We start from the raw sequence: 72089 nt of genomic DNA, 5'->3' as shown, positions 1-72089 counted from the left end.
GTGGCGTGTCACTCAGCCACTGAAATAGCATAATTGCCAGGAAGCTTGGGAAAGCTCTGCTCATCCTGGGCTCTGTCTACTGGGTCTGAGGAATATAACAAGACTGATTCCCATCTGAGCTTGAAGGCCATAAAAAAAGGGCAATCTCCTCAGTGCCTTGCTGTTCCCACTATGATAGCAGTATTATGCTGTGAAACATTAAAATGTCCAATAATCCTGCTTTCTTCTCTCTGGCTGGGTGCAATGATGATTGTATGCTAGACTGTGGGGAAAAACATATAGATTAGTGTTTCAAAATGATCATAACGCTTTTTTGCACTGGTTTACAATCTTCCGAAGTGCTTTACTAATAATCCTTACTCAGTCTCAACATAGGAATGAGACAAAGATTATTAGTATGCACATCTCGCAGGTAGGTGCATGCAGACTAAGAGGAATGGTTATGGTAACTGGTTCTGGTAAATTCACATCTATGTTCACTTTGTACGTTCATGACTGTTGCAATTTTTGGTCTGATTGCTATAGCAGTCTGCCTATACCAGCCTACCTCACATTTGCACATGGCAAAGGGTGTCTTTGTATAAATCCAATTAATCTGTAAATGAAGCTAAGTCACAGGACTATGCCCTAACATGGCAGAGGAGTGACTACACACTTTACTTGGGCAGCTCTACTATGGGAGGTGAAAACCTTTGGTAGGGAAGTGAAGTATGCATTTCGAGAGAGGAGAGGTAGCTCCCTGCTTGTTGGAGGAAGCTTTGGACCGATCTTGCCTGTCAGCACCTATAGGATGAGTTTGGAAGACCTGTCAGCAAAATTAATTTGGGCAGCCATATGTATCCTGTCCCATAATAGCATGATGTCTCAAAACAAGGAATACATGCTGTTTGGCTGAACAGCATTTCAGCTGGTCTGGGAGCCAGCTCTCTAGCGGAGTTATTAAGTTGATAAAATGCTGCTTTCAGACATTTTCTGGGGAAAACCTGATTTCTCAAGCATTAATTCAATACAAAAAATTTTGTCAATTAGCCCCATAATCTTATTTTTAACTCTGAATGTGAAGAGCACACACATGTGTGTCTGACTGCCTAACAGCTGCAGTCCACTAGAGAAAGTCAGAAGGCAGGGATTTTGTTTGTCTGAGCAGATGAGAATAATTTATATGCACAAGCTATTTATAGAAAGGCTGCAGCAAGCTAATTAATTGTTTATAGGGAGAACTTTAAAGAGCATAACCTGAGATCTGACATTCTGTGTAATAATTATAATTAGAGATGAGCTGGAATCAAAAATCAGGTTGTGAACACAGATACATTTTGGGAAAGTTTTGAATCTGATCCAGATCTCAACTGTGCAGCTTTTTGCAGCCATTAGGGTAGGCTAGAATGAAATCCTGGCTTGGAATTTGGCTTTCCGTGATTTGGTAAAGTGCAAATCTGGATCCACATTATGTGATGAGGGCCAGCTCCTAATTAGCATCTGGCATACTAGGGGAACAGAATTAAATGGGGTTGCTATGCTTTTATTGGTATGTATTTATTTGATTTTTTTTTTTTTAAAGTAACTCAGAAAAGCTTACTGAGTTACGTGTTAGGATCTTGGAAAGCTAGCACTGACATTTATAAGGTGATAGTCAAACTTCTAAATTATTTTAGAAATAGCCTAATTTCTGTGAAGTCCTCTTGACCCTTATAATAAAGGAGTGACCTGTTGGTGTTTTCTGGGTCTTGAGGAGTAATGGAAAAGAGTTTGAATGCTCAGGTTGGGAAGGCAGCTGAGGCATAGACATTAATTTATGTCTAGTACTTGGTAGCACTTCTGACTCCAGTGCAAATAGTACCTGAATATTTTGAAACTTGGTTCTGATTCTAAACTAATTAGAAGTCAACTACTATGTGCTGTATAAATAAATATACAATAGTGAACCAGATGAAAGACCAATTAAGGAGCCAGAGAATTAAATCTCAGTCAAATGTTTATCTTAGCCAGTGCACCTCAGTTTATATGAGGTATCTCTAGGCAGAAAGAAAATGCATCCAAGAGAAGACTACATCCTGACGGTATAATTCAATCAGTTAGCAAATACACAACTGAATTTCAGATTTTGTTCATTTTTCTTCCACATACCAGAGGTAATTGCTGAAGAGTTTATGACACTTTTCATAGGATACTGGAGAACTTGAAAGGCCTCTTTATCTCTGTGGAGCAGCTAATTGATTTCTTAAGGTAGATCCAGAAGAGCTTGCAGGGTGGTGGTAGCAGCACAGGTGAGCACGCTTGCCTCTGCAGCCAGCACAGCCAGCGGATTGTCAGATAACAACAGAGGACTTGCGCATAGTTCTAACACGTTTGGGTCAAGTTAGACCCTGTATGAGCAGTTCTGACCATGGCTGTCCAATGTTCAGCATCACATAAGTAAGGCCCTCATGCACTGTAGTGCTCTTAAATCAGTAGCTATGGGCATGATTCACTGTTGATGCTGTTTTACTCTTCTTTTCATCCTTTTCATCCCAGACAATTTTTTCTGACTGCTGTGGCTGAGCTTTTGCTGCCTTTTACTTTTTCCCTTAATTTCTTGTCCTATTTTGTTATGGGCCTAAACATTTTGCATGACAACTGTGGGACTGTTTTCAGCTTGCTGTCAATGCATTTTCAGATAACAAAACCTCCTTTCACTGGACCAGTTCCTGAGCTGCATAATCTTCTTCTCCAGGAGCTGCAGCTTTAGGCAGGCAGGATCTTCGCTCGTAAGTGAACCACTCCCTGCATATTCAGCACATGCTAGAAACTGCTGGTTTGAACTAAAAGATGGTGTTGTTTTCCTTCATGCTTGTCACAGACAGTATTTTGTGCCTCGGGGCAGCTTTTCCAACACCTAAATATGTCACTCTGAAAACATTCTTCCACCACAATGGCTTAAAAGGGTGGCAGTTGTTTCATGCAACGCAAGCTAAACTGCAGATCTGAACTGCCTCTCTGCGGAGCATTGCTGCTAATTCAGTGCTGTTCGAGGAACTATTCATCATTCTTGTCTTCTTCAGTGAGCTTACAAGTCTGTATAATAAGGACCACACACAGTCTTTTATTTATGTAATGGTCTATTTATCAATGGGAGGTGAGAATTTGACCTTATTATACAAACTTCAGTATTCCCAAGATGTGTCAACATCCAGTTTCCTCTTGCAGCTCAGCCCTTCCTAACCTCCTTTTGCATTTTCATTGCTCTTTTCATTATGTAGCTAATTAAGCCATGCTCATATATAAACACCATTACACAGTTTACCAGCTTGTGAAAAGTTCTCAGAGATATATATATATGCATACACTGATATATAGTGTATGCAGCATGGATTTTTTTTTTTCTGAAGTAGGTTGTAGTTGGTTCAAATCAAAATGACATTTTACTAATGGCATTGCTATGAAAGCGGGCTAATAGAGTCTAACTGTGAGATTTCTTCTCCCTCTGGAAACAAAATGAGAATAAATGAAAACACACAGTATTTTTGTTCTTGTTGCATTTTGTGCCCAAATCAAAACTTCAGAAAATACAAAACAGCCAATATTGAACTAGTGTATAGAAGTTGCTGCTAAGCTTGGATTTAGCTATGAAAGTGAAACCATGAAAAACATCTCATCCATGCACACAAATCAACCCTGACTTGAGATGGTATTATAAGATCTTGTTCTCCATGTGCGTGTGTATCCTTTGCAGAACGTTTAAAGACGAGTAGAAAATCTGTGCACAAGGTGACTTGACATGCATACCTGCATCTTTCAGTTAAACCTGGGCTGTTATTTGCATCTGCTCTGTCCTGCATCACATCACAACAGCCTCTCCTTGTCTTACATGTGAATTTTTAATTCAGAGATTTAAATTAATCTAACTTGGCTTTTCAGGCAAGAGTCCAAACCCTGTGAACAGAAAAACAGAATTTGGTTTACGAACCCACTGTGAACTGAAGCATGCAAGGTTTGTCTGGCTTTAGTTACTCGTTTCCAGGGATACTTGAGTCTGCTTAAGCAAACTTCTATGCTTCTAATTTTCACTCCTCTTATCAGGAGAATTGTGTGCATTAGGTTTCTTCTGCTGGCCTCAAATACTGCCTTGGGGATGAATGACAGTGAAGTTCAGTTTCTGTTAAAGAATATGCCTTGGTGAATTATATTCTACATGTTTAATTGATACCAAGTCATTTATCTAATTCATAAGGGGACAAGGTAGAAAGCACACATGAATGCTTCATTCAAAGACCAAAATATGGAAAGTAGTCTATTGGATTTGATGTAATGTACTGTAAATATAGGTCACTAGACTTATCCATTAAAGGAAGAAAAAACAATATATGTAATTCCAAGTATAGAATAAGTATCTTAGGATATTGTATTAAACCATGGAGTGATTACTTACATGCATAAAGTCCATGTAACAGACTGCAGCACTGGGATATGTAATACCATGTTTTCCCACACTGGTTGTGTATTAGAATAATCCTTTTTCATCATTGCATGCTGATGGGCATTAATAAAATAAGCCCACTAATTTAACAATATTCTACAACTTTGCCTCAAGTACACTTTTTGTTCTGGCATATAAAAAAAATAAATAAAATGCACAGAACAATTTCTCATCACCACTGGGAATATATGCCAGGATGATTTGTCAGAACTGCTACAGCTTCAATGCCTTTCCACCTATTTCTTCCACCTTTTCCTCTTTCTTTTATTTTTAACTTTCAATTTATTGTTTTTAAATGCAAAGAGATAACATAGCTACCTCAGGGGAGGAATTTTACAGCATTCCACAGTGAAAATGGCATTCCTTAGAAAGTTATGCTATTACTTTACAGTTTTTAAGAAACATACATACAAAACCAATGTCATGAAAGTTTTTAACTAGACTGAACAGTTTCTAAATAGCTATGGGGCAAAGTCCTGGCTCAAGCCTCTGTTAGCTAGCTAACTCCCAAATAATTTGTATTTCATTAAGAAATAAACGATTAGACTGAAATAGTTTTTCTTTAGTTGGAAGTATCAGAAAGCTGTGAGAGATCTTAAAACCTGATTCTGAGTTTTACTTTCCTACATCTGTAGAAGATTGCCTCAGTCTCTGTTATTAAAGTCAAAGCTTTTGGCACAAGAACCAATTTTGCTAAATGTTACCTTTTCACATAGGTGGATTTTTTTTTGTAGAAAATGTATAAAGAACCAAAGAAGAAAATAATTTCATATGTAGAATTTACTTTTGGCAATTGTTCAGAAATATGGAAAATTTAGGATTTCAGGAAAAAGGGCAGGATTATACATGTAATTTTTCCTTCCAAAATTGGGTGAGGTAATATTTGGAGCATTACATTTCACTACAGTTTTTTTCAGAGCATAACAGAGACTGGAGAACCAAGACAGTTTGTCTTCACTCTGGAAGAACACAGTAAAATATTAATCAGTAGGGAGGGTAAAAAAGGACAAAAAGCTGAGATTCCTTTGAGGTATTTATAAGAAGAAGAAAGAAAAAAAAGTTAATTGTCATTATTTTGGATATTTTAGAATTTCAGGGTAAATGCCTTGAGTGAAATGCCAGTATTTCTATAGAAAACCCCCAACAGTTACGGTAATTATTGCAGCAGAACTTCTTCCTGAATCCTCATTTTTTTTGGTACTGATAACCTTCTGAAATTTTGTTTGGCCTGAAGTTTCTTACAGTTGATCTCTATCTAAATAAACCAAGCATTTTTAGGTTTGTTATAATTTGATTATTTGTACAAAATTCCTTCAACCACTTACGAATTATGTGACTATGAAAAACAAATATAAGCTCTTCGATATAATCCTAATTGAGTTGTAATGCTCTCCCACTGGGTACTTCTCTGTCCCTTTAGGAAATTAAATCCCTTAAAAAACCTAACCCCTAATCCACTTACTTTCTATTGAAAATCAAATTAGGCAGCCAGTGTACTTTCTGATACCGAAGTACCTTTGCAGTCCAAATGCAGGTCATGTTCTGAAGCAAAACTGCAACTGCATGTCCTGCTTAGCCCATGTTTGAGCTGTTACCTGCATTGGGGCTATCTCTATGTGATCAACTCTGCCTCCTTTCTCTGTCCCTCCCTCCTTCCTACTGAAGACTACCTCTGGCCTTGCCTGTGCTGGTCCGAGCTACCTGGGGAAAAAAAAGTTGTTTCCTCTGATGTGTGAGCCAACCCAGGTCACTGCTGTTTTCCTGTGATGTTACAATAGTAATAGGGCTTTGGTAGCAGCGATGGTCTGAGAGACAGGGGAAAAGGTTTGTAGGCAGGGGTAATATCTTTTATTAGACCAACGTGCTATAGCTGGAGCCTGTAATGTGTTTGCAAGCTTAGCTGCTTCTGTACATCAAGCTAATGAAAGTTATTACCTCTCCCTGTTAACCTGGCCTTATTTTCTTTAGAGCCACATCAGCAGTACAGTGGCACTTCGAACTGATGTTTAAGCTCCGTTGCTTCCATTTGAGGAGGTCCCTCTTTCCCTATGGAGCAGCCAACCCACTGAGCTGCAGTAGATGGGCAGTAACACACCGCCTGCCTTCATCTGTTCTGTTTTAGATGGAGGAATTAAAGATTCAAGACTGAGAAGGAGGGAGGAAAGTCATGGTTTGGGGATGGTGGTGATGCTGGCTCCCAGACTGCTCCAAGGGCTACTCATGTATTTCACAGGAAGAACAGTCAGTGCATAAATTGCAAGAGGGTCCTTGGAGTGGATGCAATGCTGAGTGCTCTTGGATCTTTTTCTTAAGCTTTTACAGTTTTATTCCATCTCTAATTATGCGTGGAACTAAATCCTTCCAGATTTCTTCAGGCTGCAGTGAGAAAGAGCTATGTCAGAGTGGGAAAGGGGTGGCTTTCACTCTCACTGGCTTCCTTTCTGTCATGTCTCAAATAGACACACACTCCCCAAACTTCAGTTCAAGTGGAGATGGGAAAGCATGCTTCCACTCACGTGTGGTGGTCTTTTGTTATGAAAATATCTGTTAGCATTTTTCCAGCCATGACTGCATGGATGGGTACCTCTGTGGGTTTCAGAGTTGGCAATACAAAGGTCAGTGATGTGAAAAAAAAAGCGAACAAAACATTTCTCTTGGAGTTCTTGGATCTGTGCAAAAATGTATGGAAAAATTGCTAACTGCTCTGCAGTTGAAGGTAATGTCAGTATATAAATGTGCCTGGGCTCTCTTAGCAAGAACAGACCTTGTCTGATAGAAAGGTCAGAGTTGTATTCCCTTGTTAAGAGTTAAAATTCCCCAGCAAAAGAGGAAAAGGGATGTCTGTGTTTGGGCAGAGGAGTTCTGGTACTGGTTCTGGCATGCAGCCAGATAGAAGGGCTTGCTGTGCCGGTGTCACTGCGACTCATGTAAGTCTTTTTCCAACTTATTGGTATCTGTATTGATAACCTGACTGCAAATTTTTCTAACTTTACCAAGGCTGAACAAGCCTGTTCATGACAAAGGGCTGATGTGATATTTAGCATTCAGTAGTGCAACGTCTTCCTTCTATCACAAATATCTACTCTACAATCTCTTTACATAGCAACTGAGCACCTCAGGTATTTGTCCTTACATTGATCTTCTGAGGCACGCAATGCTCTTTTACAGTTGGGCTGGGATTTTTCTATAGCTGTCTGAAATATTGTTGTCCAGCCTGAGTGAGTTGTTCAGCAGAACTGTTTATTGTAAGAGATGCTCTTCCGGAAAAGAAAGATCCCTCCTATCCTAAGGCAGTATCTGTGTCCCAATATTGATTATAAAAGGAGTTTCTGTGATAAGATTAGACAAATGCCTAACACCTACTGTTGCAGGCCCTCTGGAAAATTGCAACAGGAGTGGAAAGTGTCTTCAGAAATGTAGTCCTGGGTTACTTTCCCAGTGCAATAAATGAAGCATGAGGGAGAACATGGAATTGTGGTGTCCTGTGTAGTAAGCACTGTAATGCTGACCAGCCTCCAATTCACTTTGGCTTTCAACCACCTTGAAGAACAACATATCAGTAATTATTACAATATTGTGACGCTATTTTAGTGAACCTTATTTGTTTTCTTTACCTCTTTTCTACCCTTCATAGTGGGAAGGAAAAATCGTAAAATATGGACGTATGCCCATACAGTAATGAGGCCATTTGTGTCCCATCAAAGCGCTGTTTTCATCTTTGTGTTGAAAAGATACTTATTCTATTACTGGTGAGGGCCTTACAGACCTCTGTTTTTCCTGACCACCTATTTAACATAAATTGCCAGCGTCAGAGGGGATACAATGGCCTGTCTATAACTGCATTCAAAGGTGTTTCACGTTTAAAGAAGAAATAGTGAATTTGGGCAGATTTAAACAAAAAAGGACCTTTTAAAAATTTGCATTTCAATACAAAAGTAGTCTTACTGGCCCTGAGTCATTCTGGTGTTTACATATGTACTCCCAGCTCCAAGAGCACAGTGGTTCCAGTCATGCCTGCAGTAGTTAGTCCTGGCTTAAAAGAGCTATGATGAAGCTGAATCACCTCCAGCCCTTAGAATTTCCATGGTCAAAACTCAGACTGGTGCCCAACACAGAAACGTCATGCAGGGTTTCACCCAGGCAGGAATTCAGGGTTTAGGCAGTACCCTGTGTACTCTGGAAGATCTCACGCTGATTGTGCAAGCCCACCGCAGCTGGGCCCTGGGCACTTCTGTGGTGACACTGGCATGGCTTCTGTTTATCCACCAGCCCTTGGGCTGTCCTGCTCCCACTGAACCCACAGAGCTCCAAACAGGATCCCTGCTCGGAGAGGAATCAGGCCATAACCATTGGGATAATGTTTCTGTAAGGTTTTGTGGCCCACTTAAGCCTGCACTGTTTCCCTTCAGTCTCTGCAATGTTTCCCTCGGCACCCTGTCTGGGACGGCTGTGCTGGCTTGAATAGGGCTCCCTCCCAGCAAACCCTGTGCCAGGGATAAGACACCAAGGGAACCCGGATCATATACTCATGTAAGCTTTCATTACTTTTTCCTAATTATGATTGTAATTTATTTTTTTTAATCTGCAGAGATTATTACAATTGTATTGAGATTCTTTATCTCCTTTGTGCATACTTATCCTTTGATGATCTATGTATAGTATTAGCTACCTCAACCTCTAATTACATCTGCCTGATTCTTCAGCAAATCTTTTACGGCAACATTAGTCAACTGAATTTGGAACAGAGAGTACCTGAGGTGTCTCATGCAAACCCTCAGATTGAATTTAAATTGTGCTCTCAGAAATGAAAGGCAATTTCCAAAAGTTTTTTTTAAATTTAACTTCAAAGCCTCCCAAGTATATTTTATTTTGATAGAACTCAAAAAGAAAACCTTTTTTATTGCCAATATATTCTGCTCTTAGATATATTCAATTTACACCGGTAAGGCAGAAAAGAATCACTACTCTATCACACAACATTTAAGGAGTTTTCAGTAGCCACCTGGGAACAACAAATAAGCTACAAGCTTGTTGCAAGAGTGTGTGTTTTATATATCCATAAAGAAAAGATCTTTCTTGGCTAAAGTGTTGTGTGTTTCAGTACATACTGCTGATCTTCCTTTTTTCTCCCCCCCCCCGCCCCAAGTTAGGCACTTTTCTTACAAAAAGAAAGTAATAGGGGCAGTATAGAGATTCATTTTACCATTTGACAGCTGTTCCTCAGAAGGTTTGCAACAAAAGGCTCACGTGAGAAGCCATCAGAAATTCCAAACTCAGGACAAAATTGTAGGCATGTGTTTCTGAACGGAAATTGGAGAGAAGCCACCCTTTAAGTGTAAGTCAATCTGGATCTGCCCTTCAGCAAACTTGGGCTGATTCATCTTGGTTTACATCAGATTTGTGGAAGTCAAATAGAGGTTTAGAATGAAATGTACTTTGCATCAGACATTAAACAGCAATTTGAGGGTGTCTGTTGCAAGAGGTTTGAAGCTGCAGCTGAATTAAGGACATACTAAATCATACTTAAAATCACATACTCCAGGACCTTTCACTGTTGAGAGCACTCTCTGCTCCAAAGAGGAAAACCTCTGTCCTAGTTTCCATTCACCCTCACTAATTCAGTTTTGTACCATAAGCTGTGGATACCACAGTTAGCTTTACTTTTCCTTGTGACAAAAGGAAATAGATTTTGACCTTTAATATGTGTGCACAGAGGCACAAGTTAAGACTCTGTTCAGACTGATGTCATCTTTGTTTCTCATTTAAAGCTTAGAAAAAGATGCTTTGGCATACCACACTATAGCACGTCTTCCAGAACGGCTTGTGGAGGGCTCACCAGGGTGGGTTCTCCCATGAGGGGAGAACATTCATGTCACCTTATATTGTTGGACAGGTCGAAAGGATCTTAACGGAGAGGTAATTTGGCCTGAATGTATTCACAGCGCAGAACCATCAACTCTTTTCATCTGACTAGCTCCTCCTTTGACAAGTTACTGTGTAAATCAAAGGTTTAGCAATTACAAACCCCTTCTTGCCTGTAACTGAACCAGAGTTGTCCACTGAAATGAAAACCACAGGGTTTTTTTCTTAGCTCTCTAAGCGTGCTTCTCATGGCCACAATGAAGAATGAAGTTGCATGTAAAATACAGACATGCAAAATAATAGAAAACTGAGTTTTTATTAGAAAATTTAATACCAAAAGTAAAAAGCAGAAAGGAAAAAAAAAAAAAATCCCCTTACTCAATGGATGGAGGTGTTGATGAATAAAGGATTTTGGAACTAGAGGTGTTAGCCATAGGCCATGACAAATACTGGTATGCTTAAGCATCAGGCTACAGATATTAAACCTGGCATATATCTTAGTTTTATTCTGACTTCTTAGAAATTACAAGTTTGTGACTCTTCTACATTAGGTTCAAATAATCTGTATTAGTGAAGCAGTAATTATTCTGCACTTTTATCATATGTGTGCCAATGGATCTGCAAACAAGAGTGGCAGAACAAACCCATGTAAATCTGACACAGCTTTTTTTCCTCCTCTCTCTATTTTCTTTGGTTTATTTTCTTCAAAAAAGAGCGCATTAGAGCTCTAAAAATAAATAAAAAGAAATACTTTTACAATGACTTCCTGGGCTTTGGTGTTTACTTTTTATGATACGCTTTTCTGTTGCTAGAGGAGTGCTCATCCTGTGCTTCCAGCACCCTTGATAGTTTTTTGAAACTGTAGCAGTAAAACTGCAGTAGCATCTGGGGGTCTATGTGGGCTGAAGTTTCTGGGGTGTTGCACAGCTGCTGGCTGTGTCTGCTGCCAGCTACTTGCATCTTGCGAAGTGAGATGGAAAAAGAGGAGCTGAGCTGGGACCTAGCCTCAGGGAGTGCACACCCAAAGATTAGGAGAATTTTGCCTGTGGTATTAGAACCGTATTGACATTTTCAGAAATAACTCATAGTGCCATTTGTGCTATTTAATGCTCCATGAAGCCAATAGATATGTTAGAGCTGGCACAGTTTCTGTGTGCTTCGGTAGCTTTAGATTAGAGTATGTTCTCTTTTGAAATGATAGGTATTATTTGGTTTGGGAAAAATAAAGAGATCTTCACATTTTAATAGCATTATTACAATAATTTTTGTGTGTTATGTCTTTACTGGTGTGCCTCAAGATGCGTGTGGATTGTGCTGAAAATGTGGCATGGGTGAAATACGCTAAATGCTGAAAGCTTCTTAAATCTAAACCACAGCTGCTTGTTAGACATCACATGGGGAGTCAATGTTCTCAGCACCTTTTCATAGAAGGAGTATGCAAGTAATGCAGGATAGATTTCACTCACGTTCATCTTTGAACTCTGGCAAAAAAACCACTTGAATTCCTGTGTGAGTTTAGACTTGTGAGTCGTTGTATTTGATTCAATGGTAACATTCATTTATTTGCAAGCACATGGAATATAAGACTGGCAGCAAGTTCCAGTCCTGCAAACAGAACGTATTTGTACGTCTGCATTCTTGAAGTCAGTAGTTTTGTTTGTAAAGATGCTTCCCTAAGGTCTTTTGCAGAATCTTGAACTGAGAAGAAAAGACTTTTGGTATAAGAAAAACTAATGTGTTTCTGTGCATTGAATACTGCCAGCTGACGCCACTAGGTATTAGTGTACAACTGAAAATAATCAAACAGTAATAGATGTGTATGTAGTCAAAAAACCCCTTTTAAGCTATATAAGCTATTTGGCCCTTGGGATGGGGGAGCTCATTTCAGAGCCTTGACTTGTATTGTCTCAAATCTGAGCCAGGCGCTGAGCCCTGGGGCATATATGCTGAAGTGTAGCCTGCTTTCAGTTCAGTGCTGCACTTTGTCAGCTTGAAATATGTTTACTCCAAATTCACATGTTTATGCAGAGATGTTTCATGAATTCTGCATGCCAGGTCACACTATCTATGCACATTCCCATTGCAAAATGCAATTGTGCTAGTCTGTGGAGGGAAATCAGTTTTTTTTAGGACTGAGTCCAAGGTGGTTTATTTCCCTATTTTTCTTTTTTCCATTTCTTTTGTAAAAGCCAGGAAAATAAGCCAATTTAAGCTATGCCCATATTGTGTCTCTGGCACCAGAGAAATAAATCAGTAGCATTTTACTGAGACAATATGTAAATACAGCTCAACCTTCCTCACACTGATCACTTGATTGCCAATTTGGCCTCTAGGCAAGTACAGTGTGGCAGAAATGATACTCCTTTAAAACTCACATGCTACCACCATTCAGCTCTCCATATATTGAGCATTTTTCTGTTTTTAATTAGTGACTTTGATATTAAGCCAACTGGCAAATATTTATTTGATGAAGATTCTCCATTCATGAGCAAAATGAGAAAAAATGAATCTATAATAGCATATAAGTGCCCCATTAAGCAGCATTAGCTATCCATTTGAGAGCTAATAATGTAAAATACAATTTTCCAACCACCAGATGTTGATGAATAAACTGGTGCTAAATTGGTGGCAGTAAAGCAATAAACAGGTCACAGGTCAATTAGTTCCACCAGAAAGAAGCAACCCACTGGGAAAATGGCAGCAATGCTGCGATGGATGCTTCGGGGGTGACTGACCGGTGTTTTATTCATAATTATGTGCACGCAGCTGAGCGAGACTGAAATTCAGGCCAAATTGATGTTTACCTATATGGGTCACTGTTGTTTCTTATTGCAGCAAAGCCAGGAGATCTCAGCCAGGCCTCGGGGCTGTGGCAGTGCTGTCCCCTCCCCAAGCAGCCGACGATGCTGGATGGTAATTTTGGCCCCACTGGAAGTGATGGCTGAACAAAATCCCATCAACCTAACTGGGACTGAGCCTCCTAGAGTGCCTCATCCTGTACAGATATTTGGATATGATTCAGCCTTGACATACTCAAGTGAAAGCCATTGTGTGTCTCCTTGGGTGCCAATCCAGGAAAAAAAGATTTATTCTTACATGTAATTCCATCCTTCAAGAGGAAAACGCCTCAGTACATGCTGAGCTTTGATTTCAGATGACTTGAGCAAAGGAAGATGAGAACTACAAGATAAGACAGCTGAGCTGGAGGGCCCAGCAAGGGTGCATAGGATGAGACTAACTTTGTGCGAGTAATGCATGGTCGTGCAGGGAGGATCACAGCTTCAGCATTGTTCCTTTCGTTTTGCATAATTAAGATACTTGGAAGGAGTGAGTCAAGTTTTCTGTTCCGCTACATCTTTTTGAAATAGTGCTACAGAAATTAATGAACTTTTTTAATCATCCGTTTTATTCTGACCTATCACCTTTCCTTACAGCACTAGCATGTAAATCTTATGCATACTGCGTTAAACTATGTTAATATATTCCACAAATCACTCCCAAGGTTTGCTGCATTATGTTGAGCAGAAATATGATGTGACAGAGAATAGAGAGCAGAGAACACATGCACCTTTTTGGGGACACACTCCAACTCTAATTAAGTACAAGTCTTCGCAAATACTCATTCTCTACAAAAAGTACTCTAGTGTTACAGTGGCCTTTATTTTCATTTCCACTTGACCCCTACAAAGTTCTGTCATCTTAGGACAGTGTTGGAAAGCAGACTTAAGGGATGAGAAAAAGTAAATATCCATCCTAGAGTGCAAACTGTAATCAGTTGTGAGCTGGTGGCATTCAGTATGTGTTACTCGGCAGACGAGAGATGTCCGTGCTTTTTGTGCTGCTGATCATCTTTGTCATGTTCAGAGTTTTCTTTTTCTGGAATAATAGATCACTGTTTTTCTGTCTGAATAGCTATTTCCTCCTCCTTGTATGCAACACAAAGGCTATCGCTTAAGTATAAAAGCTTCTCATCAAATCTCTGCAGGATGTTCTTTGCCCAAATCTGCACTTTAAAGACACTTTTAGCAGTGCAATATCTGAATTACATCAGATATATGGCAGCTTTTTTTCTGAAAATAGCAGCTCTGAGCAGGATTTAGAGTTAGAGGCAACAAAATACTATTGGAAGTGGCTGAGTAGAAAAACTTGTGGAGTTTTCTAAGTAAAACTATATGGGTTTTTCAAATTCAAACCTCTAAAAAGTCTGTGTAATACATTTTTCTTCCCTCCAAAATAAAGGCGTACTTTTGGAAAATTCCACTGGGTGCAATTAGTAGAGATGGTAGACATACTCATAGTGAAAGCTGAAGCTGCTTAAAATCCAAAGTGGTTTAATTCTGAATTAATGCCATGATCCTGCACCCACTGATACCCGTGCTTAGCTTTAAACACATGGAAATCAATTCAACCTAACTAAAAAACCCCTGAAACTCTTTATGGATGTAATGATATAAATGTTAGATTTGTAAGATAGAGGTGATGTCAATAAGCTTTCCTCTGGCTGTGCCCCGAGATGCAGGTTGGGGTCACCCCAGGGACCCTGAGCTGATGTTTCCAGGCCCGGGTGGCAGAGGCTGCCAGCCCAGCATTGCCCTGATGTGCCTCGTCTGCCTTGCGGGTTGAGCTGAAGCCACTTGTCCCCACTGCATGAGAGCCTATGCAGCTCACATGACGGGGAGGGAATTTGATGTGCTGTGGCGCATGTGGCGGTGCATGGATGGGTGTGTGAGGATGACATGAGACATGCTGGGTTAGGTGGCCTGAGGAGGAGGAGACAGGCTGCGACACTAAGCTATTGATTTAGTGCTGCGCGTGCTGGAGGCACCGAATTTCTCACAGGACACGCTCGGAGAGCCCCAGGTCTGGGTTCTGCCTGTGTGTGCCCACAGCTGTGCTCACCCCCTGTGTTTTACTGTGTTTTACAAAGAACCCATTTAAATATTTTATGATAGGGCCAATTTTATTCTCTCTTTTCCCTTAAAGAAAGCACTGATTAACGTTGCTTTGTTTTCATCATCTGTTATAACTTGCTCCCAAGCCTAGAAAAATCCTATACAGAGACACATACACACTTTCTTTCTTTCACAGAAGAGATATAGTGACTTCTTTGTGTAGAGAATAGTCTTTTTTTTAATATCATGGTCTTGTATCGGTGTCCTGATATTAGCATCTGGATACATCTTCTTCAGAGAGAGGGACTTCTTATTATGAGTCAAACCCAGGGTGAATGATCACAAAATGAATTTAAAACAAAGAATTAAGATACTGTTACTAATTGACAGTTCCATTTTCTTCCTTTCCCTTTTAGATCTGTCTGTGTGTGCTTATACATATATATACACATGCATGTATACATACACAGAAAGAGTACTCACCCTAATTTTAGCCTGTATGTCTCAGCAGATGCACATACAGAAAAAAATAAAACAGTAATTTGCTGAGGCACAGTTACAAGTGGATGTTTGTTTCTGAGAGTCTAAGAACTTGTAAATGTCAGCCCAGATCCCACGGCTTTGTCTCCTGTCAGCTTTCACACTCAGCTTAGCTGGGACACATAACAAGTAAACCTTTTAGAAAATTCAGCCTTCAGTTAGGGTTTATGTTTTAAATGAACTGTAAGAACCTGTCTTTGCTGTCCACTATTTTGCATGGGGAGTGCATTTACAGACAGCCAGCAGTTCTGTGTTGTGTCTCTTGGCATGTGCCCTCAGAGCTTTGAGCTTCAAGCTGGGACCCAACTGCCCTGGCAGCTCACTGACACTGTCCTGTCAGTTCATACATGTCAGAGGAGCAGTTTTAAAGAAAGGACTGGTGAGAGCTACTTCTTGCTCATGGCATCTTTTGCAGTCTCCTTGAATTCTAATGCTGAAAATTCAGGCTGTTCACCTGCCCCTCACGCTATTACTGCTGTGGTACCAGAAGAGGGAAGGGGGGAAGTCATAAAAAGTGTGTCCTTATTCTCCTCTGTCATTTTTTTCAGTTGTTTCAAATTTCTGAAATGCAAGTTCAAAGAAAGGGTAATTACTTTCTGCAGTGGGCATTCATCTAACAGGAGAGTCATTTGCAATGAAAATATTTTAAGACCTAGGTGAAATGTTGCTAATGATTTGCTTTGTCAGGTCCTTAGGTAGCTTTCAGGCTTCACTGAAGGTAACGGGAGTTTGTTCTCAGCATGACCACGGAGGAAGTGTTGTCTTAATTTCTGGTCGTATCACACTTGCTTTTTATAAAATCAATTTATGATCATAATCTCATCTCTTTGTGGGGGACAGTGATGGGGGAGAAGGGGCTGGATTGCTGGAATCAGACCCAAGGCACAGAATGTGTCGCGGTAAGTGCAGTGCAAATGCACCCAGAGCAGGCACTCGCTATCTTCCTGGAGCTTCGCATGCTTTTTCCTAGTTACATTAATGCGTTGGCTTCATAGCCCGGAAATCTTTTTTTTTGATCTTTTTTTTTTTGTTTGTTCCTTTTTCTTTTTTTTTTTCTTTAAAATGTTGTAACTCGGCAGACTGTGGTCTGTGTGCCAGGATGCTGTTTATACCAGGGTTGCTTCCCACAGGGTATAATTCTGTGTCAGACTGACATTCTTAGTGAGCACTGCTGAGGCCTCTGATGGACAACTGATTTCAAGGAGCACACTCATTATTATAAGAATCTCAGATTTGGGCTGTCTGCAAAGTACAAGGTTCTCTGTGCTTTTCTAAAAGAGTTGGTTGCAAGGAGAGAGAATCTGGCGCTTGGGAGTGAGGCTTTACCCACTGGTAGTTGCACCTCTGCGATTCTGCACACAGCTCGAACCCATTTAAGGCAGGAGCAGACAGGAGAGCATTAAGACCTGTCTGACCCACTGGCAATGTAAGAAATCTTCATTCTTTCCTCTTTTTTTTTTTCCCTAACATGTTTCTTCCAAAGCATAGTGAAATCAGATTTCCAAACTACAACTTAAAATGTAATAATCATTTGTCACCCAACACCAGCCACAACTTCGGTTAGGGTCCTCATGAGGGATCTGTGAGAGGATGCTCAGTGTCACCTGGATGTTTGTCTTGTGACAGTGGACTTGCACAAACAGAAATTAAAAATATTTAATCAACACTGAGCCAGTTTGATGATAAACTTGCTTTTTAGCCACAGGAACCTGAAAGTTCTCTCACATTTTTTTCCTGGGAAGGGGAGGAAGATCTTCCTCTCTTTACCCCCTCCCCATTTTAGTTGTTATTCCGGTATTTAAGTCTGTCTAGGATAAAGGATTAAAGAAATAATAGAATTAGAAAAATATTACAGGTGAATTACAATATTAATGTAGGTACAATATGGTACTAATCTTTTATAATTCTTTTCTATAGAAACATCCATCAGACTGTTCACAAACTATTGCATTTAGGTATTTGGGACACTGAGTACTAAACTGTTTTCAGAAATATTTTATTGGGAAATTTCACTCTAACTTGTTCAGTCTAGTTAGACACCTTTTCCTATCATCAGTATAGTCTGTTTCTTTATGGTCAGTTCAGGTGTCACTGTGAAGAAATGCATGCATTTTTTACACGAAAAAATTCACACAGAAAAAGGAGCATTTGGTGCAATGTAAGGAAACACCAGATTTCTTGGCCTGTTTTCTTTTATCTGCTCCTGTTTTCAAATGAACTCTCAGATCAGGGTGGGTATAATATAATTCAAATCCTAAACTCACTTATTTAATCTCTTGTCGAAGTCATACCTTAATGTCTATCTACAACCCTGGTAGAATTAAAAATAAAGAGTGTTGTCATGTCCGGAAATGTAGTTATTTCACTTGCCATTTCTTGTTAGTCTGTTCTTTCACCCATGATCACTGAGTGGATAAAATATTTAAAAGAATATGCTGTGTTCTATCGAACGCAGTTGAGATGAGCAGCAGGGGCTGTCAGCAGAAGAGGTCATCAGGCAATTTCACTCTCTGCTTTCTTCTGGGGCCTTTGTAAGCCAAGTGTTATGAAAAATAGACCAGTCACACAGAAAGATCCATGGTTTAATACACAGTATGTGTTTTCAGTAGGAGAATTTGGCTTGGATCCCAGGGATTATAATGACTTATTTCTGATGTGCAGTACTTCAGGTCTCTGGGAAATTTATTTGTGTGTGACCCAATATAAGTGATAATTTAAAAATGGATTCAGATCTTTTGTGATGCAGGTATATAGTGCACCTACATCAGCTAGGGGATCTGTATCTACAAACTAGTGACATGACAACGTATAGCAGTGGGATCCAATAGTCTAAAAGGCTCTAGCTAGATACAGCCAGTTTAGGATGACTTAGGCCTGATTCATAGAGGTCCTGAGCACCTGTTATTTCAGTGTTCAATCAAAGGTGTTCAAAGCCGAGTTGCTCAAGATGAAAAGTCATCAATAACCAGGTTCCTTGAGGTAATGTTATAGTCTTTACTAACTGCCGTATGTGGGTAGAGCTTTGTTGCACCAAACCCTACACCTCATGCACCTGTTCTTGACCTTTCCTCAAGCAAAATTATGGCCCTTCTTAGTGAGCTGCAGGACTTTTGCATATCTGACTGAACCGGCAGATCTTATCTGTATAAAGAATTCATATATGCTATAGGGTCTGCTACTCATCACAGGCACAGAAGGGTGAAGTATGCCTAGTGTTATCTGTTCTGCATACAAAATAGGTGTGGATGCCATAACTTTTTACTTTGAGGACAATTGACAGTAATCCCACTGAGATCAAGTCCAGGGATCTTGGCTTGTGTCAGAATGGACACAAATCCACAGTCCTAATAACAGGTCATGATGCTAAGTTGCACTTTATCTCAACCTGTCTCCCACTGCCTCATAAAGGAATGCTTTCATGGGTGTCATCATTATTTTAATACTATGTTGGAACCTGAATGGTTTTGGTTCTTGAATAGTGTTCTGAGAGCTCCCAGTAGTACTGCAGTTGTTGACAGCATCATTTCCATTCGCTCATTTCTGAAGAGTTGGAGTTTTTGGTTTTTGTTTTCCTTTTTTTTAATCAACTGGAAACTCATCCCAGCTGAATCCTGTCATTTTTTAAAGACAGACATAAATCCCTTTCCCCTCTCTTCTCTTCGCCCACCCCTAACTCCTCTGAAGGTCATGCCTACCTTTATCAGACAAATATCAACTTCTTTGTTTAGTGTTGTGTGAATGAAACTCATGACAGCACTGGGACACCCAAGTGAGTACAACATCCCAATCTATTGACTGATGCTCAAATGCATGATGACAGATGTCAGTCTAAGTGCAGAGGGAGAAAAAGAAATGAAGGACATGAATGAAGTCATCCAACATCACACATCAAGTCATTGGCAGAAATGAAATCTGCACCTTTTTCTTAGGTGTCTTTGCCCCTGTTTCTTTCTTCAAAAAAATAAAGCACCATAGGGTGGAGAGGTTTGTGTCCCTATCCTTCTGTCCCTCTCAGTACTTGAGTACAATTTTGGTTTCATTTTTCCTAATAGGTCTTCTCCACAAAGATGAATAATTACTGATAATATTTTACATTTCCAAGCAGCCTTCTGCAGATTTGAGAAGTTTAGTAAGCAGACCCAATTTAACCTTTGAGTCGTCCTGCTTCCAGAATACAGATGTTACCACTGGACAAAGATATTCTGCAGTTATTACAGGTACTTTCTTAACTTCCATTCTCATGACAGTGGGACTCACCATCCAGCCTTTGAATGGAAGAGTCACCTGGATGATAGATAAATTATATTCTCTTTTATCTCTAAATGTTAATAATGGGAAATAAGAGGAGTGCTTCTAGTTCTGTTATACCTTATCAGTATGTGTCCTGCCTGCCCTAAGAACATTCTCTGTTTGCCAGGATTTACTTGAATGTTGCAATTATACAATTAGCGTATTTACCCTATGCACATAATTATACAGAGTTACTCTAATCATGTCAATATGAGATAGGGAGAGAAAAACCCTGCATTTAATAAGTCCCAGTGAAATTCAGATGAGAAACTCAGCATTAAAAGAACATTAAGGGCTTGAGACAACACCAAAATGATTCATATTCAAATACCAGAGAAGAATATGGGATTGCCAGAGAGCTGCTGGTTTTAAGTATTCAGACATTCATCTTCCAGTGTGAATTTCCTTGACTGTGTACAGTTCATGGCAGGCTTTTCTGAGAGAATAAACTCAGGTGCCGTGACTAACAAATTTGTATACATATTATACAAATACATACACAAGAGGGTGTACTTTAGGTGTTCTGAAAGCGATTATTCTTTAACTACCACAAAACCATAGCATGTCTGAACAGAACAGTGCAACAACTCAGACCTATTGCTTTAGTATGGAGTGGAAGAAAGAGCAAACTTCCTCAGTTACCACTCTAGCCTTGGAATGGTGTAAATAAATCGGTAGCCCAGGATGCTATTTAATAGCATAATTATTTTTCCTATGTTAGAAGCTGGCATTGACATTGAATTGTTCTTCCAAACTTCTGATAGTACCTCATATTAGGAAAAGCACTATCGTAGCAAATGTCACATATAGTTACTCCAAGGTATAGCAGGGAGAGAATCTTTTAACTAGAAAAGTTGACTGAAGCTGCAGGGACTTCATGTGAACGGAAACCAGAAAAATAGATCTTGCTGACATTCACCTTTTCGTTTTTTGTTCAAAGGTGAACTGGTATGGTTTTGAGTCTTTCCGTTGTCTGAGGAGCCCTCGGTGATCTGCTGGGAAGACAATAGGTACAACGTAGCTGTTCTTGAAAGAACAACTATGCAAAGGAATTGATGTTAAAGTTGTGGTTTGCAGCTGGTTTGCCGTATTTTGAGGTTGTAGTTAAGTTTCTTATTCAGTCGATAATAGGGCAGGAGGGGAAATTTGAAAGGTCACGTAGCCCGTGACTCTGACCCAGGACCCGTGAAACTGTACATGACAGGGAGATTCCAGCCTGTTCTTAAAAACCTCCAATGATGTAGAGTCTATTTGTATAAGTAATCCATTTCAGAACTTCATTGGATTTACTATTAGAAAGGTATTCTTACCATCTAACTTAAATCTATCTTCTTGCTATTTAAACTCGGTATTTCTTGTCCTTTCCTTTTTGTAGCTCCTTGAAGACTTTTGTCATGTCTCGCTTGAGGCTAGAATGGTAGAAAGCCAGCAGCAGCTTGCAGGGAGCTAGGAACCACTGCCTGCTTCTCTTTTTTCCTCCCCTCTTTTTGATTGCCTTTTTCAGTTATCTCGAGTGTCTGCTTTTACAGCATGCTGTGAGTCAACAGGGTTTATAGAGAGGGTAAAAAGGCCTATTTTGAGCACTTAAGCCACTTGCTACACCTCTGAATGAGTAGAAATGCAAGTGGAAGTGCAAAATATTGGTTCTTCCAATATTTCATTTTGGAGATGGGCAAGGCAAGCTCCTCTGTCGCAGAGGAAATGCAGTGAGAAGAGGAAAGTGCTCCACGAGTCATTCCTGGCGGAGGGACTGAATCTCAATGACGTAGCCAGATTACTGTCACTCAGTTTTACGGGAATATATCCAAGGTGACTATGGGAATGAGACTAATGTGACTATGACTATGAGAATTTCCCTTACAAATGCTTCCCAGAGGTGACTTGCATCGACATGCATATGCCAAGTGGAAGGTGATTGCACCCCTAAAAACTTAAATCTCCCAGAATTCACATATGTCTACAGGATTAAGATTCCTCTTAAATGCATACCAATTTCCCTGAAGTGGGGCATAGCTGTAACTTGTACAAGATTTACATGATTTACATCATACACTGTATGGCAGAGATACCTGACATAAGCTGTTGAGAGATCTCCTGGGTGTTGAAAGCAGCGTATGGGATGCTGTAGGCAGATCACGTAAGTTTTATGAGTGACTGCTTTTTCTTAATGCACTGATGAGTAGAAAGCAGCCAGCTCTTTCAAAATCTTCCTTTAGGGATTTGTGTTCTTACTGTAGAAATGTTAAACTGAATTACATGTTGTGTGTCCAAAACAAGCTGGCTCATATGTATAATACATACTGTGCCAGCTCTTTTCTTACCACAGACCAATCAGTCTCCCACCAGGAGAGACCATTCTGAAATAATACGAAGTCCTGACTACCTCTTTTTAATAGCTTATGACTTGTCTCCAAAGCATAGTTGAATCTAGAGGCTATTACCAAAAAAGACAGTACAACCTGGTACCAGCCGCTGGTTCAGCATACAGAAACACAGCCATTAAATAAGAAACAGTAGTTTTGTAACTTTAATTGCTAATTAAAAGTATACTTTGTGTTCTGTGACCTTGAGGCTAGGCATTCAAGTGCTAAAATGTGACCTCTATTTGACAAATATTATTCTGATGTGACCTATATTTCACAGATATCATTTTAATTGGTCTCTAGCACTTACAGCAGCATAAAATATTTTTTTCCTGAATCTCATTCGTTGACTAATGTCTATTACATCATTAATTTGTATGTAGCTGTGTTGTATTTTTTGTGTTGGGTAGATTTAGATGCCCAGAATTGCATTGTTTTTCCCTTGAATATTTTAGACATCTCAAAGTTTTGCAGGTTTAGAATAGTTAATTCAGAGGAAATTATAGATATCATAAAGAAGAGAGGTTATTTCTCATAAAGGGTCAAATTCTGAAAAAAACCAAAGGAGTTTAACCATGGTTAATGCATGCAATATTGAGGCTTTACTGTTCTGAATGTGTTTCATAGGCAGGAGTGTTGAAGACTGTGCTCCACTCTGATAACATCTGCAAAAGCAGATATGTATTCTGACTTCGCTTATTGTTTAGCTGCACAGCACTTCTTTCAGTTATGTCCATCACTTAGCCTGGCGCAAGGGTTCATCACTATGAAAAATGCTAAGACTGTTTTAAGTGATATAAAAGGAACTTCAGGCTTTCAGAGAGGAACCCAGGACTTTAGAGAAGAGGATGTCTTGTGATACCACAGGTTGTAGCTTACATTGATGATCAGCTCTAATTTGGACTAGAGTTTAAAACAATGAGAGATGGAATCCTAGAATCTCAATGAATGTGTGAAAAAGTGGGAGCAAGATCTTCAGCTCTTATAAATTTGTGCATCTCTAATTGATTCCAGTGCTCACTTATACCAGCTAAAGGTCTGAGTGCTGACTGGTAAAGAAGACAAGAAGTTCTCAAGGGATTGCTGTGGAGCAGGTGGATATTTTTCATCAGGCTACCCAGCGCGCTGAGCGTGAACAACAGCTGCTTGGGGAAGAGCTCTAAAAATGGACTCTTGCAAGTCTCCAGAACAGACTTTAAGGCAGAGAGAGAGTGCGTGTGGTTCAGCAGCCAAGCAGAAAAATATATTTAAAAATCACTATTCTCTTTACTAATTACCTTTGGGAACCCAGGAGAAGTGACGCTTTTACACAGTAATCAGCAAAAAAGTTCTGTGGTCTCATGCAATTTTGCTGGGTTGATACAATCCTAAATAAGGTGTCTTTCAGAGAAGATTTCTTAGAATCCCTGCAGGAAGAGAAAGAAAAAAGTCTGAAATCCCTCCTGAACTGAATTTCTGATTTTTAGTATTTCTCCATCATCCCAAGATTTGGGATCTGACTAGTCAGCTTTTAGCTGCAGCAGCTTTTTTTTGAGGACAGTCAGGAGTGAAGCTGAACTTGGAGCATGGTGTAACTGCATGTTTCTGTACCAGCCATAGAAAGAAAATAAAAAATCATTTAGATAAAATTTTTGCTTTTCTTGAATTTTAAGGAGCCAAAGCTCAGAACAGAGTCAAATTGAGAACATTTTCTCCTAGATCCAGGTAACTTCAGTTCCTGAGAGATAGTTTCTGTGCTTGTGAGATGAAAGGTCAAAATGAGCAAAAGAAGTCAATTTAAGAAGTGGCTTCTTGAAAAGATAAGGCTGTCTTCCTCCTTATATGCTTATCATGTAGTTTAGTGTCTACATAAAATGTCCTTAAAATATTCCCTTTCACTTTGCTGTTCCTAGGGAAGGTTTTAGAAAACCATAGTAGGATTTGGGATTTCTCAGTAAAAGGAGGTGAATCCATTCTGCTCCCTGCAGCTCACTTTTCCCATGTGTAAAAGCAGGTTAACAACGTTTATTTGACAAAGAGCTTTAGGGCCACGTTATTATCTCAAATGCTTTGTAACCGGAAACACCTTACCTAGTTATATTTTTACCATTACTGCTAGTAAAGCTAAAAAAAGAAAGGGAACAGTAATAAGGCAGCCAGCATTCACCTTCAGCAGTGCTTCATGCCTGACTCTCCATGCCTTCTCATTTACAAGCGCAAGAAACAAGGGACAGTGTGTCCAGTGTTTCTGCCAAGGATCCTCATATTTGTGGCTCTGGACTTTAGCTGCCAAGAGGGCTCAATGGCTCTGCAGTGCCGGCCAGGCCAAAAGAGATGAGAATTGACCTCATGACTTTAAAAAAAAAAAAAAAAGGGAAGAAAAGAAAAGAAAGAAAAAAGAAGTTTCGTAGAAAAGGAGAGAACTATTTGCTTTCCTCGCCACTCTGTGTGACAGCGATTTGTGGGGAGGTTGGAATCGGGGATCTAATAGGAGAGAAAGCAATGGCTTCTGTGTTGTGGTCAAATCAAACTAGAGTTTCAAGAGCTCTTGAAATATTTCTATTCTAGGAGCACATTTTGGGGGTTTTATTTCAAAACTGTTCTGCAATATTTTTAAGAGACTCCCATATGCACCAGGAAAGCTGTTCTATTGATGTTGATAGGTTGCTTATCCATTTCCTCCAAGGCTTGAATTCACTGGGCAGAAAAGTCTCTTTAGTCAGTTTTTCTACTGAGCCGTGGCGTGTTCTCTGTTGGGAAAGGCCATGGTTTTATGGACTGTGTTAGAAATCCAGCATGAGAGAAGGCAATGTACTTTCAAAATGTACAGTTGTGAAAGAGCTGGTCCTCTCAATATTTTTTTATGCTTTGTTGTTGACTGCACCCTTTTCTATTCCATGTGAGAAAGAACCCTAGAAAACAAATGAGAGGTTTGGAACTGCTCAGAATATTTTAATCAAAAAGACTTTTTCAATTACAAAACCATTTTTCCCCAATATTTCAAAAATCAATTTTGATTACGTTTCTTTTTATAAAAAAACCCAAGGGAGATTAAGTGCTTTGATTGTGTCAAAAACCTATTTCAATTTCTGTGGGAGGAGCACTTTTAAAAATTTCAAATCAACATTTTAGCAATGAAGCACAAACATAAGGATATTCTTACGAGCTTAAAAAGTTGAAAACCAGCCCCCAAGATATTGATGGATCTCAAGCCAAAGGAAAATAAAAATAAATTCCCAGAAAATGAATTACTAACATTGTCATCATAGCCACTAGTAAATATATGGTGCTGGTTTTCAAGGACTAAAAATCTTTTGTTTTGAACTTACTGACATTGGCTGATCCAGCATAAATGCTGAGAGTAGAGAAGGGCTGCTGCTGCCAGACAAAGTCTTAGGCTGCTGCATAGCTTATAAGCATGAGGGATATATCGGACATACTTATTTTGAATGTGTCTCCTTCCATGTTTCTTTTCACCAAATGTATTTTAGATGCACACCAAGAACAAATTCAGTAATTCAGCGTGCTAAATTTTAGAGTCAGCGATTCCCCTGTAACATCCGTTGTATTAAGGTCACCAGGAGGAGAAATCCAATCTCTATGGTACATGGCATGAAGAAGAGAGAGGGAGCGCTTCGTTCCTGCCTCTCTCTCTTGCTTTCTATTTGCTGCCCTGCATGCCTGCTCCCCATTCCCCCTGCAGCCCAGGTCTGGGCTGTTCAGCCCCATGGCTGCAATCTTTGCTGTGATCCATGCTGCCGCAGCCTGAGGCTCACAGCTGTGCCCAGACGCCTTCATGCCTTTGCCGTCATCATCTCTCGGCTGTTTACTCTGTGGCTTGGTGTTACAGAGGCTGCGCCATATCGTATGCATGTGCTTCGGTTTTGTGGTGCAGATGCTGCCTGACACTGGCTTTCTGAATTTTGTTTAAATTCTGCATAAGGGGGATCTCCCCTGAAGTTTTGTTTTCCTCTTGCAGTCAGTCTTTCCTGTGCTGCTGTGTACTGCACACGGAGACTTTTCCTTCCAGCACTGCAGACCTGCTGATGATTGCAGTTTGCTTGTTTTTAATACAGACTATGCCTCCCTCCTCATCCTTCCCCTCCCTGTGATGGTTTTGCCTGGGGAAGCAGTCCCAGCTAGAGCCCACAGTCTGATTTTGTCCACTCCTCCATGTACTGGGAGGTTTCACTTCAAACAGTGTGAAGCTCTTCTTGCTTCTCCCTGCAGCTGTGATAATTTTTCTTTGCAGTGTATTTTCTGGATACAGCCTTTCTGTTGTGCATTCATTTGAGAAAGAGGATCCGTGACTTTCACGTGTTAAAAGTCTTGTTGCTGAAAAATCTTTCCAAGAGCATCAATAGGGAGCAGCTGTGGAGTTGCATCTGGATGCAGGTAACACGAGTGCTTGTCCATGCAACCTACCAGTATTCGAGCTCTCCCTTCCGGAGCTGCGAGAGATCCCTACTGCCCACTGCACCAGAGATGATGGTCTGAACTCTCTGAATCTGAGCAAAGATGAAATGCTGCTTCTCTTTCCTCAGGCTTGGTTTTGGGGAGGTTGTGTACCAGCAACTCTTATGTGTCTCCCAGCTGTGTCCTTTGCTTCCACAAATGAGGTTTACGTGTCATGTAATGCAGCAATTTATGGCTGAACGTTTTGGTAACAAGTAGTCCTGTCTGCAACGACTGCTTAGCAGTTAGGACTCTGGTAAGTTAATCTAACAGTCCCGGTGATGGTTTTTAGGACATTTGCAAGAAATGGCCAAAAGTGCCTGAGGAATTTAAGCATCCTCTGTAGGCCTTGCATTAGGAAATAAGCCGTTTCCCTGTTACCTCAATGTGGTGACCATGCTGTTCCAGACCCCATCACCTTTATTCTTTCCGTGTCCTCATAAAACAAAGACATCTGTCCAAAGTAAAAGAAATTTGATTTCTCCATGGATTTATTCTGGAACAATCGTGTCAGCTAATTGTCCCAAATGAGAGACAGCCTGATTTGCACAGGAAGTCCAGAGATTGCTGGGTGCTAATACCTCTAAATGCTTTAGAAAAATCTTACCCTTTATTTTCTGGCTCTCACTGACTTGACTGTTAACCTGTCTTAATGAACAGCTGAAGACAGAGTTAGGAGGTAGCCTGAGTTTGTGGGTTTTTGCCCTTCAGAGGTTGTACTTAAAAGGTAGAAAAACCAGATCCGCTTCTTGGTCTAATCTGACCCATACTAAATCATTAACCATGTTAGTCTCATCCCCTCAGTTTAGATGTGAGTGGATGCTTATTAATTTCTTAATATAGGTTTGCTTTTAAATGATTCCTATTCCGTTTCATCGTTTTCATTGCACTTTATAGAAACTTGGCAGAGGCCTGAAGGACCTTTACTCTCTCCAGCTTGTCACTCCAGATGGCTTTGCATTTCCACAGCAGATGAAATGCTCTGGTCATGGCAGTGCAGTTGCATGCATTTACTAATCCGCTTTGCCAATCTCCCGGACCCTTGTAGGATGCTTCTGTGCACCACATTTGAAGAGTTTGCATTTAAATTGGCTTTTGAAATTCATGTTTCATTTTCTTATTTTAATTACTGTCCCTGCTGCTCTCATATTTAGTTATTATGCTCTGCTGGAACAGTTAGGGACTATTCAGGTTTCTTGTGATTTTGGTAATAAATTTAGATCTGATATTATTGCTATTATACCAGGATCTAAATATCTAATTAGTGCCTCCCATGTTTTTTTGAATAACACAAAACATCTATAGTAAAAATAGGCAAAAGAGTAGTATCTCCACTTTACTGATGGTGAACTGAACTCTGAAAGTTTAACGGATTTGTCTCGAGATGCTCAAGAGACTGTGGCAGAATCTGGGACCTCCATTTTTTGTGGCTCGTATGACTTCTGCTTCATAAATTCAGGAAACCCTGTGAGAGTAGACCCACAGCAGGAGCTTGGAGAACCAAACTTATGCCTGAGAGTCAGTAAAATGAGATTCCTCACAAGTGCCGTTTCACTAAAACAGTGGGGAAATGTTTCTGACTATTAATTTACTTTTCATCTCCATTAATATATTTGAGTCAGAAGTGGTATGAAATATTGTGCCATTTGCAACTGAATTGGAGTTTGGACTGTGTCCGGGTCAGGCAGGGAAGTTGTACTCAGCACATGGAGCCAGTATATTTCAGAAACTCCCCTCTAGGCACTTAATGGGTGGCAAACATGCTTCATATTCATGAAGTGTTGTTTTTCTGAAAAACAGTCCTATTATGTTACTCTGAAATATACTTACTTAAAATTATGATCCTATGGTGTTTCTCCGAGTCTGTCTTTGGGTAATCCTCTGGCTTTTGCCTCAGGTCTTGGTGTATGACAAGTGAAACCATGCTGTGACACCGATGGCTTCAATTTAGTACGCCTGTTTTGTAGTACTCAAAGTAAAGCTAGCAAATTGATTCATGCTCTGATTAGTGGTTTTGCTACTTTTGAAGTACTTCCGTACCTCAACAGATCACATCTCATTCCACTCTCAGGACCAGACGCCTTTTTCCATTTGCCTAGTCCCTAAAAATGCTTCAACATTGCATGCAGGGATGTGTATGTTGAAGATGCTCTGCTTTGACCTCTCTGGGGTTGTTTAATACATTGCACAAGACTGTGAAAAGGGAGGAAAGCACTCCTGAATTTGTACTTCCCCAGGAGAAGTCTTGCACAGTCAGTATCAACAGCTTGTGAAAACAACAGAGACCTGGTACGTGGTATAAGCAGATCTAGTAGGCTGTTTGTCTTTCTGTTTCTCTGAGACCCACGGCTCCTGGCAGCAGCACAGGAGGCATAACTGAGTAAGAGGACATTGCTGAGAAGCTGTAATGAAGAGGGGACTTGAGTGGTTTAAATTTTCGGTTATACTTAACGCTGATTTTTGGCTGTTGTGATGTTTAGGAGGGGAAATGTGGGCATTGTATTTTCATACCACTTGTGCAGAAGCTGTGTGGGACCAGGTGGGACCAGCTGTTGTGCTTTGCAGTGAATCATGTTGCAAAAAATGAATGTTTAGAAATTGCACGTCAGTAAGGAGACTCGCAGTCTTCAGCAGGGCTGAGAAACTGCTTGGCCACTTGGCTCTGTCTTTTTGTAGGTCCTTACTGACGCATTGTGAGTTCAAATTTAGTACTAGAATGAATTATTCACCACTGAAGTGAAAAAAAGAATTTTTAGCTCCAAGTTTCAGGCAGTTTTCTCCAGCCCTGATAGTTAGAGGAAGCCCTAGTTAGATAATTAGAGGTGCTGTAAGCGTTCTTAGTTGAATTCAATTATAATTAACCTGGGGCCAGAAAAAAGGAAATCTGAGTATCTCTGAGAAAGGATAAACATGGTGGGGATCTCAGACCATTTTTTTAATCCCTTGTTTGTGTAGTATAGAACTTTTAAGACGATTTCAATCTTTAGTTTGTGTACCGGATGATTCCAAGCAGAGGAATTATTTATTGCTGCGGTTGCATTTTTTTTAGCATGTTTCCTTGATAACAGACCTATTCTAGTTGATAAGCTCCAAAATCCTCATTCCTCATCCCTCTCCTCCAGTGACATGTGAACCTGCCAGAAGATTACAGTTGTATTAGGTTAAGTGCCTATGAAAAGGGGAAGAGTTTTAGCCAACTAGTTCCAAACTTCTCCTGTTGCAATCTATAGCAATGCCATTACTGTCGGATCTAACATTGTGGCTTAGCCTAACCCTTCAGTTATGCACTCAGAAAGTCACAGCCTGTCAGAATAGCATTAGTGTCATTTCCAGCACCTCGCCTACCCACTGCCACCTCAGATCATGCCTGAAATATTAACTCATGTGCTCTCTTGTAGTGATAAAGTGAGGGTGATCAGCTAGTTGTCAATCAGCCTTTCAATCTCAGCTTCTAGCTTGCTCATAAATGATACTCCCATTAGCTAAAACAAAGTGGGTGTTTTTTCTCATATTTCTCATCTATTTTCTCATCAGAGAGAAATCAAAGATGACACATCCATGCTCTGAGCTTCAAGATGCTGCAGACTGGATTGCAGAAAGCCTTCTTCAGGTTTGGGGGGGTGGCTGCTCACCAGTCTCTGCCATGGCTCTCAGCCTTTACTTGTGCACATATTCACATTTAGGAATGACATCCACAATGTTGCTGTAGAAAAAGGATACATCTCCATGTAACTAAGCTCTCAGTATTTCTCAGCATTCCTGCTAATTACTAATGACAGAGACTTTGTCTCTAGAGCATCACAATATTTTGATTTGCATTTTTCTCACCAGGTGGAAAGTTGACAATGAGGGAGCAGTCCACTCTCTCAAGACACCTACCGTCAGGAAGAGAAATTTTCCACGACTCCAGTAAAACACACAAAGCACTCAAATTTCAGACAAGATATTGTTTGTTGAATATTTCTTTCTGTCTGAGATAAAGGGAAGCAAACTAATTTTAAAATTATATCCCTGGGGGAAGATAAGGATACCAGGCTTATTGGTTACAATGAAATCCCTTAGCTATTTAAGCAGTTTAAAGGAGCCTTAGAGTAACTGTAAAGTCAGGTCTCTGTCAGGTGCCTGTGTTTAACTTTTTAGCTAAAAAAAAAGGAAAAAGAAGCGTTATGTAAATCTTCTAAGCAGCACATGCAATAACATACTCTTCATGACAGAATTAAAGCCTGGGAAAGTGTGGAGATATGTTGCTTTGTCAGGGCTTGTGCTTTTGTAGGTATTCTCTGAATTCAACTACAGTGTACAACTTGGTGCTCCACTTGGAGCCAGGATGTCAGAGCATGTCACGTAACGCATTGTGCTGCTCCATCTTCTGCTAGCAGATAGCTCGGAGCTGGATCACCTCTGAAACGTACTGCTAATGTGGTGGGACTCTGGGGAGTGGTAACAGTGTTTCATAAGCTGTTTTTAATGTTCTTGATTAGTTTGGTATCAATTACCTAGTGATTGTTTTTTGTACAAATCCAGGATTTTACACATTTGGATTAAGTTTATACAGTTGTGCATTTAATTTGCACGGTCTGTTAGCAAAACACTAAACAAAATTCTTTTGGTCAAGTTGTCATCAGACTAATTAGAGTTTCTGTTTAGTCTGAGACCACAACGGTGGTTGGTATCATCTCAGAGACTGGCCTACTGAAAAATACAAAAAGGAAAAATAAAGGTAAGAATCATGAATAGGGAATCCTTAGTCCCAGCATGCATTTGTGGGGAAGGAAAGAAAATACTCTGCTCTGACACAGCCAGTCCAGAGATTTCTAATAAAACTGGAGCTGTTTCACCCTCATCAGTTCTGTCTTCATGACACTAAACCTTTCAAAATCGACTGTAGACTTTATTTTAGAAATTTCCACCTAAGTGAAAATGGTAGCACTTCTGATTCTTTCAGGCTAATTTGCAGTGTGATTATAGAATAAATTCAGGTGTATTAATGAGAGACATCTCCTGTACTCTCTGCTTCATTTTATGGTTATTTAGAAACAACGTATGGAACAGTTACCATACTCACAACCTAGAAAGATAGGGGCAGTAGCAAAGCTTGTGAGCTAAAATCCAGTATTGCTACATGCATGAAATCATAGATAAGTGTGACAGGATGTGACATCTAAGATACAGTTTGACTTACCAATGAGGGACAAAGCTAAGATAAGATGTACTGCCTCTGGAGAGAAAAAAAAAAAAAAAAGAGAGAAGAAAGATTCACTGTAGGAATAATTTTGATTTTTGAAAGAAATCACAGTGCTTCAAAATGATTGTGCTATAATGGTTATAGCATCAAAAGCAAGGATAAACTCCTGGGAAGACATATTTGCAGTATTTCCATTTAACCATTTCAAGGCAGGTGGGTGGATAAAATACAGGAATTGCCCACAGCAATGACTTCCCTTTCAATACATACAGTTTACTCATGGTCTCCATGTGGTTTATAGGGCTGGGTAGCCTACATCCATAGTTTTTCCCCTTCTGAGACTTGCTGTCTCCCAGTAACCCCAACTTTTATAATTGACGCCCTTGTTAATAATTGTTTTCTCTCCCTCTCAACCCCATTGTAGTAAATGTCATCTAAAAAACTTAGTGCACAGAGAAGGCAAAGAAATACATGCATAAGGGAGCGTGAGGCTGTTGGGTTTTCTGTGTGATAGCAACAGTGCAAGTACTGTCACTTGCGTTCACTTCCGCTCTGCACAGTATGAATGACCATATGAACCTGGGGCAATTGAGATCTGGACCCTTTGCCTTTCTGATTTGGCACATCAAGAATTTGTTCATTACAAAAGTGCTAAAAGTCATAATACCGTATTCTAATGGGGAGGGCTACAAAACAAGCAAAAAAAAACCCAAAGAAAAGGCAGCTTACAAGATCACTGAAATGTTGGTGTTGAAACTGGTGTGTGACATTGATATACATAGAAATGATTTAACTCCACTGCAACCCGCAAAAGGCCCCAGTGACCTTGCTGAAGACACTGGAGCAGGGTCAATCTGAGCATAGGCAGACTGATACCTGTGAATACTGCTCAAAAAGCCAAATTAGCAAGCACTTTTGCATGATCTGTCTTGCTGCCTGGGCATTTTCCCACAGTGCTTGGAGCTCTGATTAAGGCAGTCAACCATAAATCACTAAGGCACATGTCAATGAAGCCCTTACGATGCCACTGGGGATAGAGGAATCATATCCTCTTATTGCTTTAATCGTGAGGCTGGAGTCCATTAAAAATCCATTTAAATCTATGAACTGGTGCTAGTTTTAAACTGGTAATTTACGTCCAGTGGATATTAGCAGCATTTTTTTCCCCTGTATCTGAACTATTGCCAAGAGCTGCTCTAACTAATGTATGATATTCATGTTCAGGCTTACACAATATAATCTCCTTCACTTTCTGGGTATATATCAGCAGGCAGCAGTAATGGGCATTGTCTGAATCAAAGCCTCTTATAGAAATGTTGCAAACCAAAATGAAAAGTCTGGAATAGCTCACTGTCAGTATACGGAAAGTATTCCAAACTGGGAATTGATCAGTGGATTTTCTGCCATCATCTTTCAAACTGCGTTTTGGAAGAACTCGGGCAAAAATTCAGTAATAGGTACCTGATGCCCAACATTCACCGACGAGGATGAGCTGTACAATAATAATAAACCAAATGCTTTTAACAAACAAGGGCAAATTCAGTCTAGTTAATTACTTTGTTATTTTTGGAGTTTGAGTGTTCCAGGGGCAATCTGTCCTTGTACTCATCTGATTTGCAAGACACAGTAGAAGCTCTTCTCCTCCATGCCAGCACTTTTGCATGGTGGCCTTCAAAATTAGGCAGCCAGCCCTGCACTTCTAACTGACAAAAATCAGTTTCTACAAAGGGGTCCAGTTGAAACAGTGCAGAACTGGTGTATATTGTACTGTATTAAGAAACACTAAAGAAGAAAAGCAACAGCAATGGCACAGCTGGCACCTGTATTACTGTGTATACACGCAAACAACGTAGAAGCAAAGACAACTTGGGCAGATGTATCCCGAGGCTGGGATGGTTCTGGCAGCTTCTGGGCAGGGTCATGACCCATTTAAAGTAATCTGACTTTTCCGCTTTGTACTGTAAAAAGCCTCTAACCACTTTATGGCAGTTTCCATTTCAGTTTTCTTGCAGAACTGGACTTTGAATCACAGAGGTCAATGTCTTCTCATTTACTCATAGTATTAAAAAATTCTGGAATTTAAAACAAAGGAATGCAAAATCTTTTGTTCCCATTGCCCATTTTCCACTCTTAAATGATGTTCCAAAGTCCTGAGGACTGCGGGTCAAACCTTCATCTCTAGTCACTGCACTTCCTTTGCCTTCTCCCCCTCTGCTCCACAGGTCTGCTGTCCGCCTCCCCATGGTGCAACCAACTGAGCTGCCAATAAAACACAGGTGTACCCCCAGCAAGTGCCGCAGGGACACGCTGGGGCAGAGAGGATGGTTACCTATTCACAGTGCATCTGTCTCCAGCTATTTCGCCCATCTGTCACAGTGTCTTACTACTAGCAGGTGAGCACCTAGCTCTGGAGGGCTACAAAAGCAGAAAGGAAACTGGCACTTGAAGGGTGATGAGATAAGCATAATATTGGATGTAAAGGTGTGGATCACAGTTGGAAACCCATAAAGGGATGTAGGAGCAAATGTTGAAAGTTGTGGTGAGGGTTTTTGTGCTCTGCATTTAGAAATGATCATCAGAGAGCAATGAGGCTGTCCTGATCAGCCAGAGGCAGACAAAAGAAACCAAGTGAAAACAGGCAAAGGCTCAAACGTTTCTAAGCCAAAGTGCTGGTCTTTATTTTTTTCAAGTGAGACTAATTAATTCCTACTGGATATCTGCCAAACTATTTACTCTTACTTCTGGTAGCAGCAGCCACAGAGGTAACCAGAAATCTCTAGGTAGTACAGGTGTTTGCTAGCAAGAGCAGCTGTTACTATTAGAAAAAAAAGAAAAGGTTTCCTTCAGTTTCAGCTTCATAACCCAGATGACAAGTTCTGAAATTAATTAAAAAAAAAAAAATCTCCAACAGACACTTCATCAAAACCTGGCTCATTGCTTGGCTTTGTTTGCAGCTGTTTTGCTCCTTCTGGGGTTTGGCACGGGATAGCTGTTGTGGTGGCTGCGTTCACCCTTCTGCATGTCCTTTTTCTGGCTCACCTTCCATTCAGAAGCCAGGTTCTTTTTTCCCTTGTTTTGTGCTCATTAGTGCAAAAGAAGCAACTGTGCTGCTGTCTTAGCTGATGCCTCAGCTAGACAAAGGAGAACAGCTTCCTTAGGCGGATGGAAGGTGTTTGTTTTGTACTAGGTGCTCACTTGGGACAAAGAGTAAACAACAAAACTAACTCCTTCCCCCCATCCTAACATTTTTGTTAGTTTTCTCCTATGAAGGTTCTCCTTTAAAGTGGCAAGATTTATTGACTGGACTTGAAGGCATCCAGATAATGCCTCAAAAGGCAAAATTATACTTATGTCAGCAGCATTAAGGGAAGTTAAAGTTGTGGATATAAGCAATCCAAACTAAGCCAGGAAGCTTCTGTTTGATTCAGACAGCTTATAGCTGGCTATCACTGAAGTTTTCTTTTGACAACTGCAGAACTATATCCTTTTGATTTTTCATGTACAAAGTCCTGCAGTAGTTCGAAGGTGAGGAGCAAGATTTCATGCGTGCGACTGACTAGAGAGAGGCAGAAGCATTTTGAAATTATTCAACACAAGTTATGTTTTATTCTTACTGCTTTTCTTTTTAGCACCAGAAATCAGTGCTGATGTCATTCTTGTGTTAGCTGCTTAGTTTAGTGAGAATAAAGGACAGCTAAATTGGGTCCCTGCAAAATGCAACACCCAGATGGCTGAAAAGACAAGTGAAGAAGGTGCTGAAATGAGAGGCTTTTGTCTTGGGTTTGAAAAAGAAATAAAAATCAGGCAGCATACAAGTAATACACATGACCATAAACAGAAGTGAAGTTCATTTTGAGCCTGAACTTTGCATTCCTTCACATCAAATCGGGCAGGCAGTATTGCTATACTTATTCTGTGTTAAAAACAGAAGCAAAAGCAAAGCAATGCAAAGAGAATCAGACCTCAAGGAGTCTCTTTGGCAGTATTTCAGTCCTCAGAGATAGTTTTTGCCGGTGAAGTGCATTTCACAACCTCTGTGCAGGCCAGGTGGTATAAGGGACACGAGTTCTTATGGTGATCCTTTGCAATGACCTCCTAGCCAAATGCTCAAGTGCCAAGGAGCATCCCACGTTTTGTTTCTATCCCAGATCCTGGATATTTCACTGAATACATTTCGACCCCTTGTCATCACAACATTATCACTGCAGAATGACAGCAGGCTAAGCCAGTAAGTTAACCTGGATCTTGCTGTATGAGACATTACAACAGAGGCGAGAGTAGTGGCTACCAATTGGGGGACCACTAATCTAATAATTATCAGGTAATTACACAGCCACAGTGAGCCAGGTGTGGCTGCTTTTAGAAATGTGGAAAGGTCATGGAATGAGTACAAAAGTACATGCAACAATCTAAGTGCAGCCTCAGGGAAGGCACATTCAAGCAAGCTACTGAGAGCCTGAAGAAAACCAAGTTTTCTGAAAGCAGAAGTCAGACGAGAGAAAGAACGTGCTCTGACCTCATCAGAGAATTTTTAGAATAAAATGTCTGGCTCACTGAGAGGATGACTCTTATCTTAGCACATATTTATATGAAGAAATAGAGAAATAGAACTTTGCTTTAGTATGTGCTGCCAACATCGCAGGAATGGTGGTAGTATCGTGGCCCATTCACAACACAAGAAAACAAGAATATGTACTGGTCTTGAGGGTGGTGGTGTTCCCAAAACAGGTGTCCCTTTGCCCATTTCATACTCAAAAAGGAGCAAGTAATCTTTTTCCTCTTGAATTTGAATAATCCTCTACCATTATCAGCTGCAAGGGAGAATGGGCTTGCTTATTTCCAAAAGTGTTTCAGAAGATGATCTCAGGTGATGGACAGGAATTAATTGCCTAACATTGAATTAGATGCTCCCAAGTCCTCTGAAGTTCCATTGACACCAGGTGTTTCCAGCCCCAGCTTTCTAAAGAAACTGGTATCTGCATAACTGTTTAACAAGGCATACGTACAAAGGGTGGCCTAGGAAAGTTCAACAATCTTGCAAAAAACTGTTACAACATTGCTTGCATCAGTTTCCACTATAATTAACAGATAAATATAGTTGGAACATTCTGTTGCCTTCTGAATCTTGAGAACAGAAGGTGTCAGCAGTAGCAAAAAGGTCTCCACCTAAATGAAGGTGAGGGCACTGCCAGTAACATTTACCTGTACGCTGAAACAGAGATGCATCTGTTTGCCTGCACTACACTTGAAAAGTTCATTTCCTTGAAAGGGTAAGTGCTCTATAGAAACACTTGCATGCCTTATGAAATCTGCAGAATATGTCAGGACTAAATAACATGTCACTAACAGTGCCACAGCCACATCTACAAAGTCTAAGTTACTCAACTCTGACTGAACTAAAAGACTACTAAAGTATGCCACGAGTATTTGTTGATCTGAAGTCACTTAGGCACTTACTCACATGGAATGTCTGTCCAACAACAGAAAAATTACACATCGCAGGAAGTGCAAGATAGTGAACATCAAGATTCACTGATAATTTTCCATTCAGAAGAGCCAATTTTTCTTCGGCTACCTCTCAAAAAGGTTCTGGCTTGTTGCTGTAAAACCTGTCCAGTTCCATCTATGTTGTTACTGGTAAGATAAGAAACAGCTGTTTGCTTACTTACTATCTCAGCAACCTATCCCCTAAAGAAATCTTGCTTAGAACTGTAGAACCAAGATGGTCTAATACAAGCCCCTTAATATTGCATAGTGCTGAAGAACCTCATTTCAGCACAAGGTTATCTACCACACATGCATAATAGGCTGTCTACTTGACTAGATGCAAAGGCAGCGTGTCAAATTACTGTTACATGACCACCAGTACCAATTTAATTTTGGTTCTTTGAGGCTGGCAGGAAAAAAAGGTCTGCAAGTTATTTGTAGAATTTTTCTCCCCATTATCCAAGGAAAAAGACAAAGCTACAGAGCAGACAGAGTTCTGAGTATCCCTTTGGCTTGCAGGTTTTGAATGACCACAGCTCAATTAACATTGACATTCGAGGTAGGCATTCAGTTCCTTGCAAATGTCACACATCTCCCATGTGGTTTCAGCCTGTCTATTGAAATTCATTCTGCAAGGCGCTTCGGCAAACTTACAACACACATCACCGTCTCTCTCACCAGCATTAAGGCGGATGCTTTTCAGGATCACCACTGTATTATTTCACTCTTGAAAACTGCTTTCACTTTGTACCTATGAACAGAGGGTCTGACACTGCATGACAGACCAGATTCAAGAAAACCTGTTGATGCTGACTCATTTAATACATTTTTAGGCACTTAGTAGTTTAAATCCATTGTCTAACAAGCAGCTCATTTCTTAAGAGATATGGCCAGCATGCACGTTCACATGGCAGCCACAGATACTAAGAACGAACTGAAAGACAGCTGAGTCTGCCCTATGTTTCACCCTCGGTAAAGTCAGTAACTTTCTTGATACAAGGCCCAACTTCAACAGGCATTCTAACTACAAAACACCAGTCCTGATTCAAGTCATCCGCAGAATTTGTGTGGACAACTAAAAAAATCTGTCATGTATGGCATTGCTTAATATCACATAAATCTGAGACTTCACTCTTATTCAGGAGTTTTTCAGTCTCTGTAACTAGATTTATTTATAACCCTGCAGTACCAGTGCTCTAAAAGCCTATGGTCTAGTAGTTTGGTGCTGAGGCCGTCTGAGAACACCGTAAGACTCAGACATTTAACTAGTCACTTAAACAGCCGTAACTACAAGGTAAACTGATGCACTTCGAATTCAAGGCTACCAAACCTAATCAGTATATTTATGAGGAAACAGGGAGAACATCCGAGTTAAGTTTAACTCTAAGATCACTGCCTCAGTTTTAATACATCACTAAAAACCCACCTGGAGACCGATACCCGCTCTAAGAGGGTATATTACTTGCTTTCACTGCACTACACTGACATGTTTTGTTCAAAGAGTGTCTTGTTCAAAGGGTGCAGCTGTTCATGAATATCAGGAGTGATAATAGCTTTGGATCTTCTGCCAAAGTTTTAGATTTGCTCTGTATGATCCTACAATGTATTTAAACTATTACTTAAGATAAAGAAAAATCCTCACAGTCCCACTATTTTATATTCTATCCTAAGTTTAAAACATCATTTTTTAAACCAACTACATTCTTCTAAAACAGTAAGCGCACAGTGACAGGCATTTTAAACAAGTGCTTCTTATTTATTCACAATTTAGATAAAGTTTAAGGAAAGACAAAAGAAATACAATGGACAACATCAAAATGAAAAGGAATTTTAGTGACCAAAGTGAGTTTCTACAGCCAGTGCTCCCCATACATTTCAAAATGTTATCCAGACACTGCAGATGCAGATTTCAAATAAATCCCATAACAAACCGCTATGACTATTCCCTTTGAAATTAAACTGGGAATGGAAGTTAGCCACCTTTTATCTATGAGTACACAAACCACCAAATTCTTTCAGTTTCTGCTTAAAGCCACATTTATCTTTTACAAGATGGATTCTGCAATACATTTTCAAGTAGCATTTTTCATTTTGTCTGAGCTCTGCTATAAAAAAAGTCAGTGTCAACCTTCTGTATAACAAAACAGCTTTTGATCTTGCTTGTGGAATATACGCAATTCAGAGCAGTGTCACACTTGCAGCTTGGAGGTATCCTTGGAGATACTGCAACGCTTCTGCATTCAGACTAGTACTCAGCATTGAAGGAACCTTAAAACATACGATAGAGCAGAAGTGTCAATGTGTGCATACATTAAACTGCTGCTATATCCTGTTAATCACTGTGTCAACACATGGTACAGAGTCAAGCGACATCCTGAGAGCAGCAGTTTTTCAGTGTGAAAGCAGTTGCTGAAATTACAATTCCTGATGCTGACAGTTTTACGTACTACTTATCTGAATCAAACATGAAAGAAGGGTAGAGAAAAACTTCAGTTATTAAAGCAGATATATGGATGCAGGAAACATCAGATCTCTCAGGCAATCTTTACTTACCAAAATCTTGAACAAAATAAAGACATTATGGGTTAAAACAGTTAACTGTAAACTTGTTTAAATCCAACATGAGTTGCTTGAAATTTCCTGAGTACATACAATTGAACTGTATACAAGTATTAGTTATATACCTACAAATAGATAAATTTTAATTTAAGAAATGGCATATTTAAGCTTATTGCTAAATTAAGTAATGTGAAAATACAGCCTTTCTAAGGTTATTAGGGATAAAGCCTTACAAAAGCTATATTCCACTAAAGAATAAAAGAGAACAACACCTTGCATTCTGGTTATGACATCCTTCATTTTGCTGATTATCAAACATTAGCAAAAGAGACCCATTACGAAAAAAAAATTTCTTCTCTGTAGAATTTAGCATTAGCATGCCACGTATGAAAGTCACCTACCCTGCCTGGGCATGCTGTAGACAGTTTGTGGAGAGACTGTGCCAGATGGATTCTAGGATTGTTCACCATTTGACCTACAGGATCATGTTCTTTTTTCCCAGCAAAGGCTAGCTGAGAGAATGCAGTCTGATATCCTGGAGTATCTTCTATGTCAATGAAGTGTTCTTCATCAGGGATAGTGTCATCCTCAGGCAGTTCAAAGAGGCCAATGAGGGCCTGCAGCAAAGGAATCCTATATGTAAAGAGCGGAGGATAAAATTGAAGTGCTTAAAGATACGTTAGGACACGCTGTATTGTACAAGAACGTTCAAATTACTTGGAACCCTTTACAATTTAGCCCTTGCAGGTACTTGCTTAGCTACTGAAATTATAAGTGCCCAATCTAAGCTGGACTTGAAGAATTGTAGATCTGTGTATTTTACAGGCATAATGTAGGTGCTCATATTAAAAGCATAAACAATGTATTTATTTTTTTATCCGGTCAAATTTTCATGAAACATACCTAAGAAAAGCCATTCTTTCCCAGATTACACCTTTTCTCTAAGTACATTAAAAGAAGTTCTAGTTCAGGGATCCAGTTATTATCATTAAATTCAGGCTACCTGACACCTTGACTGCTAGACTGGCTTACAATCTTCCCAGATAGCTTTCCCCAAAATTCCACTGTCAAGCTAAGATCTTACAGTCTCTCTGGCAGGTTATAAGTATGCTCAGATCTCCTGACTAGTAGAACAGTTGTAAGTCAAAACTGGGCCTAGCTTTTCAGAAAGAATACAAGCTAAAAGTAAGTAGTGTATTTTCTTAAATGCAGTCCTAGCTAGCCCAATCAGTGCTATCTCCACCACAAAAATCTCAAACCACTTCTGGCATCTGCTTTGAAAACACAGTTTTATTTGTTGGGAAAAGGAAGTGGTATGAAAAGCCTGAAACTCAGCCTCATAACAATAGCAGGCCTGAAGAAATCACAACGGAGTTTATTTGAAGAATACATTTCGATGATAGCTCACATTTTCAAAAATCAAATAGCCTCACTAACAGAACTTGAAGAAGTGTTCTACATACCACAGCTTGGTGTATTCAGTGTCCATCATAGGAGGACATTCTGTTAATATTTTTGTAATGCCAACAGCACAGATTTTCTTTTCAACTTGTCCAGATACTTTCTGGATTTCAGGAATTATAATTTTCTCCAAAACCATTCCAAACATCCTGTTATGACATTAAAAGAAAAAGTATTAGAAAGCCTTATCAGCCTTACAGTGACAAAAGAAAATCAGAAACAATATGAAGCACTAGGAAAAAGAGAAAAACAGATAATCTGTTAAGATGCTGCCCTGTTGCGGTGGATGCCTGGTAGAAATTTGAGCATACACACTTTTCACAAAGGGAAAAAGAATAAAAACATCACTCTCTTCTTTTTACGACCTGCTTAGGAGATTAATATCTTGAACTATCAATGATGAACTATGGGCAGCAAATCAGAAAAATTGCTAGACAAATAAATCAACCACATTAGAAGAAACACTTGGCTAGTCAGAGTAGAGACAAATGCAGTTTGCAATTTTAGCTGAAGGAGACAACTATTTCCTACTTTAAGAGACAAAAATTACATAGCAGTCTTAAATAATAATAAAAAAATCATACTAACTTTGGCTGTATGCTGTCAAATATTTCCTGCAGCGCTAATGCCCCATATTTTATGCAGTACAAGTTAATGAAGACTAGGAAACCTGTAACAAGAAAAAAGTCAAATTAAAGCTATTATTTTGTTCACGTTGAGTCTTAGAGTCAGCAGCAAAATACATTCTAACAAGTTTTTCAAGGGGATAGAAATGACAATCTTTATAAATGTTCAGTTTTAGTGAAGTACATTAACTTGCTACACCTTGAAGTTTGCCTAAAAACTACTGATCCTTTCGCGTACCACAACACACTAAAACATGGCAGTAAGACAAAGAAGACAAGATTCAGTCCTTTTTCTCCTTACAGCAGTTATGAAGCATTAGACAAGCCATTTGCAAGTTTTTCAGATCAAGGACCAAAAGAACTCTTGAATGCTTTTAGCCGAAAACTTCATGCAATGCAGTTTTTCAGATCACTTGTGAATGCCTTTGCATGACCTTTGTACCAGAGCACAGATGCAATGCATTAAAAGCGACACTTAAATTTTGTTTGTGGAAGACCATTATAAGCAATCCTAGCATTCTTGCTCCTATCAGGTGGCATTAAACAGATTTTATAGGATTAAGTAATAGACATTGCATAATTCACAAATTATGTGATAGTATCATTAAAATAATTTAATCAGTACAACAATAATATTCCTGTTACAACAGGAATAACCAGAATATGTATTTCTATAATTTGTCACAACTTTGCTAGTTTAGCATAAAACCTGACCAATAACGTACGTCATATTAAGGCAGAATGACACAAATGCATAGAGTATTTAACAGCAATAACACACAACTATATGTAACAAAAGGAAGTGCGGTCAGTATTACTGTGTTGTGTGAGAGTGAAAGTTTGCTGGTATTAGTTGAAGATTAAATGGAGACACTTTCAGATAATTAATGATATCACACAGAGTAAGAAAGTAAGAGGAATACACAAGTCTCTTCTCTTATTTTAGTTCCATTCCTTCAGTTTTCATGAAATAAGTGTCACCTGCTGTGGCAAGTGCCCTATATGCCACCCTTGATTACACAAATAATTTGAAGCAAGTCACTGATGTTAAGAGTCACTAGTATTCCTTCATCCACATAATCACAGGACATGATAGGATACTTATTCAGTACAGCTGCATGTTCTAAATTGTTGGCACTACCAGTGCTGAAGCTTTTCATACAGCAAGGAACTTACTTTTAATAAATTTTGTTGTTTTGGAATTTTGAAGTCTTTGGAATAGTAGAATAAAGATCTGTTTCCTGTACTGGTCAACTGACTCACTGGAAATTTAAAAGAATAGATATTCAATTCATACTAGGATTTTACTAATGTCACTTCACAGAAAACATGGATAGAATTGTTCAAATCTACTTTATTGATAAATGTGACAGTTTTCAGTTGTTAAACATTAACTATGAAGTGTACAAACATACCAAATATTAAAGTCTACAGAAATCAGTTTTGAATGTAATTTTAATTCATACTCACGGAGGCATATGCTCTATAATACTGTTTAGAAGATAGAATCCTTGATGGTCATTAGCTTTAGAGGCAATCAACTTCTGGAACACACCTAACAATCCAGGCTGTAAGCAAAGCAAAAATAAAACTCTATACAACAGTTCTTTGTATGTGACCTACCAGAAAGTTGGCTCTTACCATTTAAGACATACACCAAGGCAAAAGCTTTCATAACCTACACCAGGATTCTGTTTCTGCAGTTAAGAACAAGGAAGACAGATTTCTGTTGGGATCAAGTGATGTTCTTTTGAGCATTAAGATTAACCTTGATCAAATGAACACCGAAGCCAGTTTGAACACGCATGTCTGCTTCATCAATGGCATTGTCTAATCAAGTCTGACTATAGCAGATCATGCAACAGAAGTATGCAGAATAAATCTCCCACTGCATTCACTAATCCTCATATATCCCAACATTTTGGCTCCTCCTCAACCACTCTTCTCAAGACTGTTCTGAGAGTTTTCCTGATCCACAGTGTTCAACACAGGGCACATGAGACAGGAAAATTGCAGAAACTTACCTGCTTGCAAAAAATAAATGCAGGAATTTTACACCTTAATTGACAAAAGCATGACAGTCCATCCACATAGTGGAAAAGCATCCAAAAAGCCTGCATTCATAGAATTTTTTGTCTTTCTACGTAAGCACCATTAATTTAAAGTACAAGCATAAATTCTGCACAGATCCAGCTATTCACTAAAGGAAAAAGTTCCTCATAATTTTTAATCTTAAATCAACATGTCTAGAGACATACACTGTGACTAAATCAATCCAACTTACAATTTTGTCAGCAGCAGCACTTGCTATTGTATTGGCACCCCGCTCTAAATAAGCCTGCAGGAGTCGGACCAAAGGAGGAATGTTTCCTGAACTTTCCCATAATACTGGCTGAAGTAGATGAGGAAACAATGCCATATAGGATGACGGGATTTCATTTTTATGCATTTCTAGAAGTAGGGACATCACTTGAAACACATATGGAATGAACTCTGGAAAAGAAATGATGACATTTACAAATTCAGCAAATATGGCCACTGTCAGTTCCTAGGAACCACATATCTATTGATTGAACCTACAATTCTATGATATTAACACAAAGATTCCAACAAATCAAACCTTGGAGAAATGTACCACTTCCCAAATTTCATTATTCCAAAAATTTGCAAGCATTGTATATATACAATTTTTATTTCCTCTATTTGTTTATGTTTCAGAACATGGAAAACAAGCTACTAGAAACAAGGCAATATAATTAAGAAGAATAATAAGAGGCTTTGGAGTACTGATTGTTAGACATTTTAAAAGTACAGTTTGTTTTAAAAGTAAGTTAATACAGTTGATGTGCCCTAGGGATCAACCCAGACGCTTCCTAGAAGTGTTTATTAGGACTGTGAACATGCTGCGTTCTCACTTGAATTTCCTGTGTTGCAGAAAAACTGCCGTGAGGCAAATCATAGCAACCAATTATAGTAGAGAGAGAGCACAAGCACTTACTGATTTTAATTTACCTTGCACATCATTCTGTAGTATCTCAGTGAACACCATAAACAAAGCCTCTTCAAAGCTTCCAACTGCATCAGGGTTTGCTTTGCATGTTATCCTTATTGACAAGCATATTGATTCAAACATGTAATGGTTAAAGTGAGGTTTGCTTGGATTCTAAAAACAAGTTATAAACAGATAAATCAACCCAAACTTGCAGCCAACTCACTTATTTAGCAAAATATATTTTTTATTTCAGCTGAAGTCTAAAGTAGCAACTGGGAATAAGGATACTTATGACTTACTTATTAATATGCTAATGAAATTAATTCCATAGATAAAAGCAAACATAAAAACCTTTAAAGCATAAAGGAGGGGTGGTTTTATAAATATTTTAAAGACAACAAGTGCTTTTCAGAAGCTCTACATAAACTAGCAAGCAGTTAAAGTATCACAAAACAAAAACTGGAAAAAAAATTTGTTTTCAATCCTGTAAGCATCTAGACAATTCTTTACTGAACACTTCTTATCCTCTGCCGCTAGGTTTAAACTATACATAGTAGGAGCTTTTTGGATAGTTGATGAAGATATTCTAAGGCATTCCCTAATGTCAATGTTCAATAATATTAGCCCATCCTGAACAAAAAACTAAGAGACTTTTACCCACCAAAAGCAGGAGTGCAATTTATTTAATTTAATCCCATATTTCAGTGCCTAAATTTAGTATTAGCCTCAGAAGCTTCATGGACAAAGAATAAAGGAGTTGTGAGAACAGATTACTTTAATGGTGGCCTCTGCACAAGCAAACATTTATACTAGAACAAACTAGTATTACAAAAAGATTTCATATGCTGTTTCCAAATTTCAGATGAGAGCAGGGGAGAATGATTTGAAAGTATGTCCTAAAAGGAAGACAGTACTTCACTGGAAGGCTGTTTTAACTTATTTTGGTCAGAAAATACTGAACAATTTACAGTATTCTAACAGAACACAACAACAAGGTATACATAAAACTTTAGAAAGACAGCTCTAAAAGGTAAAAAGCGAACATTTGCTCAGATAGCCTGTTTCTTTACCTTACTGACAGCCAACAGTTTCTGTGTAAGCTGTGTGGTGACAGAAGGGATGTATGGAATTATGGATTCCTGTAGCAGAGAAAAACTCCTCATGATGGCTGCAAATAAATGGAAAGTATTATCTTCTGGAGACAAACATACACTTCTGTCAACCATCATATGCCTAAATCCTTTACCTTTTACTATTAAATTGGATCCCAAGGAATTATGTACGGTAAGAAAGAGCACCTGCTGCAAGAGCAATCAATCTATAATCATGACAAAGGATAAAGCAAAGCCTCATTATCCCCATTCTATAGACGGAGCACAGAAGATTAAGCAACTTTGCAAAGACCATAATTTGTCTTGGGCAAGTCTCAAACCTTGGCATACTGTTAGCCATAACCCACTCAGATCTCCTACGGACAGTGTTCAGGTAGCTGCCTTGACTACAAAGACTACCATTTGAGAAATAATTTGTCACCACACCATTATGTTTAGTGTTTCTCTTTGGTACCATGAATTTAGTCAAAGATGACTTAATACAGCCTGGTAAATAACTGCAGGCTGTGCATACCTCTTAGCATATTTACATAAAATAGGTTTTTAATATAAAAATTTCAGTAGCCGGTAACTATAAGCCTTTACCCCAAATTAACAAAGTTACTCTTATATTGCAGAACTCATAAAGCATTTACCTTTCATAATGTATTCATTTTCAGATGAGCCAGGAAGCGTCAGTGCTTTAAAAAGGTTTGTTAATAGCACTTCTACAAATGGTGCCATTTCTGCAGCTGTAATGCTGTTAAGTAAAACACAGCTCTTCAATGATGAAGCATATTCACAAACTTCAGCATTTTACAGTATTGTAACACTAAGAAATAAAAGATCCCCTACAGATATTTCTCATCCTTAATGGACAAAACCTATGTAGCAATGAACTTATTTCTGCTTGAAAACTTACAGGGTACTATTATTTGTCCCCCTCATGGTAAACAGTCTTTCAAGAGCATGGGCTGCGTAAGTATGGACCACAATACTTTCTGCTTGAAGATGACTGATTAAGAGAGGAATAGATACCAACAGTTGTTCTTTAGGTACCTACAAAAATATAGCAACAAATGATACATATGTTACATAAAAATACAGATGGTTCAACACTAGAGCATAACCACTCTGAGCTCATCAGCTACAAACTGAAAGCTCATCAGCAACAAACTTGGCAGAGGAAGAAATCTTAGAAGGCTCCTCCAGTCGCTAAATCACACCTTGACAACCAAGAGGTACCTACTTCTGTCATCACCTGTATGCTTCGCCCTAACATCAATGTTACATTTGATTGTCAGTTAGTGCATATATTCCTAATGTATATGTTTTTTTCCATTTTACTTCGTCTTAATGGGCAATTAAAAAAATATCAAGCTTTAAAAAAAAGCCACAGATATTTCCTAAGAGATGAATAAAGGTAATCTAAAGTTTAGAAATACTACTCAATATATTTTCTTACTGCACCTCACAAATCAGAAAAGGTAAAGGACAAAGTTGCTGTACTCTCTTTAACAACTACTGCAATGATACGAGCAATCAAGTATATTTAGACTAACATTCACTTGAAAAAGTCTGAGTGTGTCACAGAACTAAGTGTGCTAAGATGTTCAGTGCTCCCACAGCATATGGATAGCATATAGACTACATGGTAATTGGATATTTATAACAACATCATTTACTTTCAAAACTAAAAATTCAGCATGAAGTGTTATATACGACTATCAAACACCTGTTGAGTTAACATATGGCCAAGTAAGATAAATTAGGCTTGGCAAGTATAAAGTAACAAACTACAGTATGTTTTTACCATAAGAGTAAAAGAAAAACTTACTTGGTTTCTAAAAATCATGATATATTTGATACCATCTGCTTTTAACACAGGGAATTCATTCACTGCAATAGAAAAATATGTGAATTTTGTTGATGCTTTTCATATAAATGTGATTACTGAACATATACTATATATAGAAGTGACATTAAACCATGATTTTTCCCCTCAACAATAATACACACAATGTTTTCTACGTTGCTTAGTTTCTGCATTTCTATATAGGCACTGTCAGACAGAATATCAGTTTTAGGTACAAATCACTCCCCAGTACCACAAAGTGTACAGTCCAACTCTTTCACATGAAATTTCCCCTTCTGGCTCCAATTTTAACAGCCTCCAATTACACATTCTGAGACAACCCACTACGTTCTAAATATCTTAAGATAATTGCTGAAGCATAAAATAAGTTATGTGGCTGAAATCTAGACATCCGTAATCTCATCAATATGGGCTGACACAGGCTACAACCTAGCCTTCAGTATTTTAACTTCTCAGGGATTTGTATAGCATAGAAGTTTGCCATAAGGTCTCAAATACAGAAATCAAATTACTTTGATTCAACAAGTTTAAGCATGTAGCTGATAGCAACCATGTGTGTACATGCTCTGATCTTGCAGATAGAATGTGCTAATCCACCTTTGTTTAAAAGCTCATTCACTGCCAGCCAAACAAATTTGAATTACTTCCCATGTGCCAGGTGTTAACAGTCTTCTATCTCAGAGATTATGCTGATATATGAGTGCTTGAGCCTTAAGAAACAGTGGTTACTGTCAAGATTGTAAATATATCACAAAAAATGCCATATAAAAATTAACATTAACTTACCACTAGCAGACTTTAAGTCAGGTTGAATGTGATTCACAAAGAATTCTGTCAGATTAACAAGTTCATTGGCTTGTGTTATGCCATGCTAGAAAAACAAAAAACAAACCAACCCTGGTTTTAGATGTTGACATTCAGCTAGTTTTCTTACGCATTTTTTATGTGCTTTTAATGAAAGGAATCTAAAGCATGCATGCACATGATGACATTGTTGAAACTGCATCTTTAGCAGAGAGCCATCCAATTTCTTTTTCTTAATGTTTTTAGTCTCTAGGTTTCAGCTGTAGCACTATCAAGGTTCAAAGTTACCAGCTCTGAGTTTAGGAATAATAGCACGTAACACAGTAATAATCAACAAAAATTTTAGATAGAAAATATCAGCATCTTACTAACTTGATACTTTTTTCTGATAGGCCTCTTAAAAAGGAGAAGTTTAGGACTCAAACTCCAATTCTGAATTAGAACAGCAAAATAATGACTACTTAGTTTTCTCTTATAAAAAATGCAACTAATTTTTAAAACAGGATTTTCAGATGGGTATTTATCAATCAAGTGTTCTAAGGGATGTTATCCCATCTTTGCCACCAAATAGCACAGGAAAAAAAAAGATGTACAACTTAGCAGTTTTCTAATGGCTAGAAAACTCTGGTTCACATTATGCATCACTATTATTAGCAATTGCTGTGCCACAGTATACAACTAGAATTTCAGGAAAAGACTGAGAACCTTCGGCAAAATTGCATAAAGGTGCTGTACAACATGTTTTACTGTGTTTGCCTCAAATCTGTCTTGTAAAGACACTGAGATTTGAACTGTATTAACATTTGAAATATTTATTAGTATATTAAAATCTGTTCTGTAGGACACCCGATACAATGCTACTGTTTCCAAATACAGTTTAGCTCAGGTGTGTCTTTTCAATGTAGCCAGCCTATTAGTTGCTTTCTCCCAAACAAGTAATGAGATCCATGTCCAGCCATCTTTAGCATTCACATGCTATTTCCAAATCATAAACACTCAGGTAACAGGAAACATTGGGAAATACAATGACAAGAACGGTAAGAGTCACTTAGATTCCTTCTAGTCTGCTTAACGCTTCTGATTGTCTTCTGTAAAGCCAAATTTGGCCTTCCATGGCTTACAAACTCTGGCTCAGTACCATTTAAAAGCTCAGAGGTTCTAGACCCACTTTTATTTCTTTGTATGGCTGCTTCACACATGCTACTAAGGCCTGCCAAATGGTCACACGTGGCTGTTGACTTTGCCCAATCTATTTGAAGATCAGATACCACCAAATTACCAACCGTGATAGGGTTATGTAATGGACAACTTTTAACCTCATCAACGCTAAACTACTACAAATACAGTTACTCCCATTCTGAAGCAGCATGAAATGAACTGCATCGATCTTTATATAAACTATAATATTAGAATGCGTATGGATTAAAATGAATAGAATGTAAAAGTACCTTCTGTGTTTGAGCTTTGGATGCCAAAGACGTTACAAGGTATATAGCTGCATCTTTGTGCTTCCAGTTAACAGATGGATTCTTTGCATATTCTTGCAGCACAGAATTAACATATCCAGAAAAAATCCCTGTCACAGGCCCTTCAAAAAATTTGCACAAGCCTCTGACTAGATCACAAGCTGCTCTGCGCCTGGTGTCAATATCTGCATGAGAACCAAAGATTCTTTGGATATGAGAAAGTATACAGCTTTTCATATTAATAAACATAGTAATAAACGTACTAATGAATACAGCTTCTCAAGTTGCAGCCACACCTTATGTTAATTATTGCAATCCTCCACACCGATGTGCAAGAACACATTTAAGTCTTTTACTTACTCTCATAATATCGACTATTTGTACAACCAAAAGAGGAATAGACACCTAGCAATACTGCATACATACTCACAGATTTTTTTGCCCTCTAAAGAAAGTTTCAGTAAGCATGGAGGGGGAGGCTTTTTACTATGTTGACAATTATGCACCCAAATCTGGCTGGGATGGAGTTAATTTTCTTCATAGCAGCCCATATGGTGCTGTGTTTTGTACTGGCGACTAAAACTGTTGGTAACACCCCAGTGTTTTGGCTGTTGCTGAAGAGTGCTTGCACAGTGTCAAGGCTTTCTCTTTTTTCTTCCCAGCAAGTAGGCTGGGGGTGGGGGAGAAGTTGGGAGGGGACACAACCTGGATAGCTGATCCAAACTGACCAAAGGGATATTCCATGCCATGTAATGTCATGCTTGGCAATAAAAACAGAGGGGAGAGGGTTTTTTGGGAAGGTAGCCATTGCTCAGGGACAGGCTGGGCATCAGTGTACTTGTGGGAGGTGGTGAGTCATTGATGACTTCCCCCCCCCCCCCCCTTTTTTTTTCCTTCCTCTTTCTTTCACTTAAACTGTCTTTATCCCTATCCATGAGTCTTCTCACTTTTACTCTTCCTCATCCCATTGCAGCAGGGTAGGGAGCAACCAAGCTGCTGTGTGGTGTTTAGCTGCTGGCCCACCACACCGAATCAGTACGAAAAAAAAATTCTGTAAAAATTCCTTGTTACAAGAAAGGGAAAAAAAAAGTCAGCTGGCCTTTAATACAATATACTAACAGAAGTGACAGAAGGAAAATAAAGCAAGTCAATTTAAATGCAATAGAGTACATTTCTAAAGTAATCTCTGAAGAACACAAATACTTCTTGCCTCAATTCTCTTAAAAGAGAAGTAGCTAACAAATAAAAGCTTCACAAATACCTAAAATGCAGCCATGGATAAGAATGATAAAAAGTTTGCTTGAAAAATGTTCAAAAACATTTTCCTCCAATTTTTGTCCTCCACTGCAAGCATACTGTAATTTCTTAAATCTATTATGAAGTGTCATTAATCTGAAAGTGTCAGTCAATAAACTGCTAACAGCACAGAACAGCATATACAGATTTGTCATACAGATCTAGATTTGGTTCATTTGTGCTCTGAGCTGGCTGAAGACCAGACAGCTACAATCAGAAAATCAAGCAGCTCTGTTAGCACAGCACTGTGTTTTCAGGATGGTTACTGTATTGGTTTGAACACAGTGCCAGCATACAAGGGCTGGCTGGTGTCCAGCTGGCTTGATCACAGATTTGTATGCAACGCCGGTCAGAATTTCAGTTTAAACATGATAGACTACTAAATACAGGCACAGTCTCTCCATGTTATTTAAAACTCTACACATAGGAACTAAATACACAAGTGTGGCCACTATTCAGCATTGACTTACAGGCTATATTTGCTGAAATGAGAATGTGTGCAGTGCAGGAGACATACCAATCCAATTAAGGAAAAAACCCTACAAAAACATTGTTCAAAACAAAAAGAGACTGTGATGGGCACATCATGACAGTAAACTTGATCAAAAACCAGATAAAATCTCTTGGGGGAGGAAAAGCCTTCCCAATTTAAAAAATAAGTTATAAAAGCTTCAGTAAATTGCTTCAGCTCTTTAGAGCTATATTTAGAGACCAAGTATTCTTAGCATAAATCTGTGGATTACCAGATCCTTCCAAATCCCTTCTTATATATTCTTCCGAATTATCTTCAAATGCTTCTTCATCAGCCGCTGAAAATATAAAATCCATAGAAGTTTAAATACTGAGGTCTCTGGTTTTTATGGTTAAAAAGTTGTATTATTATCAACTTGCTATTTTTTCCAAGTACTTTTCTATAACATTAATAAAAATTAATCAGAAATATCCAGCCAGACTAGCCTGTTTAGCTTGCTGCTGCCCCACAAATTAGTCTTTCATATTCATGAGCTGATGTATTCCTGATTTTAAAAAAAGAAAGAAAAAAAAGATAGGACATGTTCCACTCTAAGTGTATTTAAAGAGGCTTCCAGAGTCATAGACTTAAGAGAGAGAAGCTTATTATCACTGCAATACATCTTCACTGCATTTTAGATACTAGGATCAATATGAGCCCATGAAAGCTCGGAGAAATAGACATTACAGTTTAGTAGGCCTGATATCCATGCGTATTTAGACTCCTTGAATTATTCCGATATTCACTTTAAGCATGGGAAGTTATTGGTAGCACATGAACTAGACTTCCTATACTTCTCAATTTGAGATCCCAGTAAGACAGAAAAATTATTAGATATATTAATACAATTCTACAAAGCCCACAGGACAGCAATCTCTTCCGGGAACTTGGTTTTGAATCTAGTACTAAAGTACACAAGAGGTAATCCTCAATTCTCAGTCCTGCAAAGCCACATATCATTATAATTACAGTTAGATTTTATTGTGTCTTTGAAAACTTAAGTCTCAAAAAGTTACCTCTAAACTCCATATTGGGAACAATAACCTTTTCACAAATGCTTGTCAATGTATTCTGGTCTTCAAACAGATGCTTGTAATGTGGTCTCTCACAAACTGAGGCCAGAAACTGGACTGCATTACTAACCAGCTAGAACAACATAAACAGAACACATACAGTTTTAGCATGACTGACCAATTTATAATTCATTATTAAACTTGACAAGATCAGTTTATAACAACTTACCAAGTCATATTTCACTTCCTGGCCTGTTGTGACTAACAGATTCCAGATTGCTGTTACAAAGCGTGGCAGGTAGGGCTGGAATTCTTCATCATATTTTTGAGCATATAAAGCAGCATTATCGCAAATTTGTGATTTCAAGAGCTCCAGTAATCCGGCTTCCTCTTCATCCTCACATAAAACAAAACTAAGAACTTAAACATCCAAACTTCAACACTACTTAAATATTAAAAGTATCAGCATATTTGAAGGAAATAGTTACACTATTAATTTACCATGTTCTAAACAGAAAGAAATCCCTCTCACGTCCCTAGAATTACTGTATTTTGCTGATTTGTACTGGAACTGCACTGCAAGTTATAAATCATACCTACATTTCAAATTAAAGCACCATGCACTTTAAATCATTTCGATCTGACAAAGTTTGACATGAAGTTAATTTACAAATGTCATAGGAAAAAGACAAGACAAGGTGTTGAAAAAAATATGCTTAGAAGACCTCATATCTTGCTACTTTAAATCGGGATAGTTGTAAAAGTAGTTCCCTCCCCTTCCCCATACCAGCACAGATGCTTGGGAAGCCACAAAGCAAAGTGAATTGGGAAATTAAGCTGGAATTAAAAACAAAACAGAAAAACAACAACCAAAAACCACCACCCAGTTCCATCTCCGCCACCCCCCCCCAGTCCCCACCTTTCAGTTTTAACGCATATCACTTCCTGACTCAGTTCAGCACACAGCTGCATGAATGTCTGTGCTGGGCTACGGCCCACAGACACAAGAGAAGAGAAAAGAACAGCAAAGCTTCTTTTAGCAGCAGCGTTAGCCTAAAACAACTGTGAAACTATAGCACAGGATACAGTTCATATGCCTCCCTATGTATTGTAAAGAAATTTATATAGTTGCTTTGGCTCCATCATGCGGCAAACTATTGTACTGTATCCGGAAGACAGCATTTAAAACGCAGAAAGCATGCACAAAATTGATTTGAGCTTTGATGACTTGGTGTTATTTTTCACCTGTGAAACTACGAATTCTTATAATTAGACAAAGACAGCAAATGCTAAACTAAAGCACTTAGGGATGTCATGCCTTCTATGTTCAACTGGTTTAAGTTCTTTAAGATACCCTGTTTTCTAAAACATAGTGCGTGAACTAGCTGAAAGGTATAGAAAACCCGAGCACTGTGATTCTAATGATCGGGTTACTTCAGCAGATGTCCTCGAAAGAATCTACTCATTGGTGATTATCTGTAATTTGTTTTCTGTGCACAGCTGGGTATACCCGTATCTGAGATACAACTTCAAGAACCGGACATCAAATTTCTTAGACCATGGGGCAACTTCTCTTAAACCCCATTTCCTTACAGTCATTCTATTCCTTTGTTTACCCAACAAAGGAAACATTGCATTGTTCAGAGTTAGACCTAAGTTCTCAATCAACTCTCTCCACTACACAGAGGCAAACCAGGAGATTTACACAGTACTCACATCAGTCTGCAAAAGTTTATTATCTAAAGTTAAAAGACTATGAAAATTTGTCATCCACGTTTCCATGTTATCTTCAAAAAACTCGGGAAGATCCTGTGAAGGAAAAGCATAAATCTACATTTTAATTTCTGACTGCACTGTTTAGATAACATACCTACATCGTAAGTAGTATGTATCCACCTTATAATCTACTGAGGGACAACAAAGTATGGAAAACAATCTTCAAAATGAAACACTACCCCCTCTTCCTCCCCAGTGAAAACCCTCCAGACAGAGGCTTTGGAATACACTATTTCCAAATAAACTAGTTACTTACACTCTATACAGCCTACAGTTTTATAAAGAAGGAATCTTATTGCTTCTTACCCTCAGAGCAAGAGAGCACATGCCTCCCTTTTAACTCCAGCTTGCTCTTTTGCCCAATATGGAGTAACAGCCCAAGCAATCAAGGCATGATCATCACACTTCACAGACTTCTGTTCATGTTGAGACACTAAATACATGTCGCCTCAGTATCTTTTTACCATTTTTCATATAGTGCATTAATTTAATCATGTTAGAAATCTAGATCTGATTTCAAAACTAAAAACCCCACACTGCTACCAGAATAACTTGCTACCATAGTGCTATAGAACTACTAGTTTTGACTGACTTTTATCTACATGACTGAGTTAATGTCAGCACAGACATATTTATAAAGGAGCACGGTGAGTACAAACTCAGGCATTTGACTCGTGTCTTTCACAGCTCATACTCAGACAGCTACCCATACAATACCTCCTTGCTATGACAAGAGCTTAGACTCCCTTGAACTGTTGCTTAGATAGGGCCAAGCTAACATGTTAATTAACCCCATCCTTACTGTGCCTTTACTCCAGCATTGATGCAGACTGTCAACTTTTATTTTTGCAATAAAGCATGGCCTTAAAGGCTGCCTCAAATGAATCCTATAAATAAAAGCATAATAGCTTTGTGAGATCAAAGTGAAACTATTAGAAGAACAAGGAGATTCACCTGAAAATTTAAACTGTAGAACAGCTTCGCAATTAGAATGAGAGAAGAAAAGAGAACCTTCAAAGCACTAGCATCATTTGCATGTGTGCTGCAAAGTTCAATAGTTGCCTAGAAAAAGACAGAAGATTCAGTCAAGTAACACACACACAAACCGCATTAACAAGAGGTATTGAAAAGTGTCATGTAACTTTTTTTTAAACCAGAAAATACAGTTCCTTTTCCTCCCCTTATCGATCCTGTCAGGTCTCACTTCATTACTTTAGTTTGAATCTCATTAACAGTTTCAAAGCAACTATTCTTAAGTTTTTGTTTTGCAGGCATTCACAACAAGCAATTCAGAATGCTAAGCTTGTTTTCGAAATGATTAGAAAAGAAATACCTTAAAGAGATTGGTCAAGGGCAAAGCAAAGGCATCAAGGACAAGTTTGATCTCTGTCCATAATTCATTTGACTTAAATTCATGGCGGTACCTGCCAAGTGAAAGAGAAATACATGAAAAATAGAATACAGTCTTCACATTTATTACCAAATTAACTTGCATACAATTATTTTTTGTGCTGAACCTTGAAACAAATACTGTCAAGTAAACAAGAACTAAACGACCTGGTTCAATACCATGCAAGGTGTACAATTTGACAACCACTTAAATTCTTATTAAAAAGTCAGTAAGCATAAGTAGGAACCACAACTGCAGACTTTGTAAATCTAAAAAATTAAGTCTAACAGTAAAAATTTCGAGTTGAACAGAAATTTACAATCCATATACTAAGTCCCTTATTTCCAATACCTTTTAAATAAAGAGTGAGCAGTGCGAAGGACGCCATTAATGACATGAAAATCTCCACTTTGAAAGCGATTCACCATTTCTGTCAGTAAGTCTGGCCATTTCTGAGGAAAGTCTTCCCGACCAATAATACTAATAGCATCACTTAACTGGAAAGGAAACATAACCATTACATGATATAATAGCAGGCTCCTCATTACAAAAACCACAGTAGTCATGACAGATATTGCAAATATTTAAAGAAAAATGCTTATTATTCTTGTCAGATTAAAAAAAATCCTTGGGTTAAATATCTACTAGTTTTCACCACAAATAAATGAATCTCACTTTAAATCCAACGTATAAATAAGTCTCACTTTCTGGAAGTACTATATTTAACTGCCTAATGCTAGAACTTAGCTATAACATTATACAGTAATTGCCTTTTAAAAAATAGAAATTAAAATTAAAGTAGGCAAAAGTAGCTGTGACAATATATTCCAAGCTACTTGGATTGGGATGGCCTCCTTGGTAAAGAAACTGACTCTGCCAATAACCAGAGCCTCTAGACACACTTAAGATACTCCAGAAATCTCATGGACATAACCAGGAATTGACATATTACCTGCTTTTGAATTTGTTCTGGGCTGCTAAGCATCAAGGGCACTATGTTGGCTTTAATGGCTATCCTGTCTGATTCACATATTTTGTTCGGTTCATCCTCAACCTAAGATTAAAACAATAGTTAAGTCATGGGCATATCAGTATACTCTAGGCAACAAGTGAATATCAGCATTTCAGAAACCAATCACTTATGCTGGTTTACAGTTAAAGAAACTAAGAAGATCCGTTAAAGATATTGCCTACAATGAATCTGTAACAGTAGTACCTGAAAAAAGCTGAAAGAAATTACATCTTTCTGTAAAACCTTGAACTAGTTTTCTCCTTCTCGAATGGTGAATTTTCAAACCAGCAATTCAGCCATAATAAGGGTGGATGCATATGCCAATAACATATCTAAGTTTAATCAATAGTCTCCTCTTCCACCACACCAAACCACATCTCTGCCCTCACTTCCGCCAACCTCAAAGGTTTACTTTGTGCAAGCTGCCTCAAGCCATACTTTCTAGAAACTACATGAAAATGGGTGCAGGTTACACCAGCAAAACCATAAGATTGAATTTAAGAGTTATCTAATCAGTTCAAAGTATCAATCAGTTCAAGGTCCAGTCAGTCAATAGTGCCAAGTGGTAGTAAATTACAAAATTTCTACTAAACAAATAAAATAATAAAGAGGCTTGTCACCAACCAGTGACAGCAGTGATAGTCACACTATCTGTGATGACAGCACCGAAGTCAGAAACCTAGAAATTATCCAGCAATTAAAAGAGGTAGCCACCTCCAGAGATTCATTCAATGATCTTAAGATGCTTAAACCAGGTGGCACTACCACCCTCCTCTTTACCTCCCTTTCACCATCCTCCCATAAACGTAAAAGAAAGTTTAGTAATTTCAAAATTTCAAGAGTTATGTTTAGCTATGAACAAGCAGTTACAAAAATAAGCACAAAGAACTTGCTTTTCCACTTCTATCACATTGCACTGAATCAGAAGAATGTACAGAATCACTATATATACACATGAAAAACCACAAAAAGGTGGTGACCTTTAAAACCTGAGCTTTATAAGTTTATATGATGTGAAAGGCAGCAATAACTGTACTAGGCAAGCTCCAAGTAGGGAGGCAGGGCTCACTGCTATGCATTTAGATAGATGAGGACAAAGATGGTGGAGAGATCAGCAACAACAAATCCTTCTATGGAGTTATTTTTGAGATTTTTTCAAAGAAACGAGACCTTTTTACAAGATGTGAGAGGCAGCACATAGGTTAGTATTCTGTAGATACTTCAAAAATTAATTAAAAAAAAGCAAACCCTTCCGTCTCTCCAGAAGGGCCCTGTATATCTAGCTCTCCAGGCTCTACCAAATCGAAGTCCTTGAGTAGGCAAAACCCTCTTACTTCCACTGAGCTTTGTATCAGTCAAGTCCAAGGCTGGTAAATTAAACCATGTGATCTAGGTAAGCTAGCCTTAGGGCTGTATTTTCTGTTGATACAGCTGCTCTTGAAATGAAAGCTCCAATTTTGGGCAAAACAATGTGCTTGAAGCCACACAGCAATCGTAACAGTCCTCTGGATGCACTTACTGCATAGCATCTCCACCTACTCCAAAACAAAATCTCATGCTGAATTACCTCCACAATCCATAAAAAGGAAGACACTTACAAATTTTTCCATAACAGAACATTATTTCTACTTACAATATACTATAGATAAAGATGCAATTTGCGAGAAATGACAGAGAATACAATATTACAGAAACAAAGTTCTAGAAATTTCATGCCAGACTGAATGCACTGATCTTACCAAACATAACAGATCTAGAACTGCTATAGCTTCTTAATATTAGTATGGGGGGGAGGGGAGAAATAAAATGCAAATTTGTAAATAGGTACCAGCTAAGATGCAATGATGAAATACTTACCAGTTTCCCTGTAGTAAAGCAACATCATACATTTGATATTTTTCAGATACAAACAGTGCTTTCAGCGAGACAAAAGTGTAAACAGTATCAATTAAAACCTCTCATTGGTGAAGGAGTTGAGCTCTCAAATGTAATACTTTCTACCATAAATTAAAATTTATGAATGCTGAAAGCCCTGAATCAAAAATGTTTCTGACCTCTTCAAAACAAAGGATAAAACACAATTAAACAAGAATATTTCTATCTGATGTCTGCAAATACTTCCAAGTGTTAAACTGGTAAGGCCACTAAAATAAACTGTCCCACACTGTTCTATGCCCCAGAAGCATTTACATGAAAGAGAAGCTAGTATCATCACTTTCAGCTGCAGTGCTGGCTTGAAATGTTTCTAACATGATGACAATAGATGCAGGCCAAATTGGCCAGCTCGTGTGTATAGACACTTCACCACCATTTCAGTTTAAGAAATATTACTGTCAGTTAAATGAGCTTTATATATTTCGCTTCTGCAAAATGTGCATATAATATTAGAGAAAACTATTTGTTCATCATTTTATCACCCAGCTCTAGTGCTTTTTAAGGAAATGGACTCCAATGGTCCAGGTTTTAGTCCCTCACCAGTAAATTATGCCTTGTGTTTGTTCTCCGAATGATCTACTTTCTTTCACAGAGTACAGACATACACACATTCTCCAATATTACTGTAGAATATCTTATTGTACCTTAAAAGGATCATTAACTCTTAGCACAACTACGCACTAGGATACCTACAATTCTCCAGTTCCTTTTAATATAATTCTTGAACGTTACAGATGCACAAACTTTGATGACATTTTCCTGTGATTTCTCCAGCAGTGTTAAGAGTAACAACGGATAATTCTGGCTTCCTTCAACTGACTCAAGAAACTTTTCCGCTGTAAGAGAATATACTAAGGTTAGCAAAAGCTGAACTGATTTTTCTAATGGGAGTCTTATGATTCCTCAAGTATCTATTTTATTGTGAACGGCAGCACTGTTTTAAATAACAACAATTAAAAAAAAATCAGGAATACAGGAAAATAACATTACAAAAAGCAAACAAAATAAATTGATATTTATATCCATCCTTCATTAGGTTTTTGTTTTAAAAGGTCACTGAGAACTTCTGCAAAGAGGTTATTGCATAAACATCCACTGAAGTTTGCTATACACAGACAGAAGAGCCAAAAAGAAACTAAGCTTTTTTGGTCACTCATGAGAATCACTTACCAGGACGCCTTATGGCAGGATCTGGATCTAGTGTTTTCTTTAGATACTCAGTTAAAGTCTGTAAATTGGCATCACTCAGCTCCATTTTGGCAGAACCTAAAACCCACAAGTAGTTTTGTTATAAATACAGATCAGAAAATCTATCCTATAAGCTACACATATATAAAAAGAGATTCCACAGAAGACACACAGCTCTTTTTGACTATACCTCATAAAGCATGGTCCTATCTTATAGGTCTCACACAATAAAACAACAGCTAGTGTGCACCAAGCACAAAACAGAAAACATTCCATTTCTTCAACTACGTGCAACTGTTACTGTCTAGTTTATTGAAACTAAACGCCTAAAACCGGATCACTCATCCAGCAAACCATGAACTAGGTACAGCCAAAAGATGATCTCTTGCCCTTTCAGGACAACAGGAGTTTGTTTTTGCTTTTGAGAACATCTGTCAGCCCCAGAAACATTTTCCTAATTGAAAAAGCTGAATACTCTTGTCCTACATAATTGTAAATAGAACAATTCAAAGTGTATTGGAGAGTCAAGGCTCGTTTAAAAATAAATACTCATTATCAAAGAAAACTCTCAACAGAAAATTAGTTTTTCATAAAGAGACAAAAGACTGTGCAAAGCCAGAGGGTTCGTCCACCCTGTAAAATTAACTTAGATTAGGGTGGGAGTTAATTTAAACTGCAATACTTATTACAGAATAACTCTGTGCAATAAGTCTAAATCACTCCTCTCTAGTAATCCTCCCACATGCATTCTCATGTTTACCACAGTGCTATATTAACTTCATAGCTTTGATTGGAATAATTAAAATTACAGTAACACTAAAACAGCAACAAGACATGCTTTAGTGGACATGTTGTTGCTCAGGGTATCATCATCAATTCTGCCCATCTTTCTTACTACAGAAGTAATGAGGAAGCAAAGACTTCCATTTTTTCTCTGGAGTTTCTAATTAGTAATACATACTGAAATTACTCTGTCCCACTTTGGATTTGTTTTATGTTGAGTATCAGTGCAATATAGTTTCTGTTTAAGCACGCTTGCAAAGGCAGTGAGTTTTAATGTAAGTAAAAAGTAAAATTTTTACTTTAACTATGGCATCTATATCATTAAAAGATTAATTGAGATACCAACATATTTTGCAAGAAATAAAAATCCACTTAAAGAGTCCTGCCTCCCATGTTTCACCCCCCTTCCCTTTTGGGGGTTTACTTGTCTCTAGTCTTGTTCACCAATTCACATCAACCAAGAAAATCCCAATAAAGTGCAGCATAAACAAACAGCACAACTAATAGCTGGCTCATCTGTTCTACAAAATGGCCTCACACATCATTACTATGATGTTGCAACCGATATTTAAATTCTTCATAATTAAAAAAATGTAAGTTATCTGCTCCAGGGAAGTTTGTAAGGCTGAGGTGCAAACCCATGCAGAAATCATTTATGAAGGCTAAACTTGACTCAAGCGGGAAACCAAACTGAAAGAGGAGATTGACAATCCTGAATGGCCTTTTACAAATACCTCACATACGTATGTAATGTAGGGGCCCATAGAGAAAATATATACCTCAAGCTGACTGTGAGTTTACTTCGAAGGCCAAACGTGAAGATTTGAATCCATTACTCAATCCCTTACACAAAAGGATAAATATTTTCACCTGCTCACTGTTTACTCTTATTTCCTTCCCTTCCTCCAGCTGTTTTTTGTTGTTTTCCACTATAAAAAAAATAGTGGTACTTGCTAGAGTGATATGATGCTTTTTGCTATGTTGCGACATATGCCTCCTGAAAATTAGAATATTTTCAGACCACCTCTCCAGAAGAAAGCCCGTAAAATGTGCTTAACTCATTAACTACTTTAGTTAAATTAATGACAGACCACTTATGGAAAAAAAAAAAATCCCAAAGCATCTGTCCTCCGAGTCTTACACCATGAAGAACTTCAGAGAACTCTGTTCCTGCGTTCACTCACCACAGCACTTACAAACACCATCTACGCGCCTAAGGATGTTTATGGTCTGGACTTTATGGGAAAGATTATCTTCACACCAAACTGCTGCGGAGGATCTTTACACTCACTTTCCACTTCACCAAACCGCGGGGGTCGGGAGACAAGCACCCACCGGCCACGGGAGCAGGAGCGAGGACCCACCACGCCCCCCGACAGCCCACTCACGCCGTTTCCCTGCGGACCAAAAGGCGAGGCCACCCGTGACGCGGGGCGGCCGCCCGGGAGCCCTTCAGCAGGGACGGGGAGAGGAGCCCTCCAGGCCCGGCCACGGCCCGGCCACCAGCGGGGCTGTCTCTGCTCTTGCTACCGCGGCGGTGGCCCAGCCCCCTCCCACCGCCTCGACCCAGCACAGGCCGGCGCTTCCCCGGTCCCATCCCCGCCGCGTGCCCGGCCTGGAGCCGCCGGGCGGTTTATCCGAGGGACGGGGACGCTCCGTCCCGCCCGCCGCCGCCAGACTGCCCTCCCCCGCAGCGGCGCTCTCGCTGCCTCATGCGGCGGCGGCCCGGCTCGGCCGCGGCCCCCGCAAGGCGGGCCCAGCGGCAGGCCTGCTTGCCCGCCCCCGCCGGGCCGGGCCAGGGGCAGCGCGGGCTGGCGGCCGCGGCGGGGGAGCCCCGAACAGCACCGACCGCCCTCAGACTAACTTGCTCCCCTCCCCCTCCCCCTCCCCCTCCCCCTCCCCCTCCCCGCCACCTCCAGACTGGCAGCAGCGGAAGCCAACGAGGGGAGCACACTGCTCAGCCCCAGAGGCCGCGGGCCAATCGCGAGCTACGAGAGGCGGGCCGAAGCACCCCAGCAGGGCGATCTGCGCCTCTCGCTGCGCCGCGGGCCCAGCGCTCGGGCCCAGCGCTCGAGCCCAGCGCGGAGCGCAGCGGCAGCCGGCTACGGGCCATGCGGGCCGCCGGGCTGTGGGGCCGCCCCATCGCCAGCATCGCCGCCCGGCGCGGCCCAGCCTCACCTGGCGACTCCCCCCGGCGGTAGCGCCAGCAACGGCGGCTCCGAGCGCTCCGGCTGCGCTTCACATTCAAACCGCGGTGCGAGGGCGCGGCGGCGGCACCGTGACCGCATCACGCAGGGCGGTGACACCGTTCGGCCGCCAGGCCAATCAGCGGCCTCTCCTTGCCCGACGCGCTCCGCTGCGAGCCAATCCTTGCCGCGCTTCCCAGGGGGGGCGGCCGACCAATGGCTCGGCACTTCCCACAACGCCCTGGGGCGCCTCTCGGAGCCGCTGGGGCGCCGCGGAACCGGCTCGGGCCTGAGGGGACTCGGGCTCTGCGGCCCCGGCTGCCCGCGGGGAGGGTGCGCGGCTCCTGAGGGACACGGCGGGCGGAAGCCGGGCCGCGGGTGCGAGGAGGCGGCCCTGGGCCCGGCGGGACGGGGCTGGGCATGGGCTGCGGAGCCCAGAAAGCAGGGGCGGCCGAAGAGCAGGAGCCCCTTTTATTAATTAAGGGGACGTTCCCACGGAGGAAAAGAGCAGGCAGAAGGAGCGAGGAAGGGGCGGAGTGGTGCATTAATAAAAAAAGAAAGCCTAGCAAAACCAAGTAAAGGCCCCATAATCATCATCAGTGATAGAATAGAGCAGGCTGGAGGTTCACAAGCCTTCTAATAAACTAGATGAAAAAAACTACACAACACTTCTTAAAACTTTATTGATTTACCACTTGATTAAAGCATGGAATATTATAACAGTATTATACATTATATCTTCATGTAGAAAACTTTACATAGTTTTTCATATTATATAATTTTGGTATTCTCTCAAAAATGTATACATCCATTGGGCAAGGAATGCTCTTTTAAATTACTGATATTAAATGCACTTCATATGGAGATACTAAAAAAACTTAGGCATTTTAAATATATGGAAACGTACATTTTACACAAAAATAACATTAAAGGCGCTGAACAAACTGAATTTACATATTAAAGGGAGCTGCACTTGTGACAAAAAAAAAACCTTAGTAACTTAGTCTGAAGTACAACTATTTTTAATCTTTCTCATTCTGAATAGTAAGACGGAGCTAAAATTTGGGGGGTATTTGCTTGTATTAGGGGACATCGTTTTAGATTGTTCTGTTTACAGTTTAGAAAGTGAGATATGAGACATGGATAACAAACCACTGTAAAAATAATATTTTCTTGTACTGTAAGACACAATAGAATCCACATGAAAGGGAATTTTTAGGGTTTTCCTCATTAGCATCCTCCCCCTGCCTACCTATTTCCTAGAGGGTTCCAAAATAACAAGTAGTAACAAATATCATGCAGTCTCCATACTTACACCATTACAGGTAAATCAGTTTATAGTTTAATTTGTTGCCTAACACTACTTTAAAAGTCTAAGAGGTTACTTTTTATTACTCCATGTATTGCACAGATGTCTCGATCTCGACCAGGATATGCTGGCACAGAACCTTGTTCTCATCCATAGTTCCACTAAAGCCAATAAAACCACCAGAGGCAGATAAAAGTCTGTGTCAGCAGAGTCAGAACAAGATCGGAACCAGCAGTGACTACTGCGGGAGTTTTGGCTCAGCATTTTTAGCTTCGTTAAGATGTCTATGGGTTATGATCTTTCTGACTGTATAAGGGAAACCAAAACAGCTGATGTGAATACAACCATTTCAGGTATTACACTTAACATACTATTCTTACTGCTTTAACATGTACAACCAATTCCAGAAAATTGACAGGATTAAGGCTGTTATAATCCAATTGCATTCCAGTCCCCTTTCTCCTTCAAGCACTACAGTCTAGGATGTTTTGACGTCACATACCTAATTTCAGCAGTTTATAAATGTATAAATACAATAAAAGCTTTAGTTAAGTAAAAGAACAGTCTCTCAGAACTAAGGCTGAAGGAAAGAACTGATTGAAGGCCCTTATTCTATATGCAGACAGTACAAATGTTGCGCATTACAGTAAAGAAAGCCCACAATGCAACTGTAAAGTAATTTAAGATCTGAAAATTAAGAGACTTGTTTCAAGACATGAGTTGTAAGGCTTTCAAAACTGTAAAATACAGAGGAAGCATGCAACATTAAAAAGTTTGTGTTTTGACTGGAGATAAGGGTATACATTCAATGAGGCAGTGACACATTCAAAAATCTGAAAAAAAAAGTTTCAAATATTTTCTTTAGCACTATCTAGAACCTGAAGAAAAGGAATAGCCTATTCTTACAGATTTAAATAGAATTAAAATAAATACTTCATTTTTACTGTAACTGATGAAGTGACATTACCAAGGAATGAGCAACTATACTAAATGCAACACAAAAGGACATTTTAAATGCAGCAAGTATCAGCATTGCTTATTTTTCAGTCTTTTCTTATTGTAAAATATAGCCATATATTCCTTTCTACTAAATATTAGTGTATAGATTTAATCTAATGGGCATTTAAAGAGCCACAACCAGCATTTATTTTTCTTTGGTTAAAAATAAAAAGTAAAAATAAAAAAGTCAAAGCCTTACCACTACTATTGACTGCAAAACCATTCCCAAACAATGCTCATGTAGAACAAGCCGATATACTGAAAAGCACCATATGAACCCTTTGGAAATAGCTCACAAGAAAAAGAAAGAATCCCAACAGCTCTGAGAGTGGAATATCCCAAGACAACCTCAACTACAGCCACCCTACCAGGAAACTCAACTTAAAAAGCAAAATAAACAGGTTAAACACTTAATACCATTCAAGTAGGTTGTTGGTTTGGTGCTTTTTTTTTTTTTTTAATACTGTTGTATTTTAGGTTTGGCTAATATGGATAGCACAGCAGTTAATACAACACCTTTGTTTACATTATTTTAGGAAGTGGAACCTCTCCTCCCATCCTGCCACACTCTTCCAGTTTAGAGAAGTCTTAAAGCTTGAAATTAAAATTAGTTCAAAGGACAGACCTCAGTCCTGCAGTACTTCAGCTGTAAACTGGTATTCTATCATGGAAACAGCTGTCTTTGAAACGCATCAGTTTTGTGAAAGAAAGAAAAAGCTCTAGGGCAAGCAAAGCTGCAGTGTTAAGTCACATTTGCTTCACAGATACCTTCAAAGCACAGAAATGTATTGGTAACTGTTACAGGACATGAATGAACTTAAGTTCAATTTTCTTTTAGATCACAATAGGAACTAATAGTTGGGAACAAAAATCATTTGCACACAAAGACAAATCAGAAGTTGCAGATCTGCAGTAAAAAGAGACAGAACCTGGTATATATTAAGGACAAGAGTTCTTGCTGAACAGACACAATTACTACTAAATACATTATAGTCAAGGGTAAAAAAAGGTGGTTTTATTTGTTGTGAACCTTGCTTTTAACATTACTCTATATGCTCTGTCCATGATCTGGCAATGTATGAAAGTAAATGGAAAGTTTAAAAGTCTTTCTTTTTTTTTTTTAAATGCCTTTAACTCAAGACTAACAAGCTAAATAGAGTAACAGCTATTGCGTGCTCCTGATGTAAAACCTAAAACCTTCCATAAAACCAAAAATAAGTCTCAGAAGATGAAGCACTGGTATTAAAAAAGGCTTTAAAATTTACTTGCTAAACAGGAGGAAAACCCTTTCCCCAAATATTCCGCAGGCTGTCCACTTCAAAAACCATAACACGCTGCCTGGCTTAGTCATGTACACACAAAGAAAAACCCAGAATGATCTTAGGTGGTCATTAGCCACTGCAGTATAGTTTATTATGAACACATGTGCTAACATCACAAGGCTATACAACTATATTCATTATTCCCAAGGGGCATAACTTCTATGGAGGAATCCAGCTGATTTATCAGATTTAGCTGGGATGCAAGACTGAACAATTGATCAAAGGCTAGAAGAGAGACTTGATCATAAGGATGACTAGCATTGAAACAAAGAGACTTTACATCTACTGTATTAACTCTGTAAGCAATAATTTAAATAAAACTGCTGATAGTTTTGTAGGATGGACAGAACAGGATTTTTTTTCCTCCTCCCCAAATGCCATTGTGGTAAGAGTAACTTGCTGCTGTGTTGATACACCAGGGTCCCATTTTTTCCCATCCAATTTAATCCATCTCTGGAACATAGCTTTATGTACAAGCAGGAGTAACCAACCCTACTTAGGGCTACCACGAAGGCAAGTTCATCCCAGTTGTCCGTATCTGCTCCTCTGTTAGGCAGATTTTGAACACAACACCTATACGCAGGAAGAACTTCCGTAGCACAGCTCGAAGCTCAGGAATCAGGTCAAATTGCATTATTTCACACAAATATGGATAATATGTTGAAGCATGTGCCCTAAACTATCAAAGATACAAAAAGAGAATGTTATTCTCTATTACTACAGGAAAGTGCAGAGTTTTTCACATTCATGAGTACACCAACTTGTTAAAACACAAGGTCTCACCTGATCAAAGGCCCCCTTGGATGGCCAAAGGGCCATCAAGCCCAGTGTCTGTTTTCCACAGCAGCCTTAGCAGATGCTCTCAGGAAACCGTACACAGAGCATGCATTTGGCATTACTTCTCTAAAATAGAGTCAGACTATTTTGTGGCTCAGGGATTTCTCAGGCTAGAGGTGGGTATTGGGGCTACCTGTAGAAACACCCGCCTCTAATGTGAATTTGTCCAGTTGCTTCTCCAGTCTCTTTAAAATATCATCCACAATACATAACAAAGCCTTCCACAGCTGAACCAGTGTGTGAAGAAGTACCTCCATTATATGTCTGTTGGGGTTTTCTTCCCCTCCAGTGACTTGCCATCTCCAAAACTCTCATTCACCATCTCTTCCAGTATAAGAATTATCAGTCCTTTCCCTATGTTCATGCTAATAATGACTTTATGCACCCCTCCTTTTTATTTCTTTTCTGGATAAAAGATAACTGAGTAAAAGTCTAACCTACATACAGTTCCATGTATGGGAGCCAGTCTATATCCCTTATCCCTGTTACACTCTCTCAACCCTTTTGCAGCTCCATTACACCCCTTTCGATATGGGGGATCAGAACTGCAAACAGTATTCAAGATGCAAATCTGACACGAATTTACACAACAAGAAACATGTTTTGCTCTCTCTTCCTTTCCTAATAATGCTCAGTATTAGAGGGAACACTTTCACCACAGAACTTTTTTATTATAAAAGATATTGGGATTGTGTACTAAGGAATGGCCAAGTCACCATTTTATCTACAAAGAGTTAAGACTATTCTCACAACACCATAACCCCAGGGACATCACTGAATTGCTGCTACATGGAGAAGCCAAGCCACCACTACTACCAATTTCTTAAAATGTTGGTAAATTGCAATAAAACATCCCAAACTACACAAGAGTGAAGTGAAATTACACACTTTGCAATACAGAAAAAAACCAAACATATACCAGGAAAAAAAATAATACAGTCCTAAACAAGATGAAGCTCAACAGTACTGGAAAGCTTAAAAAAAAGTAAGCAAATTCCAGAAGTTTCTCTGCATGTTCTGATGTAGTGAATATTTGCATTCACCTTTTCCTCTAAAGGGCCGAGATCCTGAGAATTATTTTTTGCCACTCTCAAGGAACCAGAATTCCAATTTTACAGTGGTGAAATTTACCTCTACCATTCTTGTGCAGCTATAATACAGTACAAGCCCATGCTTTATTGCACACTCATTGTGCTTTTATATGAAAGCTCTGCAGCAATTCTATCAGTATTTCTATAGAACTGTGAATTTCATGGATGCAGTCTGATTTTTTACAGTGTGGAATACTTGCAAAAACTGGAGCTGTAATGATTACTGTATTTCAAGCAGAGTACGTGCTATGTGAGTAAGTGAGCCACCTTGCAATACGGATGATAATAAAGACTGAATCCAACAGAAGCAGAAATGAAAAAATACCTGAAAGCAAAGGGACATAACTTCCAGCCTATTCTTACCTTTTCATCACTGATTTTTAGTGTTTTTGTTAAAAGCAAGAGCAGGAGATTAGTCCAAGCTTCTCTGTGGCTTTCTGAGTTCACAGTAATAAAATATGCCAGGGCTTCACTGCATACACTAAAGAGATGACACAGTTCAGACAAATCATAAAGAAAACCCACAAAATATTTTTATAACATGCACTATTTGTCCTCTCATAGTGTATTTTGTTTTCAAGTAAGATGCATTTCCACGGGAAAGTTTTCAATCACATGCAACAACTTTAATTACACAAATTGGTCTCAATGATTTTTCTGTTACAGTAGTAGTTATTACAGATAACTGAACTGAAATAGTTTTCATGTTGTCAACAAAGAACCATGGAGTCAGAAGGGGAAGAGTCTAATTTTCCTCATAAGCATTCTGTAATTCAAGCGTTGTCACCTTCAACCTGCAAACATAATTTCCTGATCCTTATATTGGGACAGTTTAGGCAACAGCAACATGAAAGAGTTCTCCCTCCAAATCTAGACAGCTTTAATAAAGATCTGCAGAGCTCAGCACCACGGATTGAAGAGGGATTACAATTGTATTAATAAATTTTTGGTCCTTGCTGTACACTGTCAACACATGGTACAAACTGTACTACTTACTAGGGCTCTTTTGGGGATGCTATTTTAATTAAAGAAGGAATAGAACCTCCTCTCTTATACACTAAAAAGATTAGTATGTCTATAGATGCTGATAAATCAGAATGCTACTGAAATCCACTGCATTAGTGCCAACAGCAAGTTTAAGAGTTATTTACATTTAATTAGAGATCAATACTCTGAACTTTTATGTACCAACAACTCACTTTTCAAATAAGGGGAACACAATACCTTTTTGTATTTATTTAGCATGATTATCTCTGTTTATTTAAGTTCCAGGTATACAGCAGCTTATACTGCGCTTTGTTTAGATCCTATTGTACCTCTGAATATCATTATGTACTCAGATATGAAAAGTATTCATGCGCCACCACTTTTGTAAAGAAAAGATTATGTCAGGCAAGAAGGTGCTTCATTTATTCCAAGTAGATTGCTTCCTTGTTGCTAAATTAACTTTTAACATGCTTCCTTGTTGCTAAATTAACTTTTAATAAAGAGTGGTATGTATATATATGTGTATCTTCATATAATTTGCGTGCTTTGCTCAGCAACTTAAAACAGAACATTTGTATCCAGGGATGTACCATACTGTCTGAAAACAGAACATACCAGAACCAAGCTGATACTCTTACCTAAGCAGTCGTTGTTGTATAGCATCCCAGGAGTCTCGGCGGTTTTCATCCACATACATTCGAAAGAGTATTCTCAAGCAACAAGCCAAGCTACTGGTCTCTTGTTTTAAGAGATTGGGTTTTGATTTACCCTTGAACCCTAGAAATAAGTTACACATAGGGAGAAAGGGAACATTCACGTTTGAGGTTACTAGCCAAGAGGTAAAGTTTATCAACAATACCTCCACTAGTGAACAGCAATGATTTCTTGTCCAGATAGTATTTCCTCCTCCTTGATTTTGATTGAGACCTAATCTATTCATAAAGATATTTAACTACAGTAGTACCAACTGTGTAGCTCTACTTTAATCAAAAAAGCAGATATTTTAGCAAAGAGAATTATTCAAGTCATCAGGAAGGAGACAAGTAATAAAAGCATGCAACACTGTCAGATTAACTGTAGAGATTATTGCAATGGTATACTTTTGTATCTCAATAGCTAAAGCTATAAACAGAGCTCACTATTTTTACCAAACTAAAAATAAAAGCCTCACCTGCTCTCCATAACACAGTTCGCTGTTCATAATTTGAATTAAAGGCTTTTGAAAATGAATGAGACTCTTGCAGACAATCTAGTAACTTAAAGAGGTGATGTGAAGACATATATTTATACATTCCTTGGTCTTCTGTGTCAATGTGGATATCTGCATCCAATGCATCTCGCTAAAGGAGGAGAGAGAGGGAGAGTGTCGGTAACATACTCTTTTTAGATATGCTTAAGAAACTTTGAAACTTCACAGACCATATACCACTAACTCTAGATTCCATTTCTAGGTGCAAGTGAAATATTAGTGCAGTACAACACAGTAGAATGGTCCTGTCAAATATCAGAGTTGCAGTCTTTTCAGTAGGATAATTTAAAAGAGAGAAGTTATGATCTCTCCTAGTTATCGATAAGAAAAAAAAATAATCAAGAACAAGGGAAGAACCTCCCTTATCAATGCATAAAAAAAGTCATAGCAATACAATATAGAACATTTCCTCTCTCCTAGGAGCTGAATAGGTCTGCTGAATTCTGGAAAAACATCAAAATGAACCACAAAAATACTGCAAGTTTAAATGTTGCATAGTGTAGAAACTCCTCATTTTCGGCTAATGTCAAGTTTCATTAAAATTGGTCCATATTTTTAGCTAATTTCACTACGAATTTAACTACACTATCCCCCAAACACTACCTGAATACACCAGCCCAAACTTCTAGCCTACGGCTTTATTAACATAGCTAAGCAAGAGCTATCTTGCACTATTCCCTAGAATCAGGATTTTCAGGGACAAGGACCTCTCTGAGGCGGGTAATGAGTTAAATCTTGACCATTAACCTTGCTAAAGTTCAACTTCTGCATCTCCTCCTGTGTAAACACCAGAGGCTGAGCAAAGCCTCAACTGTGGCTAA

At 39.1% G+C, this 72089-nt stretch overlaps 2 protein-coding genes across 2 annotated transcripts; both read right to left on the bottom strand.

The window, feature by feature from the left end:
- Positions 1-39387: 39387 nt before the first annotated feature.
- LOC132320821 (exportin-2-like) lies at positions 39388-63471 on the bottom strand. Its single transcript, XM_059834454.1, has 25 exons — positions 63467-63471; positions 60488-60583; positions 60011-60153; positions 57323-57424; positions 56722-56867; positions 56314-56404; positions 55935-56042; positions 54921-55013; positions 53434-53601; positions 53208-53337; positions 52424-52489; positions 50367-50569; positions 48901-48985; positions 48076-48137; positions 47161-47297; positions 46895-46998; positions 46218-46315; positions 45168-45318; positions 44440-44648; positions 43626-43723; positions 43332-43417; positions 42118-42199; positions 41532-41678; positions 40470-40701; positions 39388-39777 (listed from the first exon to the last, which is right to left on the bottom strand). Exons 2-25 carry the CDS (start codon positions 60570-60572, stop codon positions 39688-39690), a joined length of 2916 nt encoding a protein of 971 aa, XP_059690437.1. The 5' UTR covers positions 60573-60583; positions 63467-63471; the 3' UTR covers positions 39388-39687.
- Positions 63472-66856: 3385 nt separating this feature from the next.
- Positions 66857-71359, bottom strand: LOC132320820 (brefeldin A-inhibited guanine nucleotide-exchange protein 2-like; the record flags this gene model as incomplete). Its single annotated transcript, XM_059834453.1, has 4 exons — positions 66857-67783; positions 69396-69513; positions 70658-70796; positions 71191-71359. Coding segments are annotated over 4 exons (603 nt in total), but the record flags the coding sequence as incomplete, so codon positions are not given.
- Between the last annotated feature and the right edge of the window lie 730 nt (positions 71360-72089).

The sequence above is a fragment of the Gavia stellata genome, unplaced genomic scaffold, assembly GCF_030936135.1.
Source record: "Gavia stellata isolate bGavSte3 unplaced genomic scaffold, bGavSte3.hap2 HAP2_SCAFFOLD_85, whole genome shotgun sequence".
Lineage (NCBI taxonomy): Eukaryota > Metazoa > Chordata > Aves > Gaviiformes > Gaviidae > Gavia > Gavia stellata.
Note: the sequence above shows the minus strand (reverse complement) of the source record. Positions and strands in the feature narration are given on the sequence as shown.

Excerpts from the sequence above, each read along its gene's own strand:
- LOC132320821 (XM_059834454.1), bottom strand. The coding sequence starts at position 60,572 with ATGGAGCTGAGTGATGCCAATTTACAGACTTTAACTGAGTATCTAAAG. Across the intron at positions 50,570-52,423 it reads AAGGGATTTGGAAGGATCTG|ATATTGACACCAGGCGCAGA; the intron begins GTAATCCACAGA and ends GTTCTCATGCAG. Across the intron at positions 47,298-48,075 it reads TCATGATTTTTAGAAACCAA|GTACCTAAAGAACAACTGTT; the intron begins GTAAGTTTTTCT and ends ATATTTTTGTAG.